The 70,175-nt window shown below is 34.7% G+C and overlaps 8 protein-coding genes across 12 annotated transcripts; 5 read left to right on the top strand and 3 right to left on the bottom strand.

Moving 5' to 3' along the window:
- Positions 1-296: 296 nt before the first annotated feature.
- On the bottom strand, positions 297-3,791 carry LOC116113714. 3 transcript variants are annotated; one of them, XR_004125461.1, is made up of 3 exons: positions 2,894-3,021; positions 2,300-2,352; positions 297-645 (listed from the first exon to the last, which is right to left on the bottom strand). XR_004125461.1 is itself a non-coding variant. In XM_031399878.1 (3 exons), the coding sequence occupies exons 1-3, from the start codon at positions 3,694-3,696 to the stop codon at positions 488-490; spliced, it is 519 nt and encodes a 172-aa protein (XP_031255738.1). In that variant the 5' UTR covers positions 3,697-3,791; the 3' UTR covers positions 297-487. The 3 variants fall into 3 exon arrangements, 1 of the variants encoding a protein (XP_031255738.1); XM_031399878.1 differs by lacking the exon at positions 2,300-2,352 and adding an exon at positions 3,459-3,791 and having other exon boundaries at positions 2,894-3,016; XR_004125462.1 differs by lacking the exons at positions 2,300-2,352; positions 2,894-3,021 and adding an exon at positions 2,168-2,292.
- A 5,965-nt stretch (positions 3,792-9,756) lies between these two features.
- LOC116113076 (eukaryotic translation initiation factor 5A-like) lies at positions 9,757-11,790 on the bottom strand. The gene is made up of 5 exons (XM_031399233.1): positions 11,558-11,790; positions 10,933-11,055; positions 10,795-10,851; positions 10,616-10,690; positions 9,757-10,148 (listed from the first exon to the last, which is right to left on the bottom strand). The coding sequence occupies exons 1-5, from the start codon at positions 11,678-11,680 to the stop codon at positions 10,044-10,046; spliced, it is 483 nt and encodes a 160-aa protein (XP_031255093.1). The 5' UTR covers positions 11,681-11,790; the 3' UTR covers positions 9,757-10,043.
- Positions 11,791-15,586: 3,796 nt separating this feature from the next.
- LOC116113929 (uncharacterized protein At5g01610-like) lies at positions 15,587-17,263 on the bottom strand. The gene is made up of 3 exons (XM_031400090.1): positions 17,060-17,263; positions 16,279-16,333; positions 15,587-16,177 (listed from the first exon to the last, which is right to left on the bottom strand). Exons 1-3 carry the CDS (start codon positions 17,144-17,146, stop codon positions 15,798-15,800), a joined length of 522 nt encoding a protein of 173 aa, XP_031255950.1. The 5' UTR covers positions 17,147-17,263; the 3' UTR covers positions 15,587-15,797.
- Positions 17,264-19,231: 1,968 nt separating this feature from the next.
- LOC116113600 (protein WEAK CHLOROPLAST MOVEMENT UNDER BLUE LIGHT 1-like) lies at positions 19,232-22,064 on the top strand. Its single transcript, XM_031399755.1, has 3 exons — positions 19,232-19,413; positions 20,017-20,125; positions 20,299-22,064. The coding sequence occupies exons 2-3, from the start codon at positions 20,024-20,026 to the stop codon at positions 21,901-21,903; spliced, it is 1,707 nt and encodes a 568-aa protein (XP_031255615.1). The 5' UTR covers positions 19,232-19,413; positions 20,017-20,023; the 3' UTR covers positions 21,904-22,064.
- A 16,580-nt stretch (positions 22,065-38,644) lies between these two features.
- On the top strand, positions 38,645-42,350 carry LOC116113523 (probable LRR receptor-like serine/threonine-protein kinase At1g74360). The gene is made up of 2 exons (XM_031399676.1): positions 38,645-38,958; positions 39,053-42,350. Exons 1-2 carry the CDS (start codon positions 38,895-38,897, stop codon positions 42,244-42,246), a joined length of 3,258 nt encoding a protein of 1,085 aa, XP_031255536.1. The 5' UTR covers positions 38,645-38,894; the 3' UTR covers positions 42,247-42,350.
- A 784-nt stretch (positions 42,351-43,134) lies between these two features.
- On the top strand, positions 43,135-47,433 carry LOC116113974 (zinc finger RNA-binding protein-like). 3 transcript variants are annotated; one of them, XM_031400132.1, is made up of 4 exons: positions 43,135-43,311; positions 43,720-43,781; positions 45,530-45,695; positions 46,368-47,163. In XM_031400132.1, the coding sequence occupies exons 1-4, from the start codon at positions 43,294-43,296 to the stop codon at positions 46,917-46,919; spliced, it is 798 nt and encodes a 265-aa protein (XP_031255992.1). In that variant the 5' UTR covers positions 43,135-43,293; the 3' UTR covers positions 46,920-47,163. The 3 variants fall into 3 exon arrangements, with proteins under 3 accessions (XP_031255992.1, XP_031255998.1, XP_031255985.1); XM_031400125.1 differs by lacking the exon at positions 43,135-43,311 and adding an exon at positions 47,377-47,433 and having other exon boundaries at positions 43,678-43,781; positions 46,368-46,899; XM_031400138.1 differs by lacking the exon at positions 43,720-43,781.
- A 13,301-nt stretch (positions 47,434-60,734) lies between these two features.
- On the top strand, positions 60,735-61,325 carry LOC116112979 (dCTP pyrophosphatase 1-like). Its single transcript, XM_031399105.1, has 2 exons — positions 60,735-60,894; positions 60,989-61,325. The coding sequence occupies exons 1-2, from the start codon at positions 60,751-60,753 to the stop codon at positions 61,223-61,225; spliced, it is 381 nt and encodes a 126-aa protein (XP_031254965.1). The 5' UTR covers positions 60,735-60,750; the 3' UTR covers positions 61,226-61,325.
- A 167-nt stretch (positions 61,326-61,492) lies between these two features.
- LOC116113315 lies at positions 61,493-68,881 on the top strand. The gene is made up of 8 exons (XM_031399475.1): positions 61,493-61,499; positions 62,830-62,901; positions 63,869-64,164; positions 64,535-64,667; positions 66,033-66,413; positions 66,541-66,674; positions 66,912-66,992; positions 68,636-68,881. Exons 1-8 carry the CDS (start codon positions 61,493-61,495, stop codon positions 68,879-68,881), a joined length of 1,350 nt encoding a protein of 449 aa, XP_031255335.1.
- The last annotated feature ends 1,294 nt before the right edge of the window (positions 68,882-70,175 follow it).

Raw genomic sequence — 70,175 nt, 5'->3', positions numbered from 1 at the left:
AGCTAAGCCATGACAGCAGTGAACAAGAATTCATGAGTCTACAGGTCAATTGCGTGCCAAAAATGCTGTTTATCTGAAGGGCAACTATCATATTTTAGTGTACCAGGCAATAGATGCTTTTGGGTGTAGTTTATTTTCCCAGAAACACAAGTGTTTTAGAATTCAGATTCAATTTGGTGAAGTCCCCCTGAATCGTAAAAGTTTATGATCGCAAATTGTGCTAAGTCTGCTGATAAATTCAGGTGATCCTAAGGGAAACACATTAATATTAAATTTTAATGAATTAAAAAGCCAGGATTCGAACCAAATCTTATAACAATTGATCAAATGGTATAGGGGAGATTCATTGATAGCTAACACAATACCAATTAAAATGTCTATCAAAATGTCATGCACACTGTGTGCAAGACTCTAAATTCAAAATTCAGAAATAACTACACTTAGCTTTTGCAAAGAATGCCGCAACAGAATATACTATTCTTTTTTGTTACAACGATTCACCATCTTGTGGCAATTTGCATGCAGCTAAGGGATCTTTCGGCTTGTATTTTCCAAGCATTTCCGCCACAGTTTTGCAACGGCACTGATTTCCTGGCCGGATCACATCCCCATAAACAGCCATCTCAATTATGTCAAGTTCCTTATCTGCAATTGGAAAAACAAGTGCTATAAAACAAGGTAATGAAGACTTGGTACATAACAGGACATTACTTAAGCGAGAATTTTGAGGCAAGGCAAGAGGAGAGAGCCTGGAACCATATTCCCCGCAATGTATTGAATAAATTAAAACGATTTGAGCCATTCATGAAGGGTCTTAATTGCGATCCATGGGACCAAAGATAGATGGATGGCGATCTTATCACTTTGGAAAGCAGTCACAATTTCAGGGGATAAGGGCCACCCAAATGATGGCACGGATTATTGTTGGTCTTAGTTCAAAATATCTTAGCCAAATTAATGACTAGTCAAGCTATCTATCAAACTGATAAAGCCATATATACTAATTACTAACTCAAGCCAAATTATTACTGCAATGACTATTGAAAACGCTAATTAACCCCTTGTTTGATTACTGAGGTATGCACGTGTTATGTTAAATAAGGTCACATTCATCCTGTAACCAAGTTCACTGTTTTATTCATGCATGAAACAAAAAACAATCACACATATCCTAGCAAAGAAAGACTTTCTCTGACACAACATTCACGGAACTGAATTCCTAACCAAAGTTGTAGAGAGTCAATTTCAGCTCTGATTGTGTTTTGGATGTGGGTACAGAATGCAAGATTCAAGATTGTGGATGTGGTAGAAGATGCTCCTAGTTCCAAGATTAGTCTCTTATCTGTATAGTTGGTATCCTAAAGCATATTACATCTTAACATCAGCACTTGCCTGATATCTGGAGGAGACCTAATTCAATAATCCTTGTACTAGTAACGATGAAAGAAAGAAAGAAACAAAAAGCATGTTTAATTTCAAGAATGGTTGGATATGACAATATTTTCCATTAATTTTTAGTTATGGATAGCCTGAAGCTCATATTTCATGTATGTTCATAAATGGGGATGGCGAAGAGTAAGTTCTGCCCTTGAGTCCTCCAACTATAGGATGCATGACATATCAACCTAACGATTTAAAGAAAAACAAAATTAGGGAATAGAATTCTCTGCTCCACCAACTATGATGCAGCCAATTTTTGGAACTGAAAGAGTTCTCTGCACCACTAACTATGACGCAGCCAATTTTTAGGGTCATTTTGGGTTCATTTTCATAACCATAAAGGCATGATGTATAACTACTGAAATCTACAAGGAAGTATACAACATTGTTAAATACTTATTTTATATCTGAATTATGCAGAGTATCCTAACACATAAGAGCAAGATACAGACTTTTTTCTATTATTCCAAAAAATGTGCACAATATAGACTCCAAAAAGTTAAAAACAAATAAAAAAAAAGTGCAAGCAAGAAGCCCAACCAAGGAATAAGAATATGCCCCAAATAAATTCAGAGAACAAAATCCAGGCTACCCTTTCGAACAATCCCAGTAGAGGAAGATCCTACTGAAATAATTACAAGTATTAATCCTCTATGAACCACAAAAGTAAATTATAAAGTAATAGAAATACATTGAATTCAAGAAAGACATTTAAAAATAGAGAGACCTGGACTTTGGCCCTGGAATTGATTGCAATCATACCAAACATATAATAACAGGATCGAGTGGATCTTTGCTTGACCTGTCCCATGTTATAGTGTTACAATAAGAAATTATCCATGGACAGAACAGAAAATACCATTGCAATCTTGGGCAGCGATTTTTTATATCAGAACCTTCCACATATATTGACTGCAATGATTAGGAAAAAACATGCAACTTTTAGAAGCCATACTACAAAAACCCCTGTAATCTCACAAATTTTTCCTTGCTAAATCACTCATAAATTACTAGAGCTGTTCACATCGTATAGTAAGCTGAAGATGAGTAATAGACAATGAGATGATTTCAGGTGGCTAATAATTTTGGAATAAGATCATCATCAGCATTCAGCACCTTCTTAAGACACAATAACCTTGTCAATACTGCAAACCAAGTTATTCCAGTTTTATACCCCAATCCCAGAAACATGTCAAAGAGTACATGATTTAAGATGTTTATCGTAATTATTACTCTCTCACAGAAACTCAGGGGGGCCAGCTAATCTCATGTGTTAACGCAGCACAATGATAAATGCTTGAACCTGAATTATATGTGTTTTCAGATTCACATATAACTTTACTTGTCCATTATGAACAGAAAATGAAAGTGAAACAACATAAACCATATCAACATGTCAAACAAAACACAACACATTGGTGAAACTGAAGAAAAGTGAACAAGGCAAAGATACCAGTAAATTTAACGTCGCAAGAGTAACCTTGCAGCTGAGTTTTATCTACCACCTCTTTGTCAGATTTAAACCTGTTCACCCTAGTTTGAAGAATCTGACAATTATTCACCGTAGATTCCCCACCTATAATGCAACCCGAAATCACAATCAACCTCAAAACCAAATTTCAGAATAAAATAATCATATCCCTTCGCTACCATTACTAAGAAAACCAACTAAAATGAAACAAAATAACAATTGCAGTCTTATTTCACACGTTAAAATTTTACAACATTGAAAGTCTCACATCAAGTAAGCCACATTATTCAATCAAACCCAGTTTAGCTATCACTTGCTTTTAACCTTCAATTAATAAAACAAGATAACATTTTAAACCCCAAGTTTGCTCCTTATCCCCACAATTTCTGCTCAAAATCCAGCCGAACATAATCTAGACTCTTAATATATTGAAAACCCACAAAACCATTAAAGAATGAACCACAAAATGCTAACTTTGAAACTAAAATATAAGTTGAAGTCACTCAATAAAGAACCCAGAAACAGAAAACCCTAAATAGTGAGTAACCTTTAGAGAAGGGAACGATGTGATCGTACTGAAAGCAGAGGCAGCCATGGCAGTTACAGAAGCGCTTGCAGACTATGTTATCAGCAGCATCTTTGCGCCACCTCTCTGGGTGTCGACCCGGAACCGTAGGGGCGTTTTCCCAACACTTGCTCTTGGTTTTGGAGTCAAAGAATCTCGGCCTGTCATCACGGTTGTTATTGCTTCGAGAACGCTGAGGCGAGGAAGATGAAGAATTCATTTTTCTGAATTATGTCTAATTACTCGTACTGTTGCCACAACAATGGTCAATGAAATTCGTCAACTTTGTGTCTTTACGTTGAAAATCTAAATTATAATTTGATTAAAAATAAAAATTTGGATCGGGACGAAACTATTTAGGCCGTATGTCTGGTTTTTTTTTTTTAATAAATACTAAATTTAGGAGTACATTTTAAATTTTTTCACATAAAAAGCAATTCTTATAGTTTTATAAAAATATGGTTGGTAGTTGTTTATAAATTTGTTTTACGTTTTGTGAAAATATTAAAAAAGGAAATCAACTCACATTATATATTTTAGAATTTGAAAAAATGTTTATTTGATATTTTTATCTAAAATCAATATTCTATAAATAATTTAGAATTGAAAGCAATAGATATACGTTCAGCATGACATAACACATTTTAAATGATTTGATTTTTTTTTTCCTATTTATTTAAAAGCTTTTTAGTAATTTTTTAAAAATAAAAATCATAAGTTGGAGTCTTGGAGAAATACTAAAAAGAGAAAAACCATAATATAGTCTTTCTCTTTGTTCTAAAGAGTTAATAACTTTTTTTCACCCAAATAATAGTTTAATGACACTTTACTACCCACATACTTTTAAAAGACCACTTTAATACCTAAATTTATATTCTGGTGACGAAAAGAGAGCAAACTCAGTTCAGACTGTTGGGCTTTTGAAGAGAAGAGACCGATGAGTCTTTTAGTATTAGAAGGTTGAGCTTTGGTGCTTGGGGTTGATAAGAATTTGACATGGGAGAGATGGTTGGACAAACCCTAATTGTTCGATTGTCGACAATTGGTGGGGTTAACGGGAGTAAGGTTTGAGGGGTTTTAGTGAGTGATGATCGGGGAAGATAATGATGATGGTGTGGGATCACAATAATGTCAAGGAAATAAAACATAAGTTTGGATAGTAAAGTAGTATTTTAAAAGTTTGTGAGTGAGAAAAAGTCATATACTCTATTTTAAATGTGTTAATTTGAGTTTGAGATGAAGAGCTGGTAAAGATAATTGTATACTGCGAATCATTGTACAACTTATTTTTGTAATTGAATTATCTATTATTAAATTACAGTAAAACCTCTCTATAGTCATAATGGTGGGACTAACTAATTTTATTACTATGAGGAGGTTATAACTTAATAGAGGTGTCGTTAAAAAAAAAAAATTATTTCATAATTCATGTTTTAGTAGTACAATATTAGGATTTCAATTCATGTTTCTAATAATATTAGGGTTTCAATTCAGCGCTTCAATTGCCTATTTTTGAAACGAATAGAATATCATGTTCTGAAACCAACAAAGATAAGTGTCGTTTATGGAATTGTAAATGCAATTGTTGCATCGCAACTAGAGGTGGAAAAATAACCCGCCCGGCCCGACCTGAACCGCCCGCGGCAGGCTACTTAATTAGGCGGGTTGGTCCTAACCCGCTCGCCAACAAAGGCAGGCCGGGTTAGGCCCGCCATTTTTGGGAAAATGGCTGGCCCAGCCCGACCCGCCAACCCTAACCTGCCGGGTTAGGCTACGGGTGTAACGCCCCACTTGAAGTACGTAGTTAAGCTTTGTTGTATTGCTTAAACGTTCATTGATTTAGCTTCAATTAAACTTATATGTTGTTATTTTTTGTTTGGTTGGCCCTTGGTTGAATGGATGTATTGGGTTGGTTGAGTGATTGCCTTGAAAATTATGAAGACTTAACGAAATGTTGTGTTACAGGCTTCACCGGGGCGAAGAAGAATCTTCGCCGCAGTGAAGAGGTGCTGCAGCCACGGAGTAGCTGCTGGAGTGTTTCGCCGCAGCGACGGAATTGTCTTCGCCGCGCCAATGGGTCGGCTGAAAAGTTGTTGATATTTTTCTTTAAGGGCAATTTGATCATTCTACCCCTAATTAGCAGGAAAAGTGGGAAGTAAAATGTAAGAAAATTTCATGAAAAATATGTTAGTATGGGAGTGTGTTTGTAAGGAATCAAAGGATATGGATAGAATTTCTAAGAAAGAGTAAGGGCAAAATGGGAATGCTTGTGTATAAGTTGAGCTAAAAAGGGTTAAGTGTAGAGAATCCTTCATTTCATCCATTTCCACCGCCTCTTCCATTCTCTACTTCTTTTCAAATTTCCTTCAATCTTCCAAGGATTTCTAAGGACTTTTTGAGTAGTTTTTAGTAGAGTTTTAATCTAAAGCATCCTAAGGTAAAGATTCTTGCTTTAGATGAGAGTTTTATTATGTTTTGGTTAAAGTCTTATGTTGTGATTGTTATTTAAAGTTGTAGAGAAAAATCAAGCTACCAAAGGAAATGAGAAGTATTAGAGAAGCTATTTCCTCACAAGGTAAGTAAATCCTAACTAAGTTGAGATTTGGGAATTTAATTGAGTAGAGATTGTGTATGTATATGTATGTTTTATATTTGTTGAGATGGACGTAGAAGTGTTGAGGTTGCTTGATGTTGGGTTGAGTTTGATTGAAGTGGAATGAAGTTTTGAGCAAACTTATAGAAGTGTTTCCCTTTGACAGGGAAATTAGAGAGTATAAGGGAGCCTTTCTCCCATTTTGGATGATTAAAGAAAAGAGAAAAGTTATAATTAAAGTAAAGCTTTATATGCACATAAGTTGCATGATGAAATGCTCAAGAGAAGCATGAGTAAGAGTAGAAAGCCTTAATTTTTGCTACATAGCATAATTGCATCTCATAAGTGCATTAATGAGCATGAGTCACCTATGTGCAGTAATCATGCATTAATTATGCATTAGAAAAAGAGAGTAGAGAAATTGAGTTTAAACTACTCTAAGAGTAAAGAGAAAGAGAGAATGAGTACTAGAGAATAAAGAGAAAGTAGTGCTAGACAAGAGAATAGAGTAGGTTGTGCGATGGGGAACCCATGAGTAATGGGTAGAGTATTCCCGCATGTACGCCGCATTGAGAGAGCGGCATGAGTATGAGAGATAAGTGGTGTAGCCCGTGAGAGTGCATGCGGATGAGGGCTATACCCGAGTTTACCCAAGAGAGAGTTTATGTACTCAGATGGCCAAGGGTTCCGAATCCATGCATAACCGAGTCCGATCGGCTAGAATGAGTAAAAGTCACGAAGAGTGGTAGTGAGTCCCAGCCGTGCCTCCGGTCAGATGGGGTCGTGACTTATTAGAGAGAGAGTTAATAGAAAAGAGGTTTAAGAAAGAGAAACAGAGAGAGTGAAACCGAAAGAGAAAGCAAAGAGAGTAATGGGAATTGTAAGGAAAGAATTGAGGGGAAAGAGTTACGGGGATAGATGGGTAGAGGATTTACTTACTGAGTTTTGTTTTGTGCTCACCCCGTTGTTTCCTATATTTTTGCAGGATCTAGGTGAGGACATGGTCGGATGGATGTCGGCAAGCGAGGGGAAATGGCTACAATATCCACCTTATTGTTCATAGTTTTGTATATGACATGAGTTTTGTACAAAGAATGTCTATGTTTAGTAAAAGAAAAATTTGGGCCCAACTTTTTATACTATTTTACATGTATTTTACTATGCATATTTTATGAAAATACGAGTAGAAAGCAGTCATTACGCGGGCCGGGCCGGGTTAGCCCTATTTTTTTATTTTATTTATTTAACTTTTCAAATAAATAATTAACAATTTATAAATGAATAAATGTAATTGTTTTTAGTTAACTTTTCAAATATCAATAATTCAATTAAATTAATTTTTTTTTTTTTGTTAACATTTCAAATATTAATTTAATTTTAATACAATAAAATTGTAGTATAAGAAAAATTAGATTTATTCATTCAATTGATGAAATTTTAGCAGAAGAATGAATTATATTTTATACAAGACATGGAAATTTGAGAATAAGACTTTAGTATTTTTTTTTTATATTTTACATTCCCAAAAAAATTAATAATAACAATATGTCAAATATTGCGAAGTTTTATACATTTTAATATTTATGATTTAGAAGTATAGTTTAATATTATTGTGTAAAATTATTTGTTTGTAAGAGTTCAATCATAATAGTTTAATTAAAAGAATTAAAAAAATAGGGGAAACTTGAAAAAAATAATTAATTTTTTATTTTTTATTTTTATTTTTTTTGGGGTTGGCTAATGCAAACAAAATAGCAACCCGCCGGGTTGGCAGGTTGCCATATAGCAACCCGGCCCGCCCGAGGGTTGCATGCGGGTTGGGTTCAACCCGGCTCGCCTATAAGGCGGTCCAGGTTGAACCCTTTCTAATGTGGGCTGGGTTAGGGTTGACCCCCCTAACCCAGTCCATTTGTTCCACCTTTAATGGCAACTGATGTGAAGCCACAGACAATTGCCAATTGTTTTAAGCATTAAAAAATTAAGACCCCCGATGTGGATGAATTGCAAGTTACAAATGAAGTGGATGAGGAAAATCAAAGAGTCATTGTAGAATTGAGTGATCAGATTTGACAATTTCACTACACTAATCGAATGAATATTAATGTCTTCCTTAATCATCCAAATGAGTAATAAGTCATGCATGCTTTAACAAAAGAATAAATCATTTCTACGATTAAACAAGAAGAGAAAGGAAATAATTATGAGGATGATAGTACGGAAATACAAAAAGTTTCATGTCAAGAAGCTCTAAACATGCTTGAGAAGTTAGAAATATTTTGGCTTTAACAAGAAAATGTCCATGCTGGTGAGTAATGTACCCATAAATTAAAATATGTAATAACAAATCTAAAGCATAAATTATTGTCACAAACAACTTCAGATAAATATTTTATTTCATCTTAAACCTTTAATGTAACATAACATATTTTTTTTTGCAATATACAAATAATTATTACTATGTGGAGGCAACTTTCATTAAGACGGAAATTAGAAAAATTATAACTTATTACAATGTAGAGTTTATTCTTATTTATAACTATCCCAAATTAGGAATATAATTTTTTATGACTATGTAGAGTTTATTCCTATATAGAGTATCACTATAGAGAGGTTTTACTGTATATCCAATGTCTCAATTATTTTAAGAATAATATTACACTTACAAAGGTTATTTTTATTGAAAACATTTTGTATGGAGTATTTATGAGTGTCATGTGATATTATTTTTGATCTTATAAGATAAATACATCAATTGTAAATGCATATTGAAACTTGGAATTTTTTTCCTTGGAAACTTTACAATGTTCTGATACAAGCTTATGTAAAGTTGGTTGATAATTGTAAAAGATACAACTTTCACATGGGGGCTGAGATTGGACTAAATTCTTTGTTTGTTGGAAGGTTTTGGAGATTGGACTAAATTCTTTGTTTGTTGGAAGGTTTTGGAGATTGGAATTGGAATCAAATTTATCCCAGAACAACGGGATTATTATTCTTATTATTAAAATTAGAGGACGAAAGTATTTTATAATTTAAAAATAAAAGTTAAAAGTTTTTAATTAATTTTGAATATAAATATTTTTATTCACTCTCATACTTCACCAAACACTATTCTAATTTAATCATTTCCTAATGTAATCCTGCCTCCCAAATGCAACCTTAGCCTTAGGGCACAAATGGTAACAAAAGTACCAAATGTTTAGCTCCGTTCCAAAATGTTGGGATTATTTGATTCAAATGGTATTTTCTTCAGAGTCAAAGGAACCCAAATAGTTGTATAAATTTTTTTTTTTTTCCCCCAAAACACAAATATATATATATTTGTGTTTTGGGGGAAAAAAAAAAAAATTTATACAACTATTTGGGTTCCTTTGACTCTGAAGAAAATACCATTTGAATCAAATAATCCCAACATTATATATATATATATCTCACATTTCAAGCATCAGAATACTACTTTTTGGTAGTAAATAATGTAACTACGATTAAATTCCATGCAACATCCTTAATTATTTTTTATTAAGACTCGATAATCTTACAAGTTGGAATTTAAGGGAGGCATTATAATCATCAAAATGAGTAGAAAGATCAAATTCCCCTAAACAATCTTATTACCCACCAATATGTTTGCTCCTTGTACATGCAAATGAGGGCCATTTTTCATTCTATTAATATCAACAAAGAAAATGAAAGCCAAAGAACCATTTCTCACTGATATTTTAATTCATTACACAAATTAAAACACCATAATTTTTTTAACAAGGTGCAACCAATTACCCACCCATCACAAATGCACTACCACATATTCCAAGCAGGCTACGGTTTTCCCACAACATAACACAACATTTTCAAATATAAAATGCAAAATCTAGATGATCAGAATTTCTCTCTTTCTTTCTTTCTTTCTTTCTTTTTTTTTTTTTTTTTTCAGAAAACATAGAAGACCAAACATAACAATGACAGAGATGGTAAAACTAATTCTTAGGGCCAATGTCCTTCAGGGCACAGATCTGCTCCTCACCCATAGCAGACATCACGCTCACAACCAAATCCTTCCCTGATTCAAATCCTTCCTTGATCTGCATTCAACAATAATTCAACACATGCAAATAATAAGTTGAACTTTCCAAACATTTAAAACATGCTTTCAATACACATTCAAAAACCACAAACATATAAACAAGTTAAATGAGTAAATTTAGTGCTGTCAAAAGGTTCTTTCGAATAATCAAAAACCCTTTACATTAATTCATTTCACATATCATTTGACTGAGGTAAAAGGAAACCTTTTTTGGGGCCTAAAAACCCATCCATGTGCTTCGATAGATTCTGCTTTTTGAATAAAAGTATCACTTGAAATGCATTTTTAGAAAGTCTAGATAAATCCTTTTGTAAAAAGAATTTCCTAGTACTTCTACAAAAATACACACAAAAACACCATAAGAAATAAGTGAAAGTAGCTAAAATTGAGCAGAAAGTCAGCAGTCTCATAAATGAAATTGAATGTAATATTCCCTGACATGGAAAAAGGGATAAATAATTTGACCTGGCTCAGCAGACTATCATCAGTTGGGAGCCTAAGATCATCCTTAGTGTTCCCATTTTCAGTAAGCAAACTCACCTGAAATATTTAATTTAATTTAGTTAAAAACCTATAGTTAGAGACGTATCAAAATCGTGAAACAAATAAAAAAGACTACAAAAGGAAGAGGCAAGAAGACTTACAAATCCGTCCTCAGAAATATCAATCAGCTGGTAGTCAGTACGATTGACATGGGGAACCTGTTAAAACAGAAAACATGAGCACAAGCTAATATGGAGCAAAAACAGAAAGACATGAACAAAAACAAAGTTACTTCATACATCACAGTTGTGAGACGAGGGGACAATATCTTCAAGCTTCTTTCCATTGAAGATATCAATTCCAACAAAGTGACACTTAGCATGACCGTGCTTGCCAGTCTTGGAGGTGGAAACTTCCACAACCTGTGACAATTCACAATACATGATCATGATCTAGCAATCTTTATGATCAAATAATTCACACTATCTAAAACCAATTGCAAACTCAAATATAGAAGAGATAAAAACCCCCAATTAGGCTACCTCAGAGTTGGTCAATTTAAATTTACCTAAAAACAAATCAATCAACATTCATAACCTACTAAATAAAACTCATAGATAGTGAAACCATAGCATCATTAAATTCATAAAAGAAAGCTAAAATAAATTGGACATTTCTCAATTCAAATCCACAAGTAACAATAGTATCATCAAGTTCACAAAAGATGAAATCATTAAACATAAAACATGCAATATGTTTCGAATAAACATGAATTGAAAACAAAGAAACAAATCTAAAACTCCCAAACAGATTAAAATATAAGAAACATACAAACAATTACATACCTCAATCTACGATTTTTCGAATTAAAAGATGAAATCTTCTCAAAAATCAAACCAATCTACATAAAACTTGAGTTTTTACCTTGCAAGGACGGTTCTTAATGACGATGTAGCCGTTCTTACGGATGGTACCGGCTTGCTGAGGGTAAGTTTTGGAGGCTCCGGCATCGGCCTTAGACTCGAAATGGTGCTCCTCGTCCGACATGGTTACAGCAACTCGTTAAATCGGCCGATTGAGAGAAAGATGGAGAGAGTAATAAAAGAAAGGCGGAGCAGACGAAGAAAAGGAATATATAGGTGGCGTTTTATATGTATATAGTACAGTTGCCGTGTGTTGCGTTTGCGTTTGCGTTTGCGTTGTCGTTTTTCGTTTTAGGGTTTCATCTATTCATGAATATTTAGTGGGGCCTCTGAGATTTTGAACCGTTGATGTCGATAAAAAGGTTATGTTGCGTTCAATGGACGCTATGTGTGTCTTGAGGTTTGACTAAATATTTATTTATTCTTCCGCATTGAAGATTGGATGATCCTCATTCCAAAAGCTCTGATTAAATAGTGAGCACGGGTAGCGGATAGAACCGGAATTGGGGGTAGAACGAGAATCAGAATTGGTACTGTACACGTAGGTTTTGGTTCCAATTTTTTAAAACCGATAATGTGCAGTTCCGGTTCCGGTTCTTGTGTGTGGAGGAACTGGAACTAGAACTGGAACCTATAAAAAGAGTACCCTGTTTGGAACCTGTAGGGGGTACTCGGTTTGAAACTGATTTTTGGAACCTGTTTGGAACCTGTTTTGGAATCTATTTTGAAACCTGTTTGGAACTTGTTTTGGAACCTATTTTGAAACCTGGACTACAATGAAATATTTGTGAAATATGAATAATGGAGGGTTTCTATTATTTTACATATAAAAAAAATTAAAATAGAAAAAGTTAAATTTTTAGAATAACCTAATTAAATAAATATACGAATACAATTATACTTATTATATATAAATTACACCATATTAAAAGCTTTAGTATATTAAAATACATTAATATTAAAGTTTTGATTAATTAAGTGAATAATTGGAATTATGATCCAATTAAAAGTGTTTTACATTTTTAATGTATTAAAAGAATATTTTTAATAAAAATAGTATATTGATTGAATAAAATATATTTAATATTTACTTCAATTATCAAGTTCTAAGTATATCTATAATAAATTAATAATTAATTAATTATATTGATAAAATATAAACATTATAAATCTAATTACGTTAAATATCATACTTAATCAATTATAACATTTAATGATTACTTAATTAATTATAATTTTATAACATTACTTAATTGATTTATGTAAATTAATTATAGCATTACGTTAATTGATTACTACTTAATTAATTGACTTATAATTTATACATTTAGTATATTACTTAATTATAATTTAAATTTAATTAATTATAGCATTACATTATAGATTTATAGTATAATTACTTAGTCAATTAAACATTTTATTATAAACATGAATACAAACTTAATTAAATGATTAAAAATTTAATTAATTATAAAATTATGGTATAATTACTTAATAGTTAATTCACTATAACATTACATTATAGATGATTATTAATTAATTATAACATTATATAATTAAATGATTACTTAATGATTATGACATTATATTATAATATTGATAACTACTAATTTATTACATAAACATTAACATAATACTTAATTAAATGATTAAGAATTTAATTAATTACAACATTACATTATAAATTTATAGTACGATTATGTAATTAATTGAATATTACATTATATTAAATGATTACTTAATTAATTGTAATATTATATATAAACAATTAATTATAATATTATATTAAAGATTTATAGTAATTATTTAATTCATTTCACTATTTCATTATAGTATGATTAGTTATTATATAATTAATTATAACATTACATAATAGATGATATTTAATTGATTATGACATTATATTATAACATTAATTAATAACATTACATAAACAAATGATACTTATTAAATGATTAGAAATTTAATTAATTAATATACATTATAGTTAAATAATTACTTAATTAAATTATAACATTATTACATTACATTATATTATGATCACTTAATTAATTATAGTTATTACATTGTTAAATTATTACTTAATTAGTTTAAAATTTATAACATACATTATAAATATAGTAATTTACTACATATTATTTTATTACATTACTTAATTAAATGATTAAAATTTTAATTAATTATATATAACATTAAAATCTTATATCTGATTACTTAATTCACTATAACTTACATTATAGTATGACACATAATTAATTAACATTACATAATTAAATGATTACTTAATTGATTAGAGTTATGATTTATGTTTTAAACATAGTATACTAATTTACTACATAAACATTAGCACAATACTTAATTAAATGATTAGAAATTTAATTAATTATAACATTACCTTATACATTTCATTATACATTAATTAATCATTACATTATAGTTAAATAATTACTCAATTAAATTATAACATTATTTATTACTATATTATGATCACTTACTTAATTATATCATTACATAGTTAATGGTTACATAATTAGTTATGAATTTATAACATTACATTATAAATAGTAATAATTTACTATATTATTACATTATTTAATTAAACGATTAAAAATTTAATTATAAACATACCTTATATATTTATAATATGTTACTTATCAATTATAACATTCCATTATAACATTAGATATTAATTAAATGATTTAAATTTAATTAATTATAATATTAATATAGATTTATAGTATGATTACTAATTCATTATAACATTACATTATACTATTATAGTATGATCATAAATTAATTAATATTACATAATTAAATGATTACTTAATTGATTATGACATTATATTAAAACATTAGTAATTTACTAATTTAACACATACTTAATTAAATGATTAGAATTTTATTAATTATAACATACATTATAAATTATGTATGATTACTTATTAATTACATTCTATTATAAACAATATTACAATACTTAATTAAATTATAACAATTTAATTAATAATATTACATTATAATTAAACCCTAACCCAAATAGTTATTTGTTAGGGTGTATTTGTAAACTTTTAAGGTCTTTTTGTCATTTTTTAAACTAATAGGGGTATAATTTTGTACAGGGTACCCTGGAAAGGAACCGGAACCTGCATTTTAGGTTCCGATTCCTTGAATTGAAGAACCTGCATTGAGCGGTTCTGGTTCTGGTTCCTTTTTTTGGAACTTGTATTGTGGCTTCCGTTCCGATTCCCCCGAAAAATAGAGGATACCTTGAACCCGCTCACCCCTATGATTAATTGTAATTTCTAAATTTACCAAAATAGAAAGAATATTTTTTGGAATTATTCTTCGCATCAATATATTCTGATTGTAATGTTTTTTTAGATTTTTGTTGGATTATTCTAATGTGACTTTTTTTTTTGTTTTTTAATACGAGAGTGTTTGGCCAAGCTACGCATACCTCAACAAATTTTTGGACTTAAAACTATATATTAGATAAAAGCTATAGGACTTTGAAGATGGAAAATGTCCTTTTATACATTTTTTTTTTTATTTTTTATTTTTTATTTTTTATTTTTTATTTTTATGATTGGAGTGTCTGAGCCAACTTACTCATACTCATTATTATTCGAGACTTGAAACTATCGACCGAATAAGAGTTAGGACTTTGAAGATTGTAAGATGTCATTTTCATACATTGATGGCCCGATGAGTTTTATGACCACCTTTTTAGCAACATTTCTAATGGATTTGAAGATGCAAGATGTTCTTTCCATACATTATGATTCTTCAACAAGTATTCATTACAATTTTTTTATTTTTATTTTGGTAACTGGGATGTTGGGCAGTTTGTGTGCACCTAACTAATTTTTGGGGTCTATTGCACAGATCCTACAAGTTCAAATGTAAACTACAATTATTATGGTAGATGTCCCAAGATTCAAATCCCAAAACTCAGGAAGAAAGCAAATATCCTTAACCACCAGACTAAGCCCATGGGTAGATTTCATTACAACTTGACTTTTTGTTGTCTTGCAAATTGGATTTTCAGTAACGGGTTGTTACAAGCTGATGAATTAAAGTTCGTTGTGAACATTTCAGGATTCTACAAACCAACTTGAACCTGTAAATCAGACAAAAGCAGAAACAATATTGATATATTCCATTGGTATGGCATACAACAAACCAATGTTGCCCCTGAAAACCAAATAATAAATGCATAAATGAATAACATGCAAGGAGCCTTAAAACTCTTCCACTTTGATCGCGTCACGAGGCATATCATATGCATCTTTTGGTCTAGACCTCTTCACACCAGCAGTGAACCAAACTTTATCAGACTTGTAGCTCTCCACTGCCACATTTGTGACTTTAACCCACACGACTACCTTTGTCTTCATTCCTTCTATTCCACTGAGCTTTCCCCTTGACAATGTCCCTTTCACGCGCGTCCCGTATCTTATAATGGATGAGTCCTTGAAGCTCACCTCACATGGAGAGGACAAGTATACAATCAGCTTCGATCTCGATTCATCGAATTCGTAACATATTATGTTCCGGGGGAACAGACCAGGGGGAAGGTTGTGATCTCTGAGTAGATCAGGCAATGCTTTAACCGGCTTACCTGTGAGGACAAAAACATGGAGTTCATATCCCTAAGAAATGTTAGAACTGCAGATTCTGAATGGCCTGAGCCTAACATATGGCAATTAGATTGAATTATACCTTTGAGCTTGTTGATTATCCATTTTGCTTTCTCCTCGACGGTGTTTGATAAAGACTGGAATTATAAGAAAGAGCAGGCATGGATGAGTATATGCTGTGTCGAAAGACATCATCTTATTTGATTTTCAACAATTATTCTTAAAATTCAAATGCAAATGAACTACTACATATGCAACTTAATGAGATCCTATTGATGTCTGGAAGCAATTCTTAGAATGTAATTGAAAGCATCACATGACACTATGTGCTCTGTCAGGAAAACACTTCCATTGTAGCAATTCTGCAAGGCAACATTGAATCACTAGCATATTATGAAGTTCAAAGCATCCAGAATTAAGGATTCTAAAATTGCATTTTACACATTCAGTCTGTGTAAACTTTTCAGAAGAACATTTATACAACTCAAAATTTGAAAATGCTTCCACTTATATTCCCATTCACTTAACCATATAGAACTAACTCATTCTCACATCAGATGAATGTTAATCACATAAATATCCCCTTCAATATCCAATAACTAAAAGAAATTAAATCCTTAAGATCCCACTTCAGTTTAAACTGTGGATGTTCAAGAAAGCTAGAATTATAGACTAAAAAACAAAAACAAATGGACAACAAAAGTTTGGTGAAGCTGCATGCACTCTCCAGAACAAGAAAACAAGATTTGATACAAATGCTGGAGAAAATGCAGGAAAATATTGTAGAAATGGCATATGGGCATTAAGAAAAACAAGTTTTACAAAGTAAAATGAGAGAATCTATGAGTAAAGATAAGACATACAGAGAGGTCTTGAGTGATGTTAGAGAGTTCTTCCTTAGCTTTCTTGGAAATCCAGAAACTGCTAGCTTTTGTTAGAGCTTTGTCCATTGCTTCCACTCAATCTTAATTGTCAGTGAAGGAAAGACAAAGAGGAAGAGGAAGAAGAAAATGAGAAGCAATGGATTAACAAAAATGAGAAATAACTCACCACCTCACAAGAATATGACACTCTTTTCCACCAAAAACAAATTACATGTCACCATAACAAAAGCTGTGCAAATTCTATTAATATTTCTTAACTTAACTTTTAATTGTAGTATTTTCTCTTTGTATACAAGATTATCTGTACATCATGTGATGTATTATTATATAGTTCCTGCAATAAACTCCAAATATTAATTATGAATTAAGTATTCTTCTAATGAGCACCTAAAGAAAGTTTTGGTTCATTAAATAAAGTAATTTGAATGGAATAAAAATCAATGAAGACAATAATGTGAGATTGAAATTTAAGTGAAATAGTAATTAAATAGAGTAAACGACCTTTCCCACTAAAAAAGTTTCAAAATACCAGTTTCCCACCCAACGTTATATTCCTTTAATACCTAAAATACACTTCACTTTTTCAACCGGCGTTCGGCGAGTTACCTAGAGCCACGACAAGAAGGGTTTTGTAGAGTGGAGGCAGGTGGATTGAATAGTGGTGACCAATTGAATATTCACTGTCGAAATTAGCCGAAAATTAGCTAAGAACAGGAAACCCTAATTTTGCGATGGCCGACAATCAGTGAGAGATCAGGTGCTGGAGTGAGAGAGGTTTTGTAGAGAGGAGACCGAAAGTTCAAATAATGGTGACGGAGAGAATTTTCGCCGCTGAAATTGGCTTTGGGTAGTAATGGAATATTAACTTTGGGTGGAAAAGTAGTATTTTGAAACTTTTTGGGTGGTAAATGTCATTAAGGCAAACCTTGGGTGGGAAAAAGTTGTTTACGCAAATTAAATATTAATGATTGGTATAATCAAAATTAAAATGTTAAATTATTTTGTAAGATAAGTTAGACAAGGACAGCTTACCACAAACATATACACTTCAATGATAATATAAAATTAAAATGCTCCAAGAATTTGCTGGATATTAGTGTATTACAGTTGTTCTGTTTAAGATTTTTTTATTTGTTTTTATAAGCTTAAATTAAATAAATGTATATGGTTTGATTTGGTTGGAACTGGTTTGGGCCATTTCTCTTCCTTAGCCCAGATTCTAGTTGGGTTTAAACTCCTCAATATCTGCGAGCCTCGTCTCTTTTTACTCATTTACACAATAATTTTATATCTTATTTATAGAAATAACATAAAACCCCACAAGGTTTGGACATTTTCCGTAATCTCAACGAAATATCGGTGACAAAAGGTACACTATCAGATATCAATAATGGAAAACGCGACACTCACAACTCTTCTCATAAACTTTCTCTTACAACCTCGACGTGATAGCTCGTAATTGGTTAATTCATAATAGGTCTCACTTGATAAATTGTGACTGACCAATTACGAGCTATCAAATCGAGGTTGTGAGAAAAAGTTTGTAAAGAGAGATTGTGGGTATAGCATTACTCATCAGTAATATGCAAAAACACCCCGTTGTTAAGAAATTTTCGATAGTTTCAATGAAAAACGGGTGAATGACTTTAACACCCTTAGGTTTCCATATCCAACAACCCTACCTTACCGCCACCCAAACCAACACATCCCACACGCACGATTCAAGTGCACATGTCATAGCAACAATCCCCACCGTAGCCGATCACACAACCAGCACCACTATTACCATGAAACACCATCAGTCCCACCACCAACAACACCCATTCAACACTTCCAATAAAAAAATATTAATATGAATTGATATATTGTTATTTTTAATACCTCTAAAATAAGAAAAACATTTTAAAATTATAAATTATTTATATCCTGAAAAATATGTTTTTAACTTGTTTGGATTTGGAGATAAGCTTGAAGACTTGTCAAAATATAATAATAAACTGAATTATTTTATTCTATTCGTTGAACACCAACAGTTACAATTCTACAGGGCACTTGATTTATTTTAACCCAAAAAAAAAAAATCCTAAAAGGCCGCCAAAATGCAAAACAAAACAAAACACATTGATCACAAACTAACTTCTGAACCATCGATAACTTCAAAGTAATTCGCAGATCCAACATTGTTCATTCACTTTTAAATATCAAATTCAGACAAAACAACCTCGTTTTCACCAACATACAATCAAGAAAACACAATTATGTTTTATCCTATGATTCTTCTTTCTTCCACACTTTCTCTTCTTTTTCTCTCAAATTTTCCAGGACTCCTCCAGGTACCTTTCTTTCTTTCCCAGTTTTTTAGAATATTAATTTATTTTGTTTGGTTGATGAGAAAATGTCATGAAAAGATGAGTAACTGATTTAAGAGTTCCGCTTGGATAAGTTATATTTAACTTATCTTCACCTCAATCGTAGTTATCTTACATAAATATTTGCGGTTTTTCTTTTCTACTAACTGCTTACAATTTTTTTTTAAATAAAAACAAATTTTCCCGGCTACCAAACAAGGGATAATAATATTAGAAATAAAATCATTTAGGAAACTGTGATCCAGAAGCAATATGTAGCGTAGACATTAATTTTGTTTCATACTTGCATGGATACACTATTTGATCGAGCATCATTTTTTCTTATGTGCAAAGCTTTATATTTATTTGCTTTTGGAAATTATTTCACATTAACATTCCTTAGAATTGGGACTGGTTTACCTTTGTTAATTGCTACCAACTGGGAATTTGATTTACTTTGTAATGAAGTTAATTACAGTTGAAAAGTGATTATATAGTTTAAAGTAACCCTAATAACTCATAATGCTTCTACTGTTTAACTGGAATTTGTAGTGTTTTAAGGACAATTTCTGATAGTTTCTTGTTCAGAAAAATTATGGGTGAGATTGATACCAAATCCATTGAACCAGTTCAAGTTGCACTGTCTTTCTTCGGCGAGTCTGGTGATCAGGGAAAACACAAGCCTCCCATGAGTGATGTAAGATTTTTTGTATATTCAAAGTTTAAATTTTATAATAGTTGCTTGATTGATCACAAACCCAGATGTTGAAACTCAATTTTGAATCTTTTATGTGATAATTTTTTTATCAATATCTATGAATAGTTGAGGTTCTGACATTGGTTATTTGCTTGTTGTAATTGTTTCATCAGTCGGAGAACGAAAAGGAGAAGAGTGTTGAAGGGCTAATGAAGGATTTAGCCAACTGCAAGCTGCAATTGGAAGCCAAGGACTTTGCATACAAGCAAGTCCTTCTCAAATTAGAACACTACGAGAAAATATCTGAGGAACTTTCCACTCTGCTGAAGCAATCTGAGAATGAGAGGGGGAAGAACATAGAACAATTTACGGGAGCTAAATATTATATAGATGAACTTGAATCAAAAGTGAAGGAGATGGCTGATCAGCTTTCGGAAACTGCAATGATCCGCGAGCAAATTTTACATGTCTTGAATGAGTTGAAGGCTGCACAGGAAGAGCTGATTAGAATGGAAACAGAACTTGCTTCTGCTAGAGATTTGCAGTTCAAGGCAATAACAGAAGCTGAACTGATGGAAAGTGCTGCGAGTATGGAAAAGGAGAAGGCGGAAGAGCTTTTAAGGCGTGTCGTGGAGCTCAATGAAGCTCTTCTTATGTCACAGCTCGCCGAGGAAGAGAAGTGCAATTTTTTGTCTGAGAAAGAGGCTGAGATAGAATTAGCTAATGTAAATGCAGCTCAAGCACAAATGCAGCTAGAAGGATTGAAAAAGCAATTGGAAATTACGCAAGAAATGGAGAGTGAACTATTAGCCAAGTCCATATTTGTTGATGTGCTGCAATTGGAACTGAAGCAATCAGCTGAGCTACTTAGTTCATCAGATAGGGCTACTTCTGATGCCATTGAAGTTTTGAAACAATTAAAAGAAGATATGGAAGTAAAGGTAAGAGAGAACGCGGATCAAGCACTTCACATTGAAGCATTGGAAATGGAACTGAGTCTATTGAAATTAGAACTAAAGAATTCAAATGAAGAAATAGGCTGTTTGAAATCTAGTGTTGAAACGCTTACTGATGAGTTGCAGAGGGCGAAAACAGAGATGAATGAAGTTAAGGCGAGAGAGAATGATGCACAAGTTGAGATAGCAATGCTCAAGTCTGAGCTTCATAAAGGGAGGTCAAAAATTGCAGCAGCAGAGGCAGCTGAAGCAAGAGCCGAAAACATTAAATCAGGACTATATCTTGCAGTTCAGGAACTGGCAGTCAAAGCAGAAAAGGCGAAGAAGCAAAATCAAAAGCCAAAAGAAGGAGCAGATGAGGCAGTAGAAGAATCCGAATCAGTTTTTGTTAATACTCAAGCTGAAGAGGGAAGAAGTGAGAATGATGTCCATATAACTATTTCGTATGAAGAATACGAGTTCTTAAAAAAAAACGCAAAGATGGAAAATCAAATTCCCATGTCATTGGTGGAAAATTCTTATGATTTTGAAGGCAATGATGAAGTGGAAATGGTGAAGAAAGAGCTAGAAGTCGCAATGATGAAAATTGGGGAGTTCCGAAATCGACTAGAACAGGCTGTTACGAGGGCTGAGGCAGCTGAGAAAGCTAAACTAGCACTTGAGGATCAGCTAAGGAAGTGGAGAGAGCAAAGGCAAAAGAGAAAAGCTGCATTTGCTGCACTCAGGGAGGATTCCACACCTCAAGTACAAAACTTTCCAACATATGAAAAGTTACCAGCAATATATCAGCCCCTAGGTAAAGTTCTCAACATGAAGTTCTAGCTTCACAAATTCTGTACCATTTTTTGAATTGATAGATTTGTTTGATGTGTTATATTGACCACCACCCCCTTTAAATTTTTTGTATCGAGAACTTATAAGCCTAATGGCGGGTCTAATATATTCCACTGTTAATTTTGCTTGTGACTCAAGTCTTTTTCTGGCTAACTCTGCATTTAAGGGTTTTGATCTTCAGCTTCAATATAGAATTCTTAACAATTTAAAGAAGGGATAGAAGAAATTTATTGTTCTACCTTTAAATTTAGCTTACTACAGATTATTTATAGAGGAGTGTTGGCAACAATTATATAGTTGTCAGCCTCCTCGCGACATAGATCTAAAATAATTAAAAAATATATTTTATTAGATTTAAAATGGACAGTGCCGCGAGGAAAGCAAGTGACTGTTACATCCACATTTATCACTAGCACTTCTCTTATTCAGATTAGGTTTGCATAAACCTTATTAATTGCTTATAAGCAAGCTGGGTTGCCAAGGATTTGCCTTTTCTTCATCTTAGGGAAGAAAAATTACTTGAAAGTTTGCTTCTATAGAAAGGAATCAACAGTACACTCTTTCATGCTGAAGTTGAGCCTGGCTTCCATACAGAGTAATGGACTATGGGCTTCAATCAACAAGCCCAGAGCAAGATTTAAGCTCTTTAAGGTGCCTGTGTTTGAAAGATAATTTTGTTGAAAATACTGGGAATTATTTTACAGTACTTGAAAATATCCAATACATGAATATCTGTCTTTGATTGGATAAGAATTATATCCAAAATCTACAAGAATCCATATCAATATCTTTCAAAAGAATTTTCAAAAACTAAGCTAATCCAAAAATTCCATTCATTTTATTTAAAAAAAATATTTGATTAAAATCTATTTTACCTTTTTATTGGGAGTTATATAAAATGGCACTATTTTGGGTAGGGAATTGAAAACTAGCACTTTTTTAGAACTTTTTCAACAAATAGCACAATCCAATTTTACACAAATTTGAAGGACCAAAAAGCCGTCGTATATAAGTAAACTCTAAACGTTCACTCATCTTCTTCAAACCCATCTTAACCATTCCCTCCATTGAAGACTTTGAAAAGCCAACCTATAAACCGGTTTTGCTATTCAATTTGGTCACGGATTTCAGTCGATTTGATTTGCATTTAAGATTTTGTTGTATTGTTTTAGATTTAGGGTTTTGATGGAGTTGTTGGTTTAGGATGTAAGATTGGGTTAACTGTTGTTTGATGGTCCGAATGTAGGTGGTTTTAATGGCTTTCGATGGTGGAAAGGGACTTGCATTTTTTGGCCGACAGAGGGTATCAGCCGGATTCATTCAGATTCGGCTATTTGTGCAGTTTAAGGTTGAAGACGACGAAAAATGGTTGAAACCGGCCAATAAAGGGTATGGACACTTTTCCTACCTATAGAGGTATCTGAACTTTTCATAGAGGATTATTTTATATTGTTCAAATGAGGTGACAACCGGTTTAAATTACAAATACTCCCTATCAACCAAAAGAAAGTGTTTGATACCCTTATCGGTCGATTTCAGCTGGTATCGACCCTTTTTCATCGTCTTCAACCTTGGGCTGTCCAAACGGTCGAATTCAACCAATAGGCAGTTCCAAGTTTCGTCAAAAACATCAAAATCCTTCAATTTTCAATATGCCTATCTAAAAATTAACCCAAGCAACCAAGATTAACCACCCATCTACATAAATATCCTTTGATTTAGTAGGGATTGTAGTTATTAAATGGGTTTTAAGGGTTGAAGGATGAGTTTTGGTTTAAGGTTGAAGAAAGAGTCAAAAGTGGCATTTTCGTCCGTAAAATGGAATTACGTTATATTGTGAGAGACTTTCCAAAAAGTGCTAGTTTTAAACTTAGACCTCAAAATAGTGCTATTTAATACAATTTCTCTTTTATTGGGCAACCTAGAATTGTAAATCTAATGCCAAAAATGCAAAAAGTTTTGGATTATTTGTGAAATTTTTTTGTTTGTGATATGAAAAGGAGGAAAAGAAAACTTAATTTTCTTGGATTCCATTACCATATTTTGCATATTTAAATTGTGTTGTCTTAATTCCTGTGTAAGTCTTGATCATACTTTGAAAAGCAATTCTTTGCTTGCAAGTAAGAGGGAAGCCTCCCACAAACTGAAAGCAAACTTAATTTCCAAAAGTGTATGCGGGTCAATTCGTTGAGCACACGTACTGCAATTCCACACGCTACTTGTTCCATTCTTCTAACCTACCAACCCTTTGAGAATTTCAGACGTATTGCAATCCATATCGAATCTTCCACCAGATAAATATACAATCCAACCTTGATATTTTATATAAGAATAATCTTCACGTAATTATGGTCCAATTTAAGTCAATTATAAATAAGAATAAATTTCACATTATAATAAGTTATAGTTTTTCTAAGTCCCATCTTAAAGAACTTGTCTCTATATAGTAATAATTGTATGTATATTATAAAAAAATATATGTTATGTTACATTAAATGTTTAAGATGAAATAAAATATTTATCTAAAGTTGTTTGAGACAATTATTTATACTTTAGAGTTGTTACCATATCTTTTATCTTGTGGGTACGTAATAGGTCGCCAACATAAACACCTTTTTGTTGAAACTAAAATATTTCGAGCTCTCAAACATGTTTAGAGCTTCTTGGCGTTAAACTTTTAATATTTCCATACTATATTCATCCTCAGGATTATCTTTTTCCTCCTCTTGTCTAATTCTAATAATGATTTCTTCTTCAGTTAAAGCATATACAACTTATTGCTCATTTGGATGATTAATGAAGATATTAATATTCATTTGATTAGTGTAGTGAAGTTGTCAAACCTGATCACTTAATTTTGTGATGACTCTTTAATATCTATTTTCATACTATCCTAATGCTACTAAAACAATGAATTAAAATCCTAATACTACTAAAACATGAATTATAAAATCAAAAATCAAAACAATAATTCTTGTAACTACACTTCTATTAAGTTATAACCTCCTAATATTAATAAATTTAGTTAGTCCCAACATTATGACTATAGAGAGGTTCTACTGTATCATGTTACACACACGTAAATATTTATATAAATATTGTTTGATATACATCATATTTAAGATTTTTTTTTTTTTTTTTATGTATAAATATCAAAATAATAATTCATTTGCCGATGGTATGTGAATGATTTTTAGAGTTCATAACAATAATGTCTCTAAGTTTTAATTAAATAATAACAATCTCTCTAAGGTTTTTAAATAACAAAAATTCATCTACTGTTAAGTTTTATGAGTTAAAGATAAACTATAAGAGAGTAATTTAGTAAATTTTCATTCACTCATAATAATATAAGTTCTCATTAACAATAAGAGGAATTTTGTTATTTAAAAAACTTCAACATCATTTTCATTATTACATCATACCTTAGGGTCAATATCTGTGGCTGTGTTTGTTTTAATATTTTTACACTATCCTATTCAAAATATATATTTGTTTCCCTATTCGGAAAATTTTATTCTATTTATACAACTATTTTAAACCCCTTAGGTTTGTTAATTTAACTAAACACCCTCAAAAGAAAAAAGTTTAGAAATTGACAAAAACACTCTCATCCATCCACATTTGCCAGATTCCGGCCACCACCATCGGAAGGTGGCCGGAATCTAGCATAATGGCACACTACCGGTTGGATCTGGTCGGTAGTGTGCCGATCTAGCCTTTTCCGGCTTGATCTTTGGTCGTAGCTAATCGTCAACGATGGCCAAGATATGGACGTCGTTAACCATCAACGATAGCCATATCTTTGGCCATTGTTGATGACCAAACGTGACTAGATCCAGCCGTCAATGGCCAAATATGGCCGTAGATCTGGCCTTTTCCGGTCAGATCCACAGTGAATATGGCTGAAAAATGTCATATCCACACATGATCAGCTAGATCCAGTTGGCCGTGCACCATTACGGCGATAGCCAGCCACCCTCCTGCGGTGGTGGCTGGCTACCGACTTTTAATAAGTGGGTGAGGTGTTTTTGTTAATTTTTAATATTTTATTATAGGGGTGTTTAGCTAAATTAACAAACCTATGGAGTGTTTTTATTAATTTTTAAATCATACCTCGTAATAACTATCTAACTCTAACTTTTTCAAAAATCATACCTAAAATAATAAAACAAACACACCCACGTATCGTTTATATGATTAATAATGATATTTTTGTTCATGTTAACTGGATTTGATCATATTTATTCTTAATATTAAAAAAATCCATATCTTAATGTCCTTAAAGAAAATAATTAGAAGCTTGCAAATTTCTACGTTAATACGTATGTTGGTCATGTACATAATCTAAAGTCAACAAATTTCTAGAATGAGAATCTAGACTTATAATGTGTCCAATTTAATAAAAAAAATAAAAATTCAGCACTTAAATTCTAAAACAAAATGCTAATCTCTCTATTAAAATTCATCAATTGACTGATATATTCAAATAAAAACAATAACAAAACAAAAATGATGTATTTACCAATTTATATTAGAAAAAAAATGTAGATACGCTCGTTTGATAAAGAATTTAAGTACAAGTTTTGTTTTTCAAAGCAAAAGATACAAAAAATCTTATGAAAATGTGTTTAGTAGAAATGAATCAAAATGTTTTTAAAAACAGTAACAGTCGTTTCATAGTTTTCTATAATTCTTAATTTAAAAACAATCATTAAATAGTACATCAAATATATTTTAATACTGTATTAAGAAATAAGAACTACTAAAAAATTTGAATTGTATTTCAATTATTGGAAATTATTTTCCAATCACAAATCAAAATTTTCAATAAATTTTTTTTTTTTTTTCTCCTTGGTATGTCATACTCTATTAAAAAAAAGATTATGGAAATTGATATAATAGTAAATACAATTTTAAGAAGTAGATATTTTGTAAGGTAATTTTGCAATGAAATTGAAGTGATGCCATAATGAGAAAACATGAAGAACGTGAGGTCAAGGTCAAAAGTCTGCTGGGCGCACGTGTGGGGAATGATGTGGAATTGAAAATAAATCTTAGTGAAATTATTAATCAAATCCACGAGACCACAAAATATAATATATGGTCTAAATTTGGTGCACATGGGGGCACCGCACCACCACCCTAGCTGTTTATGCTGACTTGTCCAGATTTAACAAAATCTAATTAAGCAACTAACCTCAATTTTGACCAAGAAAATTAATGGATTACGATTTAATTAGGTAAATCAGCCACCTCATTCTTTTGAAACTAATTTATTTTGCAAATTTTTCCATTGATTTTTAATTTTATATAATGATTTGGTAAATCTCTTGGATTATATTAATTAATTTATGGTTACTGTTCCAACTTTGCTTTTGACTTGATTAAAACCTTCAAAAACACACTAATTATTATTATTTATTAATTTGTCTTCTCGTTTATGTAATTTAGCTAAAAATATGCACAAACGTCTTTGATTGGTCATGAATGAGGTGTTACAAATGTCTTACTAAGAGAAAAGATATGAAAACCATATACTAAAAAAACAAAATTAAATTAAGTGGAATATAGAAAGTGTAATTGTGGACCAAATCTTGAGAATGAGTTAATTTTTAATTTATTTTTTGATGGTAAATTAAAATATAAACAAGTGGATGTACAAATTGAGTGTGACATTTCGTCATCACATTCGCATACATGTCAATTTGCTTTTTATTTATGTTGATGATTATATAATCCATAGAGTATCCTAAAAAATTGAAATATATATATAAATATAATATATATATTATAAATTGGGTTTGTGGATGACTGTATAATCCAGAGAGTATCCTGAAAAATCTTCCTTCGGATAAGGATTATGTTATATATATATCCCTAATTACATATTTGAATTGAGTAAATTACATAGTTAAGTAGAAAATTTAATCAACTTCACCATAACAAGATTGCAATTAAATTAAACTAAATGGTTTGTATTTTTTTTTTTAATTTTTTTTATTTTTATGATTGGAGTGTTCAAGTTAGCTTACGCGCACCTCAACTAATCTTCGGGGTTTATTGAATATCTTACAAGCCCATATTACAAGGTAAGCTACAAATATGGTTGATGACCCCAAAGTAGTTCGAATCCAAAAAGTTAATAAAGGAAACAAACTTCTTAACCGTCAAATCAACCCCTTAAACTTAAATTAAATGGTTGATCCTATAAGAATCCTTATTTATTTTTTTAGGTACAATCAACATTCTATTATTTTATATATAGCATAATCACTACTGCTTTATAATATAATTTAAAATGAAATAATTTTTGAAAGTTTGTTATAAAAAATTGTGTTAATTAAACACAATAATGCAAGGAAAATATTGTTAATTAATTTGATTAATTGTGTCATAGTAGTAGGAGTAATGACAAGAAGCAGCCAACTAGATTCGGCTTAATATCCCACCCACAAAATCTAATCACACACACAAAAGGTTGACAAATAGAATCCTAATTTGACTTTGATTTTTCTTTCTCTTCGCAAACACAATTGAATTCTTTCCCTTGCCGTGATGCCCAATCCAATAACACCCCTCTTATTGAATTACCATAAAACATAATTCATTTAATAAAATTATATTTTATAAATAATAAGATGTTAATATAAAGATGCGTACTATTGACATTACACAGGAGGCCAGCAATTTAATGTCACTTTCCTTTGACCAATTGGTATAAAATGATCAAAGTAATGCAAAAAATAATATATAATTTAGGGTGTCCTTTTCTTACGGTATTTTATTTTAATTTTGTCAACAACTTTTATTCTTGTTTTTATATTCAAAGCATGGTTGTTAAATCGCGTATTATATTGTATATCAAAAATCTAATTTTTTGAATCGTGTATCTTGTATCGTATTATAAGATAAGCATTTTAAAACAAAAAATAATTTTTTTTTTTAAAATTAATATCATCCCCAAGGTTAATTAATGAATTTTGTGATATTATTAGCTTTAAATTATGATATTACATAATTAAAATTAGGAATTTATATAATTTCATTTCAACAATTCATATCATTTCCAAGATCAATGTCAATATCTATATCTCCACTTATGTATTATTATCATGCAAAATGGGAACACATCTTTCTTTTCACTTTCTCTATATAAAATGGGTAAATTTGGGTGGGTTTTAGTGAACCGGGTTTAGTGACTTAGATACGACCCGAAATTATTTTTTGGGCCTCCGGCCCAACTTAATAAAGTAATATCGATATTTTTAAGGATATAAACTGATACATATCGTAGAATACTAATAACCATGATTCAAAGCGTGTTTGTTAGTGATACAATTTAAGGTGGGCTTGACAACTCACCCAATTGGAGGATTACCCCCTCTTATAAACCAGTAAGTCTGAGGTGTCTAGTCTGTGTGGAACTCCAACACTCCACTTCACGGTCAATGACGTAGTTGCTGACTGTAACTCCTCACCCGCTGGTTAAGTACTCAGCTCAACTGAGTCTAACTTTGATACTATGATAGAATTTGAGGTGGGTCTGACTCCTCACCCAATAAAGCGTTGTTAAATGAGAGGATTATCCTTTCTTATAAACTAATAGACTTGAGTATGTCTAGTCGGTGTGTGACTCCAACAGTTATTCATATAAAAATTATTAAGTTAAAATTAAAAACTAATACAATAATCCCAAGGGGTTGACCTGACGGTCAAGAAGGTTTGCTCCATTTTTTAAGTTTTTGAGTTCAAACCTTGGAGCCATCTATCACAATAACGTTGTGACTTACCTGATTCTTTAAGCTTGTAAGGTATTTAATAGACTATAAAGATTAGTTGAAGTGTGTACAAATTGACCCAAATATCCNTATATATATATATATATATCCCTAAATACATATTCTGAGTAAATTACATAGTTAAGTAGAAAACTTAATCAACTTCACCATAACAAGATTGCAATTAAATTAAACTAAATGTTTTTTTTTTTTTTTTTTTTTTTTTTATGGCTGGGATGTCCAAGTTAGCATACACGTATCTCAACTAATCTCTGAAGTTTATTGAATATCCTACAAGCCCATGTTACAAGGTAAGCCATAAATACGGTAGATAACTCCAAAATAGTTTGAATCCAAAAAGTTAATGAAGGAAGCAAGTCTTCTTAACCGTCAAGTCAACCCTTGGACTCAAATTAAATGGTTGATCTTACAAAAATCCTTATTTTTTTTATTTTTTTATTTTTAGGTACAATCAACATTCTATTAGTCTATATATAGCATAATCACTACTGGTTTATAATATAATTTAAAATGAAATAATTTTTGAAAGTTTGTTATAAAAAATTGTGTTAATTAAACACAATAATGCAAGGAAAATATTGTTAATTAATTTGATTAATTGTGTCATAGACACTCATAGTAGTAGGAGTAATGACAACAACAAGCCAACTAGATTCGGCTTAATATCCCACCCACAAAATCTAATCACACACAAAAGGTTGACAAATAGAATCCTAATTTGACTTTGATTTTTCTTTCTCTTCGCAAACACAATTGAATTCCTTCCCTTGCCGTGATACCCAATCCAATAACACCCCTCTTGTTGAATTACCATAAAACATAATTCATTTAGTACAATTATATTTTATAAATAATAAATAAAGATGCGTACTATTGACATTACATAGCAGGCCAGCAATTTAATGTCACTTTCCTTTGACCGATTGATATAAAGTAATACAAAAAATAATATATAATTTAGGGTGTCCTTTTCTTATGGTATTTTGTTTTAATTTTGTCAACAGCTTTTATTCTTGTTTTTATATTCAACGTATGGTTGTCAAATCGCGTATGGTATTGTCTATCGAAAATCTAATTTTTCGAATTATATATCTTGTATCGTATTATATCGTATTGTAGGATAAGCATTTAAAAAAAAAAATTAATATCATTTCCAATATTAATTAACGAATTTTTTGATATTATTAGCTTTAAATTATGATATTACATAATTAAAATTAATCACAAAATTAGGAATTTATATCATTTAATTTCAACCATTCATATTATTTCCAAGATCAATGACAATATCTATATTTCAATTTATGTTATTATTATCATGCAAAATACGAACACGTCTTTCTCTTCACTTTCTCCATACAAAATGGGTAAATTTGGGTGGGTTTAGTGAACGGGGTTGATGACCTAGATATGACCCGAAATTTTTTTTTTTTGGGTCTCCGGCCCAACTGAATAAAGTCATATCGATATTTTTAAGGATACAAATCGATACATATCGTAGGATACTAATAACCATGATTCAAAGCATGTTTGTTAGTGATACAATTTAAGGTGGGCTTGACAACTCACCCAATGGGAGGATTACCCCCTCTTAAACTCCCCTTCACAGTCAATTACGTAGTTGCTGACTCTAACTCCTCACCCGCTGGTTAAGTATTCAGCTCAACTGGGCCTAACTCTTGACACTATGATAGAATTTGAGGTGGGTCTGGCTCCTCACCCAATAAAGCCTTGTTAAATGAGAGAATTATCACCTCTTATAAACCAGAAGGCTTGAGTATGTCTAGTGGGCGTGGGATTCCAATAGTTATTCATATAAAAATTATTAAGTTAAAATAAAAAACTAATACAATAACCATAAGGGGTTGACCTGACGGTCAAGAAGGTTTACTCAATTCTTTGAGTTTTTTGATTCAAACCTTGGAGTCATCTCTCACAATAATATTGTGACTTATCTAACTTTTTTAGGTTTATAAGGTATTTAATGAACTCTAGAGATTAGTTGAAGTATGTGTAAATTGACCCAGATATCCTGGTTTCCAAAAAAAAAAAAAAAAATACAATTAATAAATAACAAATTACTAAAGCTAGTCTAATTCTAATACTTGGTTTAGTTAAAACTGTTAAGAAATATGGGTTATTTTGTTTTATTGTTAGTAAGGGTAGATTTGTCTTTCATTATTTTCTTTGTTTAGCCATATATATCTCTTTGTATTTAGGTTAAATCATACTTTTTGTATTCAATTGAATTGTGCAATATCAATGAAACCTAGCCTCCTCTTTTTATTATTTTCTTTGGATTGTTTAAATGGTATCAGAGCAAAGTTTCATGGGAAGAGGCTTAATCTTAAACACAGCTTGCGCGGATCCAACCTGATAATTTTTTGGAGAGGGTAATCGTTCAGTTTCTGCAATCTGATATTTCGTTGGTATTCATTCAATTTTGGCAATCTGGTATTTCGTTTTCCTTTCTTTGCATTCTGGTTTCTTTGTTCTTTTAATATGGCTACTGAAAGAGACGATTCGCTTCAGTCTGTAAGTGTGAGGGTAGATGACAAGAATTATTCGTATTGGAGTTATGTGATGAGAAATTTTTTAAGGGTTAAAAAGATGTGGGGATATGTTAGTGGAACTTCTGTGAAACTAGAATACTGAAGAGGGTTATGATGCTTTGATAGATGCCTGGGAAGCAAACAATGCAAAAATTATTACTTGGATTAATAATTCTGTGGGCATTCCATAGGTACACAGTTAGCGAAGTATGAGACAGCAAAAGAGGTTTGGGATCATCTACAAAGGTTATTTACTCAGTCAAATTTTGCAAAGCAGTATCAATTGGAGAATGACATATGAGCTCTTCAGCAGAGAATATGAGTGTTCAGAGTTTTATTTCTATGACAGATCTTTGGGATCAATTGGCTCTTACAGAATCTGCAGAATTAAAAGCAGTGGTGCCTATATTGCTCATAGGGAGCAGCAAAAGGTTGGTACAGTTTTTAAGGCAATTCGTAGTGATTTTGAAGGACTTAGAGGTTCAATTTTGCATCGTTCTCCAATGCCTTCTGTTGACTCAGTTGTCAGTGAGTTATTGGGGAAGAAATACGGCTTAAGTCTCATTCTGAAAAGGGAATTCTTTCTGCTTCGACTTCTAATCCTTCTGTGTTAGCAGTACCTTCGAAGCCAGTCTTAATAATCAGAATAAACCTTACACAAGGGTTGCCTTCGACGCGGTGCAGTTCTGTAAGCAAAAAGGTCATTGGAAGGCTGTGTCCTAAGTTAAGACGCAGAATCAATGCAGCCAGCAATCTCAAGCTTGGAAGCCTGGCAATCAGTCACAATCGAATGCTCATAGACCACCTCAGGGTTACAAACCACCACAGTCTAATACTGCAGCAGTAGTTCATCAGGTCCTTTCACGATCCTAGTACTGGCTGAGCAATTTCAGAAGTTTCTCTCCTTAAGCCACAAGCTATGTCTGCTTCTTCTTCCGTAGGTCAGTTACCTCAAGTTCTTCAGGTATGTCACATTCTGTATGGGTTTTGGATTCTGGTGCTTCACATCATATGTCTCCAGATTCTTCATCTTTTGCTTCTGTGTCCCCTTCGTCTTCTATTCCTGTCATGACTGCTGATGGCACTCCTATGCCTTTAGCAGGTGTTGGTTCTGTTGTCACACCTCATTGTCTCTCTCTAATGTTTATCATATTCCAAAACTTACATTAAACTTGCTTCTGTTGGTCAGTTAGGATTTGGTAATTTAGTCACCTTTTCCTCTTCTCTTGTTATGTGCAGGATCTACAGTCTCGAAGCTGATTGGGACAGGCCGTAGGAGGGGGACTATATATTTTGGATGAGTTAAAAGTACCAGTTGCTGCTGTGCTACTAGTGCTGATGCTGCTGCTACTAGTGTGATTTGTCTTCTTTCGTTTGAGTCCTTCTTCTTCTAGTTTTTATTTATGGCATTCTCGTTAGGTCATGTTTCGTCTTCTCGTTTGAGATTTTTGGCATCCACAGGGGTTTAGGAAATTTGCAAACTGTGATATTTCTGATTGTAGTGGATGTAAACTGGCAAAATTTTCAGCTTTACCTTTTAATCGAAGTATTTCTGTTTTCTCTTCTCCATTTGATTGATTCATTCTGATGTATGGGGATCTTCTCCTGTTGCCACAAAAGGAGGGTCTCGATATTATGTTCTTTTATTGATGATCATACTCGTTATTGTTGGGTTTATTTAATGAAACATCGTTCTGAATTTTTTGAGATATAAACAGCCTTTCGAGCTCTTGTCAAAACTCAACATTCTGCTATTATCAAATGTTTTAGGTGTGATTTGGGTGGGGAATACACTTCTAATAAATTTTGTGAGTTGCGCATTAGATGGAACGTTCACACAAACCTCGTGTACAGATACTCCTGAACAAAATGGTGGGCTGAAAGAAAACATAGGCACATTGTTGAAACTGCTCGTTCTCTCTTATTGCTTCCTGTTCCTAGTGTGTTTTGGGGTGAAGCTGTGTCTTACTGCTGTAGGTTTGATTAATACAATTCCATCTTCTCATATTCAGGTTTTTCTCCTTTCGAAAAGTTGTATGGGTATGCCCCTGATTATTCTTCCTTAAAGTTTTTGGTTGTACTTGTTTTGTTCTTCGTCCTCATGTAGAACGCAGCAAGTTGTCCTCTCGATCTGTTATTTGGTCTTTCTGGTTATGGTGAAGGTAAAAAGGGATCGTTGTTTTGATCCAATAACTAGAAACTTTATGTGTCTCGTCATGTTGTTTCTTGAGCATATACCTTTCTTTTCTATTCCTCCATCCATACTCATACCTTGACTAAATCTGATCTAATTGTATAGATCCTTTTTCTGAGGTCTGATAGTTTGTCATCTCAGGTTCTAGTACTGATCATTCTGCAGGTACTGACACTTTACTCTCCAGCACACCTGAAGCTCCCTCTTCTCCTATGGTCACTCAAGCTTCGCTGAGATTGTGGATCCACCTCTACGTCAATCCATACGCATTCGTAAGTCCACAAAGTTACCAGATTTTGTTATTCTTGTTATTCTTCTCTTTGCTTCTTTTAGCTTCTATTCATTGTCTCTCTGAGCCCTCTTCCTATAAAGAGGCAATTCTTGATCCTCTTTGGCAGCAAGCTATGGATGAGGAACTTTCTGCTTTGCATAAGACAGGTACTTGGGATTTGGTTCCTCTACTCCTGGTAAGACTGGTGTTGGTTGTCGTTGGGTGTATAAGATCAAGACTAATTCTGTGGATCTATGAGCGATACAAAGCTAGGTTGGTTGCAAAGGTACTCTCAACAGTATGGTATGGATTATGAGGAGACATTTGCTCCTGTTGCAAAAATGACTACTATTCGTACTCTATTGCAGTAGCTTCGGTGTCAGTGGCATATCTACAACTTGATGTTAAAAATGCATTCTTGAATGGAGATCTTCAAGAAGAAGTTTATATGGCGCCCCCTCCTGGTGTTTCACATGATTCTGGGTATGTTGCAAGTGAAGAAAGCGTTATATGGTTTTAAACAAGAATCGTGCTTGGTTTGAGAAATTTTCTATTGTGATGATCTCTCCCTTGGATTTGCTTCTAGTAGTCCTGATTGCTCTTTTTGTTAAGTGCACTGATGCAGGTCGTATCATTCTGTCTTTATATGTTGATGACATGATTATTACTGGTGATGATATTGATGGTATTTCAGTTTTGAAGACAAAGTTAGCTAACAGTTTGAAATGAAGGATTTGGGTTCTCTACGATATTTCTTGGGTATTGAGGTAGCCTACTCACCTAGAGGTTATTCTCTCTCAGTCGAAATATGTTGCAGATATTCTTGAACGGGCTAGACTTACTGATAATAAGACTGTCGATACTCCGATTGAGGTTAATGCAAAATATTCTTCTTCTGATGGTTTACCTTTGTCAGATCCTACTTATACCGTACTGTTGTTGGGAGTTTGGTATATCTCACTATTACTCGTCCAGATTTGCATATCATGTTCATGTTGTTAGCCAGTTTGTTGCTTCTCCTACTACAGTTCTTGGGCAGCTGTTCTTCGTATTTTGCGGTATCTTCGGGGTACAGTCTTCAGAGTCTTTTTTCTTCCATCCACCTCTTCCTTGGAGCTGCGTGCATACTCGATGCTGATCAGGCAGTGACCCACAGATCGCAAGTCGTTACTGGTTTCTGTATCTTTTGGGTGATTCTCTTATTTCTTGGAAGAGCAAGAAACAATCCATTGTTTCTCAATCTTCAACCGAAGCAGAATATCGTGCTATGGCATTACTACCAAGAGATTGTTTGGTTGCGTTGGTTACTTACAGATATGGGCGTTTCTTTTCTCATCCCACTCCTATGTATTGTGACAAACAGAGTTCTATTCAGATTGCTCACAACTCGGTTTTTCATGAACGAACTAAGCACATTGAGATCAATTGTCACCTTACTCGTCATCATCTCAAGCATGGCACCATTACCTTGCCCTTTGTTTCTTCTTCTTGCAGATTGCAGATTTCTTTACCAAGTCGCATTCTATTTCCCGTTTTCGTTTTCTAGTTGGCAAACTCTCGATGCTTGTAGCCGCCGCATCGTGAGTTTGAGGGGAGATGTTAAGAAATATGGGTTATTTTGTTTTATTGTTTATTAAGGGTAGATTTGTCTTTTCATTATTTCCTTTAGCTCATATATATCTCTTTGTATTTAGGTTAAATCATACTTTTTGTATTCAATTGAATTGTGCAATATCAATGAAACCCTAGCCTCCTCTTTTTATGATTTTCTTTGGATTGTTTAACAAAAAACAGCTATCTACTAAAACGGCAAAACTGCCTTTACCGGTGTCTTGTACGATAATTTCCTTAACAAATAATAATAAATTTAATAATTAAAAGAAAATAAAAAAAGAAAAAGCTGCTGAATTTGTACAAATGGCATAACCACGATGGTCAAAAGACTAATGAGTAATGAGTACCATCTAATCTAAGATAGGCAGGCCCCACTTTTTAAGAAATTGTTTTTTCAAAACATCTGAAACATATTTTCGATGTTTTGTCTTAAAAGTCGTTTGCTTTGTTTTCAAGATCATCATCTTTAGTCTTTATCTACCATCAGGTATGATATAATAACATTTTGTCTTGTACAAATTATTTAGTAACATTTGGTCCCAATTGTCAATAAGGCCAAATGTCAGGGATGACATTGTCATTTTCCAAACAAAAATGATTATTCTCTTGTTTCCTTTCTTTTATTTTAATTAATATAAATTATATATATATTATTCATACTTGGGCTTGAAATATTATTATTGAGGAATAATTAAAATTATGAATGAAAACTATAAACACAAATATCTTGAATTTGATTTAATTAGCCTACATTATTTGACATTTGCGGTTTATTAAATTAAGCTTTTTTTAATTATTTTATTACAAAATTAATCCATGGATTCACACACAAACAAATGAAATAAGGCAGCATTTGTTGACAAATTAATAAAATTTATGTTCTTGTATTTTTCAAAGCATGGTCAAACTCAAACCAAACAAGTATAAATAAAGACAATTTATCCTAAATTACAAAAAAAAAAAAAAAAAAAAAACCCATTAATTCTAATTTATGTTGTTTCTTGGTCGGCCAGAGATTCCATTTCCTAAACATTTTTGTATTCACAAGATAGTGACTACAAATAAGATTTATATATGAATAAATAACTCTCAATTAAATTTTAATCAAGGATTAATTTTATGATTATGACTAATTATTCTTCATTTCAATTTCTTATTAGTTAATCATTACAACACAATAATTTCAAAATAATTTTTTTTTTTAAAATTACATCTATTAATATTATGATTCTTCTTTGAAAACTACCAGCACATGAAAATATTTAATTATTCACTATTCGTATCTTCAATTAACCTAAAGGTAATGGTATTAATAAATATGTGTGGTCAAATCTACATTACGTACATCTAATCTTTTCATTTTCACATGACTTTGACAAATTTATTGCCAAATTAAATTTCATTCAATTGAACATTATAATCTTTTATTTATTTATTCACTAAATAATTCTCAACATAACTTTTTATAGGATCGATGTATTATCAATTTCTCTTAAATTAACGTTAAAATTGTAATTAAATAAGTAAAATATGTCAGCATTTTGAGTCTGTGACCAAACCTTAAAAGAAATAAAATATATTTTTTGTGACCATTTTCCAAAACCATGGATTCAATTAATGCAAATATATTAAGTTAAACCACTGAAAACCATTCTCGTGATACCAACCAACAAACCGGCGATTTTATTCTTCAATTTCTAATTTTAACATGATTATGTTCATTACAAGGGGTTTTATCATCCTCCCCCCCGAGAGAAGACGTAATTCCAAACTCCCCCAGTATTTTGTAGAAGCATTAAATAACTCGTGAGATTGGGTTTCTATTATAAGACGCTGTTATCCAGACCCGGGGTCAACAGGTGAACAATGAAACTAGTTCATTTACTTTTATACCCTTGTATTCCAGTTAATATAACATTGTGTCAGTTTGGGTTGTTGTGAAAGATATTTTGCCCGTTCACATGTTGACCCTGGAAAACGGCATCTTAAAGGAAACCCAATCTCAGGGGCTTTTTAAAATACTTTTTAAAAAAACTGGGGGATTTAGAATTGCATCTTCTCTCATGGGGCCGGGTAAAATAATCCGTCCTTACAAGACCAAGACCAAAAACCAAAACAGAAACATGAAGGCTTGGACTTGAGTTGAGCTGAGTCTTCTTGGTCAACCAGAGCTAATGGGTGCGTGGTGGTCAACATGGGCGGCTCAGTCTCACCGGCCATCAACAGAGCCATTTTCTCCAACTTAAATTTACAAACATTCATTCACACTAACAACAATTTGGTTTCTGCCTAAAATCATTATTAAATTAATTATTTACTTTATTATAAAAAAAATTTGTTTGAAAACGAAACCATTAAGAAACTATTAACCATTTCTTCAAAGTTTGGTTTGGTCTATGTTTGCGCAGGCGTTCTGCATCACCTTCAACATAACCATGGTTGTTCCATTTATGAAACTTTCTCAACTTTGATATTTTCCCACAACGAGAAATAACAAAAGAACGAAGACGAAGAAAGAAGAAACATTTTGTTCTTATTGGATTATCATGTCAGACGATGAAACTGATCCCTGGCGTTTTGGGTTATTCATATTCTTGATTTTAGTCGCAGGTACATATTCACAATTCTATCTTTTTTCTTTATTATGTTCACGTTTTTCGAGGATGATTTTATTGAACAAGGTGTTTTTTCTTTGTTTTTGCAGTTACAGTTGTTGCAGGAGATTCTCTGGAAACAGACAGAGAGGTTTTATGGAGGCTGAAGCTATTTCTTGAAGGGAACAACCGTGTAAACAAAGGACATTATTCACAATGGAGTCAAAATTCAAGCCCCTGTGAATGGCCTGGAGTTTCGTGCTCTTCCGATAAAGCCAGAGTCACCGGCCTTAATCTTTCTGAAAGTAACATTTCCGGTGCAGTGTTCAACAATTTCTCTGCCTTGACACAGCTCACTTATCTTGATCTCTCGAAGAACACTTTTGAAGGGCATCTCCCCAATGATTTGAGCCGCTGCCATAACCTCAAGTACCTCAATCTCTCGCATAACATTCTTGAGGGGGAGCTGAACTTGAATGGGTTGAGTAATTTAGAGGTTCTGGACTTGACTTTGAACAGGATTGCCGGGGAACTTCAGTTTAGTTTCCCTTCAATTTGTAACAAGTTAGTGGTGGCTAATCTTTCAGATAATAATCTTACAGGAAGTATATATAATTGCTTTGATGGATGTGGAAATTTGCGGCATCTGGACCTAAGTGCTAATTATTTTAGAGGGAACATATGGAGTGGATTGGCACAGCTGGTGGAGTTTTCAGTTTCTCAGAACTACCTTAGTGGGTCTGTTTTGGGTTCCATTTTTACAGAGAATTGCAGTCTTGAAATTTTGGACTTTTCTGAAAATGCTTTCACTGGTCATTTTCCTGGAAATGTTTCCAATTGCAAGAATTTGGTTATCTTGAATTTATGGGGAAACAAGTTTTCCGGGCCTATTCCAGCTATGATTGGTTCAATTTCGGGTCTCGAGGCCTTGTTCTTGGGGAACAACAGTTTTGATAGTGTGATTCCGGAGTCCCTTTTGAACTTGAGTAAGTTGGACTTTCTGGATTTGAGCAGAAACAAATTTGCAGGCGACATACAACCGATTTTTGGACGATTCACGCAGTTGAAATATCTTGTATTGCATGGAAATTTCTACACTGGCGGGATATATTCTTCAGGTATTCTTAAGCTGCCTAGCGTTTCTAGATTAGACCTGAGCTTCAACAACTTCACCGGTCCCTTACCGGTTGAAATCTCTCAAATACAGAGCTTGAAGTTCTTGATTCTATCCCATAATAATTTCAGTGGTAATATTCCACCAGAATATGGAAACTTGCCTGCTATTCAAGCTCTTGATCTCTCCTTCAACCAATTAACTGGATCAATACCACCCTCCATTGGGAACTTGACATCTCTCTTGTGGCTAATGCTTGCAAACAATTCACTTTCGGGTGAGATTCCTCACGAGATTGGGAATTGCTCTAGCTTGTTGTGGTTGAATCTTGCAAACAACCAGTTGTCTGGGCACATCCCAACTGAATTGACTAATATTGGGAGAGATCCCTCTTCAACATTTGAATTAAACCGACAACAAAATGAGCGGATAATTGCTGGCTCTGGCGAGTGCTTGACAATGAAGAGGTGGATTCCTGCTGACTACCCACCATTCAGTTTTGTGTACACAATCCTCACAAGAAAGAATTGCAGAAACATATGGGATAGATTACTCAAAGGCAATGGCATTTTCTCAGTTTGTGTCGGGGTTTCAAACGTACGCACTTTTCAAATCACAGGCTATCTTCAACTTAGTGGGAATCAACTTTCAGGTGAGGTGCCTACTGATATTGGTAAGATGCAGAATTTCAGCATGTTGCATTTGGGTTTAAATCAGTTCTACGGGAAGCTGCCTCCACAGATTGATAAGTTGCCACTAGTAGTTCTAAACTTAACTCAAAACAATTTTTCGGGTACAATTCCTTCAGAGATTGGGAACATTAAATGCTTACAGAATCTTGATTTATCTTTTAACAATTTCTCTGGCACATTTCCTGCTAGCTTTAATGAATTGTTTGATCTGAGCAAGTTCAACATCTCCTACAATCCACTTATTTCTGGCGCAATTCCATCAACTGGCCAGTTAGCAACGTTTGAGAGATCGTCCTACCTAGGAGATCCACTCTTGCGCCTTCCAGCTTTTATTGCAAATTCCCCTGCTCAGCCTCCAAAGCATGCCGAATCCAATGGAGGGACAAGGAAGACTAAATTGGCGGTTATTCTGGCTTTTCTATCTCTAATACTAGTGGCATTGATATGTGGAATTTTGTCACTTGTGATCTGCATATCAGTGAAAAGTCCAGAGGAGAAACCGGGATATCTCTTGGAGAATATAAAATATCGACATGATCTTGCATCAAGCTCAGGAGGGTCATCGCCATGGCTGTCAGATACTATTAAGGTCATTCGCTTAGACAAAACAGCATTTACACATGCTGACATTTTAAATGCTACAGGCAGATTTTCAGAAAACAGAATAATTGGAAAGGGTGGATTTGGTACAGTGTATCGAGGAGAATTGCCTGATGGGAGAGCAGTGGCAGTAAAGAAGCTACAAAGAGAAGGAATTGAGGGTGAAAAGGAATTCCGGGCTGAAATGGAGGTTCTCAGTGGGAATGGCTTTGGTTGGCCTCACCCAAATCTTGTTACACTCTATGGATGGTGCCTTGATGGATCAGATAAAATATTGGTGTATGAATACATGGAAGGTGGAAGCTTAGAGGATCTTATATCAGATAGAACAAGATTAACTTGGCGAAGACGTCTAGACATAGCGATTGACGTGGCACGTGCATTGGTATTCCTACACCACGAGTGCTATCCTTCTATTGTGCATCGCGATGTCAAAGCAAGCAATGTCCTACTAGACAAAGATGGTAAGGCACGGGTTACAGATTTTGGCCTTGCTAGAGTTGTTGATGCTGGGGATAGCCATGTGAGCACAGTGGTGGCTGGAACAATTGGTTATGTAGCCCCAGAGTATGGACAGACTTGGAAAGCCACAACAAAAGGCGACGTGTACAGTTATGGAGTTTTGGCAATGGAGCTAGCGACTGGGAGGAGGGCTGTCGATGGAGGGGAAGAGTGCCTAGTGGAATGGGCTAGACGCGTTATGGGAAATGGGCGATATGGATTGGGTAGAACTGTTTTACCAGTTGTGCTTCTGGGGTCTGGGCTAGCGGAGGGCGCAGAGGAGATGTCGGAGTTGCTTAAAATTGGGGTAAATTGCACCTCAGAGGCACCACAGGCTAGACCAAACATGAAGGAGGTGCTAGCAATGTTGATTAAACTCCTGCCTCTATATGGCTGAGGTTTTGGAACCAGTATCAATCTCAGAATTTGTCAATAATTCTAGGGCCTTTATATAGCTGTACACATATGCATTTGTAATAGGCATAAATTTTGTTGTTCTTATTCTTCTTGTACACAAGCATTCATCATTTATAAATACTGATTGTTAATCAAATTACAGCGCAACGCCTTGAAGCAACTCCTATTTTGTAGGCATAAATTTTGTTCACTGAATGTGCTACAGAATTCCTTTTGATCCATATGAAAACTTCAAACTAAATGGAAAGATGGGAATGTGCAATGTTTGATTGATTGACTTATAAATGTGCATGTTTTTGTTACAACAACTAGAATTTTGACAACTGGTTAGGTTCTGTTCTCTGCTTTCTGGTCAGTAGGCAATGCATTGGTCAGCAATGGAGCTTTCTATAAAACATAGCCATCTAATGCACCATTTCACCTAAAACCTTGATGGCCACATTGGGACTCTTAGATTCTCCATTGCAAGTCAAAGCTGTGCTGGTGGGAAAGACTTCAAAGACCTTTGATGAAATTCACAGTAGCGTCCAGTACCCTTACCGGCGACATCTAGCCAATAAGGTAACATATCCCTAAATTAAATAGAAACAAACACGTACCGTTTTCCGTGTCACCGGCTTCAACTTTTGGGAATTTTATGACCAACATACCCCTATACTGTTTTCGTACACACTGACACTCAGACACTCACACACTCGTCATGAACCAAGGACTACTTTTTACTTTTTTCTGCTCCCAAAATATAATCGGATGATAAATGCTTATTCTCGTAAAGGTAAGTGTTCCTTTCACTTTCTTTTCCATCTTCNCTGGCGACATCTAGCCAATAAGGTAACAAATCCCTAAATTAAACAGAAACAAACACGTACCGTTTTCCGTGTCACCGGCTTCAACTTTTGGGAATTTTATGACCAACATACCCCTATACTGTTTTCGTACACACTGACACTCAGACACTCACACACTCGTCATGAACCAAGGACTACTTTTTACTTTTTTCTGCTCCCAAAATATAATCGGATGATAAATGCTTATTCTCGTAAAGGTAAGTGTTCCTTTCACTTTCTTTTCCATCTTCATTTTCCGGGGATAAAAATGCTCCTTTATATGTTTTATTTGCCATTCATCACTGTCCAGACCAATTTTTGAGATAGTGGTTTAGTTTTCTAATTAATGTTAGTTCCCTAAACTTGTGCATGCCCTAAATATCTTCTCATGTAAATTTCGTTTGTTTGTGTGGAATTTTTTTTTTTTCTTTTCTGGGATTTCTCCATTTCATAAACAAACTCTCTTTTTTCTCTTATTCTCTCTCAATATCTTCTTTGAGAGAATGTTCCACGATCCAAAAATATTTGAGAGTTCTGTTTTTTAAAAGAGCAATAGGAATAGTAAAGAAAAGCCAATATTTTTATTGGGTATGCCAAAATCTAACCTATCCTTGACCTTGTTGCAGCTGTTGTCTCTTAATGGTAAGAACAAAAGGGGCAGCACATTGAAGAAAAGGTCAGTCTCCGGGTAAGAAAAATAATCCCTTGCTATTGTCTGTCTTTCAAATTTTCTAGGATGTCTTATGGGTTTATTTAGTTTTAAGTTAAAGGTTCAACTATTGTAAGACTTAAGTTAATTTTCATTATGAGTCAAAGTCTGTCATTAATTTTGTTAATACCTTTGCTTTGAGGGTCAATTCAACACTGGTATGTAAGTCCTTGGTGCTGTAACTCTGAGGACAAGTGATTATTGATTTTGATTATGAATTTCAGTTCTGGAAGGACTGGTTTTTTTTTTTCAACTTTTAATTCTATCTCTTAGGTGGATTCTTTTGATTGCTGAGTTTACCCTGTTTTCTTTGGTGGATTCTACTGAGTGGTGAGTTTCTATGCCCTGTAAATTTTGTTATTACCTTTGCTTGGAGGTTGACAGCACTATCCAGTACCCTTACTGGGGGCTTCCTACCCAGTAAGGTAACAAATCCCAAAATTAGATACAAACAGAAGCAAGCGCCCCATGTACCCTTTTTTGTTGAAGGAAGTGGGGTCTCCTGCTACAATTTTCGCGATTCTTATGACTGAAATACCCCCATACTGCTTTGTACACACTGACACTCACACACTCTTCATGAACCAAAGATTCCATTTTCTGCTCCCAGAATACACAATCTGATGATAATGCAACTCCGAATGCTTATTCTCGTTAGGGTAAATGTTATTTTCTTTCACTTCTTTTTCCATCTTCATTTTCTGGGAAAAAAAGCTCCTTCTTTACATGTTTTATTTGTCATTCATCACTTTCCGGATCAATTTTTAAGGTAGTGTTTTAGCTTTCTTATTAATGTTAGTTCCCTACACTTGAGCATGCACTAAAACAAAGCTTTTTTACTTTGTATAAATAAAAATATTTTCTAGGTTGGCTGTTGTTTTAGTCTCATTTTGTGATTAGCTTTCTATTTTATTGCTCATCAAGTAATTTTTTTTTTCCGCTTTAGTTCTGTCAATTGTTCAATTTTGGTTTGATATTTTAAGTTGTTGATATGGCTATTTCATAACTTTTGACTTAGTTTATGTTCCTTTTGGTTTCATTCTATTCTGATTTTGATTGAGCATCTTGTGCTTTCTTGAAGCGCAAGTTAAACATGTTGGTGCGGGAATGTACAGTTAAAACTTTCATTTTGGGTTTTGCTTTAGCCTTTAGGGCTTCGATTTGGGGGTTTTCAAATGCTAATGTACAACAAGCGAACAAGTAATACCGTGACAACACTTTATATATATATTTCATTACTAAAACTAAAATCATTCCCACTTTTTTTTCCCTCTGTGGGAGTACAAGACACATACAATACTTCATTTCTTCTGAAAAATAGCGTTTCTTAATTTCTTTTTGGTATGAATTGATTTTCTGTTAAAAGAAGTTTTTGCTTTAAATCTTGGAGCAACATTAGCCCTTTATGCAATTGTCTATTCTAAGCTTGAAGCTCTTCTTAGTTTAGAGCCATATTTTGTGCTCTCATAAGAAGTGCTAGGTAATGTCTCTTTTTTTTTTTCTTTTCGTTTTTGGGTTGCTTGAGAGGAGGAGACCGAGGGGCTGAACCTATTTTCAAAATTGAATATTTAGTTTCTAACAGCCTTCTATTTCTTTGACTTGTGAAGGTTTTTGCTTCATACAATGGAGCTAATTTTTTGTATATGATCTTTCACAAAGACATGGTCCTTAATTAGTTCTTATATGAAGAATCTAATCAATAAGTACTTACATGTAAAATATTGCAGAGAAATAACTGTACTGGAAATGGGTGATGAGAGTCGCAAATATGTTATGGATTTGGAGCTGGCAATCCAAAGAGAACTAGCATATCGGAGAAAGATTTTCTTGTCACAGTTGCAAACTGACAAGGACTTCAAGACAGATCCTGTGCCATTGGAGAGGATTGCTCATGTGATTTTTCTAATGTGCATTATTTAGATGACTACGAAGATGGTGAACTGCAAATTAAATTCATATTTTTCAATGACTGTCAACATTATGTTTTTGTTAGTTGGAATAGAGTATATTGAGAAGAAATGCATGTGGCTAGTTAAACCGTTCTCAATTGGGTTCATTTTCTGATTAAATGTGTAAGCACTACACATGGGCAATACAGAAGCCTATCTGTCTAGTTTTTCCAGAAATAACATTGAGCAAAATAGGTCTGTTTTGACTTTGACTTCCACTCATAGTTCATGTGAACATTATGGTGGCTTTTTCCCCTCTCATATGGTTATTGTGGTTGTAACATCTTGTGATAACTGAATAGCTTCGTTTATGCTTTTCTTGATATACAAGCACATAAGGGTCATGAGAAAAATTGGTAATCTTTGTTCAATTAGAGTTTTCCTAAATATTAAAGAGGTTAGATGATAGTCGGAACCAAATAATTAACAAATTATAATTATAGGTAAAACGTATTTGCATTGTGTTTTAAAAATTGTAAGATATATGTATTGGTTGGTACTCTCTCTTTTTCTTGCTCTGTACTGTATATAACTCTTTTTTATGCATTAACAAACCGTACTGGTATAGTTTTTCATTTTAGCTCTATTTTCAAACTTCTGCACCATAATGTTTCAGGTGCCATCATCAAGCTCAACTGTAAGTCCAAGCAGAACTCCTACTTCCAAGTCACTTTCAAGTTCAAGCCCTTGGCTTTCTGGCATGAAGCGAGACGCAGCACCAAGCGGCAGTGAAAGCTTGCAGCCTCAACAGCCACAATCATCAAATAGCAAGCCCATGCATACAAATCAATCAGATGTTATTTTTTGCACAATCTGCAATGTACCTTGCCATGGTACCCGCAACTATAAGCAACATCTAGATGGTCAAAAACACAAGGCCAAGCTACAGAACATGAAATTACATAGGAATGATGTTGGTCAATGCAGCAAAGAAGCTAACCAGCAGAGGTGGGGCAAGGTGTGTAATACCGGTTGCACAAGTGCAGAATTGTTCAAACAACACTTATGTGGTAAAAAGCACAAGGTTGAACTAGGAAAGTTAGAATGTGCTAGGAAAGATAGTGGAGATCTCCCGAAGCAGCCAAAATACTGCAAGTTGTGTGATCTTTGGTGCCCAAATGAGGATGCATATAAGATGCACCTTGAAGGTAAACGGCATATAATTTGACGCCATGACATTGAGAATACGGGGCTACAAAGGGTGGAACTGTAAGAAAAGTGATGTTGAACATCATAGGGACCTAACCACTTATATTAGGCGTAGGAATTGGTCTACTTAGTACTTTTGCATATTTTCCTCTTTTACTGTTTGTATATCTATATGTTGGATATTTTTGGATGGTTGTTTGATATTTTCTTCTGTGATGGAGTAGGGATTAGGCTTGGCCTATATATATGCCCTTATGATAATTCCAAGACTTAGCTTTTCATTAAAATACATTCAACATCAAAGTTATTTTCTTCATTTCTTCTCCTTCCCTTTCTCATCCCCTTCTTTAATCTCTTTTACTACGAAAGAAATGAAATGGAAAGTGCTCTCCTATAGTGTGAATTAGTACCTTAATTAACAATTATCTAACTGCAAATTAATCTTTTGGTTATTAACTTATTGTATTCCCTCTTAGTTTCAGAAGGAGAATTATAATGCATGACACATCTGAAACAACATTTGAGAGCTACTTTGATCTAGAAATGGAAGCAGTATTTGTTAAGGAATGAATGCTGAGTATAAATCCAATAATTTTATATACAAGTATTGTCATTAATCAAGGACTGGTTAAGAGATGCCAGACTATGGAAAACTCAGAATTGGAAAATCCATTCTTCAAAGAAGGCTGCAGGGATGATGTGATTCCGTATAAAAAATTTGAGCATCAGAGAAGTTTGATGTATGAAACAGTAATTTGTGCAGCATCTATATAGTTTTAATTTCCCACAAAAAGCAAATCACGTAAGCAAACTTGGACTAGCATTTTAATCTAAAGCAAACTTTGTACAAAATGTGTGTAATATTTTTGAACCAACAAGCAGAAAATAAAAAAGAAAAAAAATGTGAAATATCTGGACCCCCTTTTGTCACCCAATTAGTTGCAACAATAAGAGCAAAAACTGCGGCATGTCCTAATCAAAATTCATAAGTCAAAGGCACAAACTAATGGCTTTTTCTGTGTGATTCATACGAACCCACAAACTAAAACAAAACACTTATAAAATAACAAAAACGATAAATATTACCTAGAAACATCACTATTTACTGTTGTCCACTCATGCTCCCCAAATTAATTATTAATTCATATATTTGTTGGGTTGTGCCAAGTTAGATGACCCATTAGTGCCAATTTGTCTTTTGATGAATTTCAATATGTCCACTTTTTTCTTGATTCCTTATCCTTTCTTAGGAAACTGAAGTTATTCAACCTCTCATCTTGTGGTCGGATGGTAAACCCTTTAGCCACGGGGTTAGTTATATCTAGGGAGTCTTGTGTTTGAGTCACTAGGAGAGGTACCTACCACATTTATGTAATTATCTTGGTCTATTGAGCTTGTAGGGTGTTTTTTGGCCTCCAGTGAGGTGTGGATGCAGTGAAGTTATTAGTAGATTTCCCTATTGCACTCAACTTTAAAGTTTTGGTGGTGGTGGTGATAGACTCACTCTTTTCGGCCTACTTGTGCAAAATATGCTACATTATATTCATTGTGGAAAATCAAAAGCATAAGACTCAACTACACAAGATGCAACTTTTTAGGGGTTGTGTTGGAGACATATCATTGCAATGAAAATGGTGAGAATTGTGTGACATTTGGTGCACCTTCAAGCAGCAGCTCCTTGGCATGGCAAAAGGCCTGGGAGGTGTAAACGATAAAATTTACAATTAAACTTGAGAAGAAATAATCTTGTGATGCGAGCCACTGACAATCTTGATGGACCTGCGAAAGGTGTCTTTGCGGTCGATGGGGGCTTTAGTAACGTAGGGATGTTGTTGGAGTATGCGAAGAGCTAGGGAGTAAGAATACTGGAACTTAGGGGTGAGCTAGGGAGTATGTGATTTAGTTTAAATCCTCCAGATGAGATCATTTGACGCCGCTTCGGCCATGGAGAGAACATGGGTTGTGAGAATGAGGAGCCACGGGATAACGATTTTGATCGGCGATTGTTCCCTTATGCGTGAAGGTATGGGTCTTGGCCATCTATTAAGGCGCCTTGTTGGATACATCTGAGTCGTGCTGTTTTAGTATGATGGAAGGATCCTAGCATGGTGCAGTGAAGATAACCATGTGTCCTGCTTCGTGTGGATCACGTGCTAGATGGGAGAGGCAGGAAACAAAAAGTTTTCACCTTTCGACTGCTAATAGGATTCGACCACGTGTCCCTTGGCTGATTGGCGTCCTTTAAAGGCGACATCTCTTCATTTTTCAAACCCATTAAAACATTTGGGTTTGTTTCAAGAGAGAGAGAACACCGGCGGCATTTTGCTCTTGAAATTTCCCGTTTTCGACCATTTGTCATGGTAAATCCTTGTTTTTTTTGTTTCTTTTCTCAGTTTTTTGTTATTTTTGCGTTGAGAGTGTGAGAAGGGAAGTGTTTGGAGGTTTGTTTGGGAGGATTCTGGTTTGTTTTAAGTTTGGGTTTTGAGTTTTTGGAAAGACAGTGGTTTTGTGGAGCTCTTCGGCGAGTTTCAAAAAGAGAAGTGATTTCTGGTTTTGCTGGGAAGAAAGGAGGGAAGGTGAAAGGTTTTTAAGAGATCATTTGAATTGGATTGGGTCGAGTCGAACGAGGTGTGATCGGGACTTACTCGATAAGTGCCAAGAGAAAAGTCTATCTTGATGATTGCGAAGATTGGAGCCAAGCAGCAATGTCTGGAGGGAATGAGTACGAAGATGCACCCACCATGGTGGTGCTCCCGATAGGTGACGAGACGGCTTCATCCAAGGGGGTGAATGTTAGTGTATGACTTAGGAACCAATTGTGTTGTCCGTTTCAAGACATTATATCTTGTAAATATATTATGAATAAAAGAAAATATTCTTATTTCACATGTTGATTTACTATTCGTTTATATTATATCTAATATTGTATATGAAATATCCAGATGACACAAATCTTTAGAAGATCAAATCATCGAAGAATTCCCTACGCAAGTAATGTTAATTGGGCAATAACATTGCATAGTAGGCATGCTGAATGTCTCCATTGAATATGATATGATGGTATTAGTATGGGTGATTATAAGAGGTATGTCAATAAGGCATTAGCATGGATAAAAGGTTAGAGAATCGTTTATCAAATATGATCGATTACAATGAATCACATTGACATTTAGAATGTGGTTAATGATGCATCATAGGATTGTGCTAGTGTACCACTGATCCTTAGACTTGAGACATCACAATTGGATTCAACATAGGATGCAAATGGTTCATATGGTGTATAAGCATGAGACTAGTCATGTCTTATGTAATAAGCCGGTTTGGTCATATGTTATTCATGTGCGAGGACTCGAGACGACACTGTAAGTATGATCAGAAAAGGTTCATTGGAGTTTACACTTCATTGTGGTTTAGAGGTTATGGAACATTGCTAGACGTCTACCATAATTAGTGAGAGTTTTGATTACAAAGAGTTATAATGAAAAATATCAGAATTTGATATTGGGCCCACGGCTAGATCATAGTAAACCAAAATGGTCACACATAAAACCAAGCTCAAGGAGAGGGAGTAATACATATCATTAATTGGATTAATGATGTTTGGATGTCAACAGTTGCATTCGAATTAATGTATTGGTGAGAGATAATTATCCATAGATAGTTAACACTAACCAAGGGTAATAAGGATTTATTAAATATTATTATAGAATCAGATTCAATAATGGGGACAAAAGTGCATTGGTTTTATTCTAAAGAGTTAGAATATTTAATGAGATTAAAATTTGGGCTAATTATGAATTAACCATAAAACCAAGGACTTGACATAAATGCTCTTTTCTAAGATTAATTTTAAATTGTTTGAGGACTTCCCCAGACAATTTAATATTACACTATGTACCCGTGGTACATAAACCAAGTGTTATACCATTTTCATTTTTTGAAAACAATTGAAACAAAATCAGTCTCTCATTTTCTCTCTCACTCTCTCTGCTCTCTTCCTTGGCTTGTGTGGATCACATTTTGAGGTTCTTCGGTTCACTTAAAGAACTAAGACTCCAAGAAAGAAGATTCAAGTGTTGAATAGCAAATGAATAGGTAATATTCCATCCTTACCTTGACATTTTTTGGGCTTATGTGTTATGCTTGTATTCTACCTTGCACCATTATCTTGTTCATCATTTTTACACCATTTTCATATCCAAATTGCATGAATCCCAACAGTGAACCTTGCCTTTCATGTGGGAAATATGCCAAGTGGCCGTGCTGCAGAGCTGAATGATGATGATTCTAGCAGCAAAGGCTCTGGCAACAAATCTGATCGAAAAATGTTGTCGATGCGGATCAGACAAGTGGGGCTGAAACACTCTTGACCAACGGCCACAATAGGGACAACTAGAGCCGTCCCGAAGTTGGGATGCTTGCTGACAACTCGCCATCCTAGATCAAGCCGGTGGAGCTTACGAAGCTCAGTATCTGTACAAGATACTTGCTTCCACTGAGATAAGGGTGCCGACTAGGCATGAGAGGGTGGATTGGTCTGTGCCGTGTTGGATCAGTATTTATGAGCAAACCCTGGTAGAGGGAATGCATTTTCCCATTCCTTGGTTGGTGCGTGAAGTATTGAGACACTACAACATTGCCCTAAGCCAGTTGATGCCAAACGTGTGGCGGCTACTCATGTCTATCGAGTGTTTATGTTCACGACTCCGCATAGAATTTAGAGCTATAGATCTGCACTGTTTGTATTATTTGAAGGAGCATGACAAGGAGAGAGGTAGATACCTTTTTATGTTGTGGCACGACCGGAGGCACTTGGTGACTTTGTTGAAAACGTATGACAAGAAATGGAAGGACGACTACTTCTTTGTGAAAGGTGACTTGGTTTTTGGGGAAGGTGGAGTCGAGGGTATTCCTTTCTTCTGGCAAATGATAGGTGAGGAGATTTTATTTTAGCTAACTATTGGTGTACTGAATCTCATTATTTCTTCTTTTGTAGACTTGAACTACAATAAAGTGTTGCCAAGACTCCGTGCCGAGGAGAAGAGTCGAGTCATCCTAGCTTTATCGGAATAGGAAAGAAATTACCACCAAGTGTTAGATGAGGCAAATCTATGAAGGAGGCCTTTATGGAGGCATGTCTTCGAGGTGCAACAAGGTACCTTGCTTCCTCTCGAAAACCTATTGTTGTACGTCTTGTTGGTTCGGTATAACAACCTTGTCGTCTTTAATAGATCCATTCGTCATCAACTAACCACAGAGGAATTGTACCTTGCAGAAGAAAGGATGATGAGTGAGTTTAAAGTCCCATCCATGAAAGAGAAAAAAGAGAAGCATCGAATCGAATCGGCTTGGAAGAGGAAAAGTGCAGAGTAAGGGGGGACTCTTCGGCTGCGGTTGATGCAAGTCTGAGTCACGTGTCTCTGCCTGGTCAAAAGGTGATGCCAACCCCAACAGTGGTGGTGCCAGATGACGATAGCATGAAGATTGTCATCTCGTCTGATGCCTCGGCCTACTTTGATAAATCTTTTGTCAGGGCTGTCTTGGAGTCCCCCCCGCTTCTCGAGGATGAGGGCCAACTTGGGCTGTTCGATGCGGCACATGTGGCTGAGTGGACTATGGCTCAGTTCTTTTAGGTATTCGAGTTTGTTTTATCCAGTACTATTTATTTTTTCACTTGTCTAAAATTTGTTTGTTTTTCCGTGACCGTAGGCTCTTTCCAGGGGTGCCCATACAGGAGAGGAGGAAAAAGAGTTGGAACAGCACAGCAAGGAGCTTCCTGACTCTAACTTCGAGTTGGAAAACTGGCTCCACTTGTACATGAATGAGAGAAAAAGTTTGAGAAGGTCCGTATAAAGCTCGTTGGCCAATTGCAGAAGGCTCGAGCCGAGTGGGAGACTGAGAGGGCTTCTCTCATTAAGAGGCTGGTGACCATCTTTGTGGAAGCGGTCTTGAAGACTTGCTTGGAGTTGAAGGAGGAATTTAAGGAAGGGAAGCAAGACGAATGAGAGTCAGATGAAGACATCGCAGAGTATAAGGCTTTCCTTGCGGAGCATAGACTTGGGCCTAAGCTGAACGGTTGTGAAGATGGGCTCGTTGCTTCTAAAACTCAAGTTGGGGAGTCGGGCGATGGATTGAAAGAGTCGATCGAAGCAGCATTCTAACTAGATGGTCACCAACTGGGGTTGTTGTCGGGCCAAGTGGCATGTCCACTAAAGATAAATAAGTCAAAACTCATTTTTATTTTTGTACGTGCCGAGCGCACATTTTCCTTTGTCTAAGTGTCGAGGGCACAGAATAGTAAAGAACTTAGCCCTTGGGGCTTTTTAAGATAGGGCTCGGCTCCATTTGTTTTCCTCTTTCTTTTTTATGTGTGAAATTTACTTATTATTTACTAAATGTTACAAATGTCTAATTGTTTGAATGATTTTCTGAAAGGGATGTCCCTCACGGCCCTTATGGCGATTATATCAAAAACACTTAAAAATATTTTTTGTAACTGAATAATACTTCGATTTATTGAATGATGAATAATAGTCTCAACTGGAGTAAAATTGTCTAAGAAAACTAGAGGGAGTGGATAGGCCCATCCTGTCCCCCATTGTAAAGAATGATTGGGAGCTACTCGTGGTAAAGCCGAGCCAAGTAGTTTCAGAAATGGTAGGCCTTTAAGTAAGTGGCATTCCAATTGTTAGTGATGTTCTTGCCTTTTGGTGTTTGCAATTGATAGGCTCATTTTCTGACAACCTTGATGATTTTGTAGGGGCTTTCCCATGTGGGGTCAAGTTTGCCAACTCCTAATACTTTTGTATTCTAGAATACTTAGTGCAAGACCTAGTCGCCAATTTTGAAGACTCTGGCTTGGACATTCTTGTTATAGTGCCGAGCCCTTTTTTGCCGATATATGACATTGAGAATAAGGGCTTGATCCCTTAGTTCGTCGATGGTGTCAAGGTTATGGCAAAGTTGTTGCCAGTTGGTGTCTTTGTTCATCCACTACAGCCGAGTCGAGGGGATCACCACTTCTATTGGAATAACAGCTTCCGAACCGTAGGCCAAGGAAAAAGGTGTTTCTCTTGTAGACGATCGCGTTGTGGTGCGGTAGGACCATAACACCCTAGGGAGCTCATCTGCCTAAACTCCCTTTACCCTTTGTAGTCTCTTCTTTAATGTTTCGAGAATAGTTTTGTTTGAGGACCCAACTTGTCCATTTACTTGGGGATAGCATGGCGTGGAGAATCTTAACTTGATCCCCCACATTCTGTAGAAGTTTTAGAAGCCGGAATTGATAAATTGGGAGCCGCTATCGGTGATTATTTCTTTTGGTAGGCCGAACCGACAGATCACATTCTTCCACACAGAGCTCTTCACTTTGCGATCCCTAACTTGAGTGAAGGCTTTCGCTTCTATCCATTTGGTGAAGTAGTCGGTAACCGCGAGGATGTACACCCTTTGGCGTGGCGCAATAGGTAACTCGCCCACAATGTCCATCCCACACTTTATGAATGGCCAAGACATGAGGATGAATTAAGTTGTTCTGGAGGTAGATGTGATACATTGGCGAAGCATTGGCAGCTATTGCAATTCTTGGAGTACTTAGCCAAGTCGAAGAGCATAGTAGGCCAATAGTAGCCGACTGTCAATGCTCTATTGGCAAGGCTTCGTCCTTTTGCTTGATTGCCGCACTTGCCTTCATGTAGTTCTGCGAGCACACACTTTGCTTCTATGGGGGTGATACACTTGAGATATGATCCTAAAAACGATCTTCTAAGTATGCGGCATTCGTGTATGGTGAGCCGTGTCGCTTTAACTTTGAGTCGCTGTGCCTCATTCTATTTATCGTTTTCTAGGTAATGGAGGATGAGTGTCATCCAAGACTCGTCTGGGCTGACCGGAGCGACTTCGGCCGAGCCAACAGTAATTGCTAATGCTTGTAGGTGTACCAAGGTGATCGTTGTCGGGTGCTGGGTCTTTAGGGCCAAACCAAGATTTGCAAGGGCGTCTACATGGGAGTTTTCAGTCCTTAGAACCTAGGTGATTATGATTTCTTCAAATGATGATTAGAGCTTTTTGTCCAAGTTTAGATACGAAGTCATCTTAGTGTCTTGTGCTTGATAGGAGCCTTGGAGTTGATTCATTATCAGTTGTGAGTCGGATTTCACTTCCACCTTTTTTATTCCCATTCCTTTAGTGAGTGAGAGCCCAATGATCAGCGTCTTGTATTCTGTCTCGTTATTGGTTGCTTTGAAGATACACCATATGACTTGTTGTAAAATGTCTCCTTCTAGGGAGATGAGTACCAGTCCTAGCCTGCTACCATTGATATTACTTGAGTCATCCACTAATAGAATCCATTTGGAGGTTGCATGATCTGTCAGTTATAAGAGCTTCCTCTCCACCTGAATAGAAGTTCTAGGTGCAAAATCAACAATGAAGTCAGCTAGCACTTAAGACTTGATCGCGGTGCGGGGTTGGAAGGAGACATCGAATTCACTCAGTTTCACTGCCCATTGAATGAGCCAACCCGAGAGATCTGGCTTATGGAGTATCTTTTTCAAGGGGTAGGAGCTGAAGAATGTGATTGGGTGGCATTGAAAGTATGGCCACAACTTCCTTGCGACTACAATTAGGGCAAGTGCCAGTTTCTCAAGTTGGTTATACCAAGTCTCGGCGTCGAGCAAAGACTTGCTGGTGTAATAGACTGGCAATTGTTTTCTTTCTTCTTGGATTAGCACGGCGGATGTGGCGAATTCTGATACTGCCAAATAAGTGAAGAGTCGTTCCCCTGTCTTTGGTTGGGAGAGTAGTGGAGGCGGTGTTAAGTACCGTTTCAGTTGAACCAATTTCTCTTCGTATGCTTGAGTCTATTCAAACTTCTTTAACTTCCTGAGGGTGGCGAAGAAAATGTGGCATTTCTCAACCGACTTGGAGATGAACCAGCTCAGGGCGGCTATTCTCCATGTGAGACGTTACACGTCTTTTATGCTATTTGAGGACGAGGTGCCTAGAACCAGCCTGCTCTGATCTGGATTGGCCTTGATGTCGTGCTACGTCACCATATAACCTAGAAACCAATGTTTTGAAAATCGGACTGGGAGTCGACCCGACCAAATGGTCGGTTCCCGGTTCGAATGGTTTGACTGGTCGGTTGAACCAGTGACGTCAGCAAAAACGAAAAAAAGGAAAAAAATTCAGATTCTCTATCTAACTAAAGTTTAAAAACCATCAAACCAACCCTACAACAATAATAAAACCATCAAAGTTTGATAGTTGAAGTTTACAAATTCAATCCTCAAGTCTAAAGTAAACTCTAAAGTTTCAAACAACATTAAAGGTATTACAAAGTAATATCAATTATCAAATATGAATCCACCAACGGCCAACCATCAAAATTACAAAATTATAAAATAGCTACCAATCCACCAACCAACATTTAAAATTACACAATATCAATCCATTCCACCAACCCAACCATAAACAAATTCAATAGCAACTCACGGTAAGTGAAGGGAAAAAGGAGAAACCAAACAAATTCTTCAACGGATCAACCCATCCTAAATTGATTCCATCCTAAATTGATTATCCACATCATCATCATTATCATCACCATCAACTACAAATTTAGCAAAAATTAAAAACATAAGTTAAAATTTATAATGTACATTGTTTTTTGATATTTTAATTATAAATTAAAATAGTTACCAAGTTGGTTAAAAGTTGGAAAACAACCTTGTGAACCACCTGCTGAATCATAATAGAGTTGGTCATCAACACCGATAGGAATAGATCCTTCTTCATAAAGTGCTTGCTCCAATTCATCTAAATTGAAGTCATCACCCTCTTGTTCATCATCAGCAATCCAAAATTCTGTTCTGTCAATGCTTTCATAATCGATAGGATCACAACTGCTTTTCTTGTGACATATCCTGAAAGACACGCTAAATAAAAATATCAATAAAAATACGAGATAATAAAAATATTAAAATTGCCAATGCTTTATACCTATTTTTCAAACGCAAGTTATAATGGATAAAAACCAAATCATTCAACCGTTGATGCTCCAATCTAGTCCTTCGTTTTGTATGGATACGTTCGAAAACACTCCAATTTCGCTCACATCCCGAAAAGGTTGAAGTTTGGCTCAGAATCTTAATTGCAAACTCTTGTAACTGTGGAGTACTATACCCATATGTCCTCCACCATTCATCTAATTAAAAGTTAAGAGTGTTAACCATATGAAATAATCAAATAAACAAATTCATAACTTAGAAATTGGACTTAAAATTGAGAAATTTAATAAGTATCACATACCAGGTCGTGTGGTTCTGCAAGTTTGAAGGGCAAGGTCACGAGAAAAGCATTCCTCGCGATCTCGATATATTCTACTTTCGTCCACTAGCTTTGTCTTACTCAACTTGAATGCACTTGCTTTATTGTCGATAACATCAAGGAAACCACGCATAACCTCTAGTTTCCTGTAGAAAGTTGCACGGTCATACTGAAAAGCTGGATTCAAATAATAAGCAGCAGTCGAGCTGCAATTTGTGCCGCGACATCAGACGTCAGAATCTCTATGTCATTGGTCATGATAGTCAAATGGGGAGGAGGAGCAGCTTCAACAAGTCGTTTTGAGACGAAAAATTGCAAAGGCCCCACAGTGGGCACCAAATTGTAAACAATAAAATTTACAATTAAACTTGAGAAGACAAAATCTTGTGTTGCAAGCCACTGACAATCTTGATGGACTTGCGGAGGGTGCCTTTGCGGTTGATAAGGGCTTAGTAACATAAGGATGTCATTGGAGTATGCGAAGAGCTAGGGAGTAAGAATGCTGGAACTTAGGGGTGATTTTTGAATGCCTAATGAGAGGGTTTGCCTCTGCTTATATAGTGAACCCAAAGGGTCCGAATCCTAGTAGGACTGTGAATCCTATTTGGTGTGAGAGTTGTCCTTTTGGAAGGAGATTAGATTTGTTACCTTTATCGGTTCAGGCTTTCCTCTTTGGGTGAGATCGTGGATCTTATTAGAAGAGGAAATTGACTAGGATTTCGATCCTAATTGTGGACTGTTGTGGACGAATGGGTCAGACCCAATTCAGCTTAACTCATGGGATGACCCAACTCATAGAGCAGATAATTCACAATGTATCTTAAGTGTGAGCTCAATTAAAATTGAGTCAAGGCCTTGGACTGTGACATATTTATAATGTTATTAGACTTCCTCAGATCTAATATAATTTTTAGCCCATATAGGAGGATATAGGAATGGAAGAGGAGTCATTGGAAAATCAACTATTGAAGCATGACGAAGGCGTATAGTAGCTTACTATTTACATAATTATGTGCCATTAGTCTCTTATCAGTATAAACAGTTCATAATTGATGTTTTTTGAATTGTTTCATAGGAATTTTTATTGATGCAATAGTGGTTTTGCAAATGGATTATGACAATTTCTGTAAAGCTTTATACGCTTGAGGACCACATCTTTTACTGGACGAAGCAGAAGAACATGTTACAGCTTCATTAATATTTTCTGACACAAAGTATAATTCCTTGCTTTGTGAATGGCTATTGCAGACCTTTTTTGTACTGCTGAGAGGATACAGGAAATGTTACCAGACATTTATTTGGAAAATACAACTAAAATATTTGGACCAATCAACTTAACTTCGCCCCTCTACAGAAGCATGAGCTAAAATATTTGGGGCATTATGATATTAAATGTGAACCATTAAGTCAATTGTCAACTTGCTATTTTTTATCCATTAATTAAAATGCATCAGTGAAATCCTGCGAAGTTCAATAATTACTAGATAACAAGATAATGAAGAGCTGCCAGATTGTAATCTTTTGAATATCTTGAAAGAAATCTTCCATCAGTTTCAGAGTAGATTTGCTATCAACAAACTCACTAAACTCCAAACTTTAAAGCATAAGGGCACTAATAAGGGGGTGAAAACTAACAACATTTATTGCCTAATTTGTAATCTATAACAATTTGACGAGTTATAGCATTCCATAAGTGATCATTTTGGTTTACCAAGCTCAAGCGGAAAAAGGGTAATTGGGGTTGGAGTTGTCAACCACTTTAGCATTAATGAGTTATGCTGATATATTTAAGGATTTTACTAGTGGTTTAGACTTTTTTCATAAAGAGTCAGAAGAATTTCTTTAAGTTGTTAATTCTTTATTAAGTTTGAGTTTAAGATTAGAAATATTTATAATATTACGTTTTAGTCTTTTAAACTTAATATATAAACATATTTTTCTCTTGTAATAAGTGATAGCAAACAATAGAACAAACTACATTCATTGTAAACGAGAGTGGTGAGGTAGTATAGCAATAATATCGACTCAACTGAACGTAACCGGTTAATTGGGTGAACCAAAGTAAAATTGTACGTATTTCTTTACTGTTTGTGGTTTGTGTGTTTACTGTTATTTTAGTTTTCATATCTCTCTATTCGTTCAATTGGCAGGTGCACTACTAATTGTTTGTAGGACTCAAATTCTAATCCTCTTTTAATCATTTGTAAACGTTTCTGTTTATTTATCTGTCTTGGAAAATTGGAAATAAAAGAAAAAGGTAACAGTTACAAGATATGCACCAGAATGAAATTAAGAAAAATGGTAACAATCAGAGGATATACACAAGAAATAGAGATTTGAACAGAGAAGGCACCTGACATTTCTGTTTCCTAGAATTTTTTTCATATAAAAGAAGGGACAATAATTGGAAGATATGCACAAGGTAACCGTGTGACAGTGGAGGATATGCACTCGAAAAGAACATGCACAGATGTTTTTATTACCTTCCTTGATTAAGTAAAATACATATAAATGTTGGTTAGGTGGGCCAGTAACTATTATGGCGGAGGTGAGGGAGCTAAGTCACTTGAATCCTCGTTACTGATAAGGGGTATCGCTGGAGGCTTATCTAATCGTTAACTTTAGCATCTCGAAAAACTAGTTGCAGCAGGAGTGAATGGCCCACCCTCAATTTTATTTTAAAAAATACTAATTATATATAATTTTTAGATTTTGGCCCATCCTAACAAAAATATTAATATGTAATTAGTTTTGATTTTGGTCCACCCTAACAAAAATTTTTGGATCCGCTACTAAGTTGAAGTACACGCAAACTGGTCCGAACATATAGCTATAACTAATGGTTAAAAGAAATAAGATTGCATCTCTACTAACAGTTATAGTTTTTGGCCTAATGGTAAACGTCTAATCCTAACGTATAATTGTAGCAACATAGCAAGTGCAACAACAAAACCAGCTCAGCCACACACATTCGATTGGAATGCTTGTTATTGTATTTCCTGAGCTCATGGATAATGGATTACATAACAGAAAATTTATGTTACAAATTGTCTAGATTGGAATCGCATTTTAGAGGATTCATAAAACATGTGTATAATCAATGATGCTTGGACCCATAAGAGAAAAGAAGAATAATTGTCCTTCTAGTACAACAAATTCTGAAAATTCACCAATATTATTTAAATCCAGAGGAAGATCAATGCTAAATTTACAGAAGAAAAAAAAAAAAAAATTCTAGCAAGAAGTCATTATAAATAGGATATATATATATAAAACAATTGCTGGCAAACTTCTGGTAAAACAGAAATTTCCAGTGGGAGTTAGTGATATCAAGTCATGGATGTAAAAAAGGAGACATCTTTGCCATACCTCACTTGATACTGTTTTGAGGGAACACTCAAGTGCTCCTCCACTAAAATTACTGTGCATTTTTTTGGAACTCTCTCTCTCATTCTCATTTGTATTTAAACTTGGACATGCATGAGCCTAAGTGAAACCATAACCTAGAGAAGAGAAAGCTAGAGATGGAGAATTCTTATAATGAGTGTGTCAAGAAATCTAATGATAAAGATGTTTCTCTTCAAGAACTCAGAGATAGGCTTGCAGAATTTGCAGAAATTAGAGGATGGGATCAATACCACAGTCCCAGAAATCTCCTTTTAGCACTAGTAAGACTGTTCTATACATAAATATGCAACTTTAAGTTAAAATTAAGATTGCTCTTTAACAATCTATGCAACTTTTTTTCTATTTTTTATGCAGGTGGGAGAGGTTGGAGAGCTTTCAGAAATATTTCAATGGAAGGGAGAAGTTGCAAGAGGACTACCCAACTGGGGTTCAGATGATAAGGAACATCTAAAGGAAGAGCTCTCTGATGTTTTGCTTTATCTAGTTCGTCTAGCTGATGTTTGTGGTCTTGATCTTGGCCGAGCTGCACTTACAAAGATAGTGAAGAACGCAAGAAAATACCCAACTGGCAATAAAAAATCTCCCACCTAAAAGTTTTGTGCTCATCTCTACTTCGTATTTTCATGTTTTTTTTTTTTTTTTTCTCCTGTTCTTTTTGTTTTCTTTTTCCAGAGGTCTTGCTGTTGGGTCTAGTTTGTGAGAGAGGTGTTACGGTATAATTACCGAGTTTAGAATAAATTAATCTCTCTTTTAGCATCTAAATCTTCTTGTTTAGCCCTTTAAAATTAATTATTGAAGGAAGGCAAATAAGAGCCCTTGGAGGCCATGAGCATTTATGCTTGTGGCATTGTCATATGAATGGCAGGTGAATCAAACTTCATGTCATCTTGTCAAACTTTTCTCTTCACCCAAATGATTATCGTACAATGCAACTTGACAAAATTGATCAGTATTATAGTTGAGAATGAACTAAAACCTTAATTACGCCGATCAAAACAACATTCCATTAGAATTAAGATCTTTCGCTTATTTAAAGTTTTGAGTTTTTTCAGATTTTATAACATGTAAACTAATAAAGCTCAAATCAAAAGAGGAAAAGATGTCGATTGTTCCATTAATGTCTATCATTTTAGTAAAGTTATTCTTGGGGAAACGGGTGGTTATCCACAGGGATGCAACTTGATAAATTGTTCCTTGTGGACACTAATGGCCTGAGCTAAAAGCCTAGCCTATGCTTTAAAGAAGGCTAGTCCATTAAAATTGTGATATTGATGCGCTTGGTTAATGCTCATTTCTCAGGCACAAAGCAGCTCTAACATGTACTAGAGAAAGAGAGATGCGTGAGAAAAAAAAAAAAAAATTATATATATATATATATATTTCCTGGGGCTCTTATCCGAGAAACAGACGTGTTTAATGGGGGATGCAATGCAATTTGACATTCAAACAACTAATCATCAAATCTAGCCGAGAATGTTCCCACTATTATTGCTTTTCCCAAACAACACTGTTTTGTCTCTGTTCCATTTTTGTCATCCATTGTTTTGATCATGGACAAATTGATTGCACATCAAGATCCACTACTATATATTCTAAAGACTTTCAACTGCTCAAGGAATGTTACTGCTTTGTTAATTAAATGAAGTAATACAACACTTAATGATGTGATTAAAGTGATGTTAAGACATTACAGGCTGCCTTGACTCAGATATGGTGTTGGGAAATTGAAATCCTATGTCGAGGCTAACTATCATTGATGTAAAAGTTTGTATCGGAAATTCACCGATCATAACCGTGAAAAACCTAATTAAATACACCATTCCTTGTACATGATATATATATAAGTGGAAGTTAGACTGTAGAGAAAGTTTGCAGCTCAAGATTGATCCATAAAGGTACACATTTGATCAGTTTGCAGCTAAAGACTATTAAATTACTTGTATTTGAACTGCTATGAGTACAGTTGCAGTTGTTTCATGATTCAATCTGTCATGACATAAACCTTTAAAAACAAAGACTCAAATGTATTAGTGTACATGATTTTATTGAATGTGAAGCATAGAGTAAGTGGAAATAGGATTATAGTTACGGAAGATGCTGGATTTAATATAATATTCCTAATAAATTATTTAGGCTTTTGAAAATAAATAGTGCTAATGATGACAATGAAACATTTAATAATGATGTGAAAACAGGGATATCAGGGGCCAATAATTCAGGGAAGTTGCTTAATGGCTGTGCTTCCAATCTTTCTTCTCAGGTTTCAGGTTAATACTCCAGGATGATGCCAAGATCTTCTGGAAATGGAGATGATGATATTTACAATTGTTACATTTTCTTCAAATCAAGGGGGAAAAGGCTGTAATGTAAGGATTCCGATTCTTGATTCTTTCGTAATAAAAAAAATTGTATTATTGAAGATTCAAATGTAATGGGATATGAGTCTATAATTAAGAAAAACTTTACTTCATTAAAATGGAAAAAGAACATTGTATAATCAAGATTAAAAGTTTTTTTAATTATTTAAACAATTTTTTAGACAGCAATAGCAATTAGCAATGCAACTTTGGCCAGCTAAGTTTTATGGGAGAATGATAATTTCCCACCCACGGTTTGGCCAAACAACACTTTCTCACATGAAAAGTTTCAAAATGATACTTTCTCACCCATTGTTAAGTAATTGATATGATATAAACAATGTAAAGACAAAAATACCTTTCTCTCTTCTTCTTCTCTTTTCTTTTCTTCTTTCTCCTCCGCCATCACTCTTCTCCTTCTCTTTTCTTCCTCTTCACCTTTCTTCTTGTTTCCCCTTCTCTCTTTTTCTCGTATTTTTCTCCCCCTTCCCTTCTCCAAGAGACCCTATTTGCCCAAACTTTGGCTGCTCAATTTGGCTGCCCCTTGCCCAGATCATGCCGACACAATGTGGCCAAGCAGCGACCAGATCATGGTCGCCCAATCTGGCCAACCACCAATTTTTAATACATTTTTCTTATAATTTAATTTTTCACTTTTGAGGTAACAGATCCTATGAATTTTAAGTTGTGTTTTGACATTTTGGAGAGTTTGGACATGGTTAAATTTTTGATTTGGTAAGTTGTTAGAGATTTGGTTGCGGAAAAAAAAAAATTGAAATGAATTGTTGAATATTTGGTGATGAAGATTTTTGTTTGTGAAAGAGGGATTGGGATGAGGTTTGGCTGCTGCAAAAAAAATGTTAATTTGGAGTTGAAGGTGTAGGTGGAGGTGGAGGCTTTAGTGGTGGTGGAGTAGAAGGCGTTAGAGGCGCTTCAGGTAAAGGTAAAGGCTTTGGAGCTGTGGGTGGTGGTGGCGGCAGGGCTAGAGGTGGTATTGGTGGAGCGAGAGGACAAGGAAGTGGAGTTTGTAGTGATTCTAGCTATAATGAAGGCTTTGGTGCTGAAGGAGGTATGGGCGGTGCTGTTGGTGATGCTGTTGGAGGAGGAGGTGATGGTGGTGGGGGTGGAGGTGGAGGATTTAGACATGGGGATGGCTTTGGTGCTGATGGGGGTGTAAGAAGTGGGGCATAAGTGGCAGAGGAGTAGTTGGAGGCAAGGGTGGAGGAGGAATAGGTGGGGGTTTAGATCATGGTGGCGGGTTTGGAGTTGATGGAGGTGTAGATGGTGGTGGTGGAAGAGGAGTAGTAAGTAGTATTAGTAGAGGGCATGGAATTGGTGGTGGACGTGGAATTGGGATAGGCATTGGAGTGATTTACTATTCTATCATTCTTCTATTAGAATTTTAATTAATTAAAATTCATTGCCCTAAAATTACTATTTGGTCCTTCACTTTTATATAAAAAAAATTCAAATTGCTAAGTAGTTTTCAGCAGTTATCCCCAACAGTTGTTTTTTATGAAAAGACTTATACATACTTTAAAAGGGGAACAGTTATAGGTCTCTAATATATGCAATTATCTTGATTCCCAAAAACCATCATTCTGAGAATTGCAGTGCATTGAAAGAGTCTGTAACTTTTGAAAAACACGGCAACAACAAAATTGCTATGACTGGAGGTTAGTGGTTAAATTATTTTATTTCCGCAAATTTCCATGAATATATGAACATGTATATGAATAATGATACGAATATATACATGTTGATCTTGAGTGATTTATATTGCAGGTTTTTAACATGTGGTTTAGAGCCATTCTTTTAATCGTTGTCTGGCATGTAATTGTTTGTTATTTAAACTTGTAAATTTAATAGGACATAACATCTTGAATAAATCAAATATGTTTTCGATTTTAGTGTCATTGGAATCCTTGTTGAAAAAGCTTTCCAATGATATATTATTTGTCGAGAACGGAGTTGTGGTTGCAAAGTTATGCTAGTTTAAAGTTTCGGTTAAAATTACCGCTTGGGTAATTTTGGCAGCCATTTACGACACCGATTTGGGACGAAAATGTCATTTGGGATGTTACTGACATAGGCCATACATCCACGTTCAAGTTTCCCTTCTAAAATGTCGTAAAAATAGCCAGAATCGGGCTGTTAAAAACTACAAAAAACGGGTTAAAAGTTACAGAAACCAAGTCAAATCTACCCAATCAAGGTTAAAACAAGTCAAATTGACCCAGCCAAAGTCAAAGGTCAAATCAGGTCAAACTGACCCAGTCACACTCGCCCAATGACTCGAACGGGTCAACCTGACTCGGTCAACGAGTCAAATCGACTCGCCAAACTGGTCAAGGCGATCAAATCGGGTCAACGAACTGGGTGAAGGTGCACGTGCTTGCGTCAGGCGCATGGGGAGGTGTGTTTTGGCGTGTGGAAGAGTCGTGAAGGGGCGTGGGAGAGCCGTGAAAGCGCTGGGAGAGCCGTGAAGGTGCGTGCAAGAGTGTGTTGTCTTCTAGAGGTGCGTGACGGCGCGTGAGCACACTTGGTTGCGCGTGGTTGAGTCACGATGGCGTGTGGGAGTCAGTGACAGCACGTATGATGGCTTTTATGTCATTTATTAATCTGTTATGCATAAATAATGTGTTATTCTTGTATTGATTTATGTTATGTTGTATTATATGCATTAAATAATATTAATTATGATCATATAAAGTTAATAACATCGTTTTGCAGTTAATCATATTAATATAATAATTTTACCCACAGGAAATGTTATATTCTCATGATTAATTAGGATGAAATATAAATTATTCTTATTTCTTAATTAGCCCATAGGTATTATGAAATATTAATAATCTCTAGTTTCATCATTAAAGGATAATGAATCATAATATGTAATGTCTTTACCCGCAGGGAGATTTTATGATATGTCGATTCATTTATGATTTGTTATTTGTTTTACATTGGTAAACTTATAACTGTTGTTGATGGTTTGTGCCTCATAATTTATTTAGTAAGCATATTTGTTGATATACCTACAGTTGATCAAACTTTGATGATGGTTGAGGATAAAGTTCCTTATCTAAATGGTGATAACTACAAATCCTGGAGGGAGGCTGTCCTGCTTCATTTAGGGTGCATTGATCTTGACTATGCTCTTCGTAAAGAAGAGCCACTTACACCTACGAATACGAGCACTCAAGCTGAGATTGCTTTGTATGAACAGTGGGAGCGATCCAACCGTTTAAGCATAATGTTTATCAAATCTCACATTATGAGTAGTATTCGTGGGTCGATACCGGAGTGTGAGAATGTCAAGGATCTGATGGATGCAATTCATGCTCAGTTTGAAACATCAGATAAGGCATTAGGCAGCACCCTAATGAGTAGATTAACATCTATGAAGCTCACCAGTATTAAAGGTGTGAGCACATTATGAAAATGAGGGACATCGTTACTCAGTTGAGATCCCTCCATATGGTGATTAATGATGATTTCCTGGTGCATTATGTCATGAACTCTCTCTCATCTCGTTATACTCCTTTCAAGCTTATAACACACAAAAGGCTAAATGGTCAATCAATGAGCTTTTGACCATTTGTGTTCAAGAGGAGGAGAGATTGCTTCAAGAAGTGAATGAAATTGCACATTTGGTGACAAAAATAAGAAGTGGAAGGGAAAAGGCAAGTTAAGGCAAGTTGCATGAGGTTACGAGCAAAGGAAATAAGGACAACATCAAGTGTTTCTTCTGTAAAAAGAAGGGACACATCAAGAAGGTTTGTCCTAAAAGGAAGGCCTGGCTTATCAAGAAAGGTAATCTCACATCTCTTGTGTGTTATGAATCTAATATGATTTGTGTTTCTCATAATGATTGGTGGATTGATTCTGGTTCTACAATCCATGTTTCTAATACTATACAGGGTTTTCTGGATCAAAGGAAACCGATGGGAAGTGAATGCAGCATCTATTTGGGAAACAAGATGCCTTCACGTGTTGAAGCTGTTGGAACATATAGACTTATTTTAAGCACTAATTTTATTTTGGATTTGGAACGAACCTTTTATATTCCTAGTTTTTCTAGGAATTTAATTTCAGTTTCTAAACTTGTACCTTGTGGATACTTTTTCAACTTTTATGGTAGTTCTTTTAATTTAATTAAGAACTTATCTGTTGTTGGAAATGGTACTATGGTTGATGATTTATTTAAAATTCATTTAAGTGATACCGGTCCTTATAGTTTAATGACTTCACATGCTAGTACTAGTATTAAACGTATTGTTATGAGTGAAAAATCTTCTTTTCTGTTGCATAGGAGATTAGGACACATCTCCATTGATAGGATTAAAAGATTGGTAAATGTTGGAGCTCTTGAAACTCTTAACTTTACTGACTTTGATACTTGTGTAGACTGCATTAAGGGTAAGCAGACTAACAAATCCAAGAAAGGTGTCAGGAAGAGTTCTGAACTTTTAGAGATCATACACACAGATATTTGTTANGTGATACTGTTCGTTATAGTTTAACGACTTCACATGTTAGTACTAGTATTAAACATACTGTTATGAGTGAAAACTCTTCTTTTCTATGGCATAGGAGATTTGGACACATCTCCATTGATAGGATTAAAAGGTTGGTAAGTGCTGGAGTTCTTGAAACTCTTGACTTTACTGACTTTGATACTTGTATAGACTGCATTAAGGGAAAGCAGACTAACAAATCCAAGAAAGGTGCTAGGAAGAGTTCTGAACCTTTAGAGATCATACACACAGATATTTGTTGCCTTGACATGAACTCTAGTGGTAAAAAATATTTTATCACTTTTATTGATGATCACTCACGATATATGTATCTCTATTTGCTTCATCACAAGGATGAACCATTGGATGATTTCAAAATATATAAAGCAGAAGTAGAGAAACAATGTGGAAAACAAATTAAGATCATGAGATCTGATAGAGGTGGTGAATATTATAGTAGATACACTGGTACAAGACAAGCACTTGGTCCATTTGTTAAATTTCTTCAAGGGCAAGGTATTGTGGCTTAATACACCATGTCTGGCACACCATCTCAAAATGGTGTAATAGAACGGAGAAATAGAATATTAATGGATATGGTACGGAGTATGCTGAGTAACTCCAAACTTCCTTATTCTTTGTGGATTGAAGCTCTTAAAACTGCAGCGTATATATTAAAACAAGTTCCAACTAAGGCGGTTCCCAAAACGTCATTTGAGTTATAGAAAGTTTAGAAACCAAGTTTAATTCATTTACACGTCTAGGGTTGCCCAGTTGAAGTTAGAGTTTATAATCCACAAGAATGGAAGTTAAATCCTAGGACTATTAGTGCATATTTTATTGGATATGCGGAAAAATCCAAGGGATATAAGTTTTATTGTCCAAACCATTCTAGTACAATTGTTGAATCAAGAAATGTCAAATTTCTTGAGAATGACGTGGTCAGTGGGAGTGATCAACTCAAAGACTTAGTCCTTGAGAAAATTGATGTTTCAGATAATGCTCTTACATCAAGTAAAAGATTGGTTGTTCATCTAAATAGGGTGAACAATGAGGAACCAATCAATCAAAGTCCACGTTCTGATGAGATTGTTTTAGAAGATCATTCTGAACAATCTCTGTAATAGGAGGAACAACCAGTTGTGCAACAGTCTCCACAAGAGACTATTGATACAACATTAAGGAGATCTACTAGAATAAAGAAATCAGTAGTTCCTACTGACTATGTAGTGTATATGCAAGAGTCTGATTGTGACATAGGTGTTGAGGATGACCTAAACACGTTTATACAAGCTATAGACAGTAGTAAATCTAAGTTGTGGTATAATGCCATGATTAACGAGATGAATTCTATGATGGATAATAAAGTTTAGGACCTTGTTGAGTTGCCTACTGGAAAGAAACCTATTGGCTGTAAATGGGTATTTAAAACTAAAAGGGATTCTTTAGGCAACACTGAGAGATACAAGGCTAGGCTTGTTGGCAAGGGGTTCACGCAAAGGGAAGGGATAGATTATAAAGAAACATTTTCTCTAGTTTCTAAAAAGGATTCCTTCCACATCATTATGGCATTAGTTGCCCATTTTGATTTAGATTTACATCAAATGGATGTGAAAATAGCTTTCCTCAATGGAGATTTGGAGGAAGAGGTTTATATGAAACAACCTAATGAGTTCATTTCAAGTGATGGTGAGCATTTGGTTTGCAAGCTGAAGAGTCCATTTATGGACTTAAATGAACCTCCCGACAGTGGTATTTAAGACTTCACAATGTTATCTCTTCATTTGGTTTTGTAGAGAATGTCATGGATCAATGTACAAGGTCAGTGGGACCAAAATCATCTTTCTTGAGTTATATGTAGTTGATATTTTGCTTGTAACCAATGATTTGGGATTATTGCATGAGGTGAAACAATTTCTCTCTCAACATTTTAGTATGAAAGATATGGGTGAGGCGTCTTATGTCATTGGCATTAAGATTCATAGGGATAGGTCCCAACATGTTTTGGGACTATTCAGGAAGCCTATATTAATAAAATTCTTGAGAGATTTAAGATAAAGGATTGTTCACCTAGTGTTGCACCTATTGTTAAGGGTGACAGGTTTAATCTGAACCAATGTCGTACACTTGAGATTGAAAAGGAACAAATGAAAACTATTTCTTATGTTTCAGCTATTGGAAGCCTAATGTATGCTCAGGTCTGTACTAGACCTGACATTGCTTTTGCAGTTGGCATATTAGGAAGATATCAAAGTAATCTAGATTTAGACCATTGGAGAGTTGCAAAGAAGGTCATGAGGTATCTACAAGGAACTAAAGGTTTCATGCTTACTTATAGACGGTCTGACATTTTAAAAGTTGTCGGATATTCAGACTCAAACTTCGCTGGCTGTGTTGATTCTCGAAAATCAACATCCGGATATGTTTTTATGCTAGCCAGAGGTGCTATATCTTGGAGAAGTACTAAACAATCTTTGGTTGTCACTTCTACCATGGAAGTTGAGTTTGTTTCCTGTTTTGAGGCTATTACACAGGGTATTTGGTTGAGAAGTTTCATTTATGGGCTTGGAGTTGTTGAGTCTATCTCTAAGCCAGTAAGGTTGTATTATAACAATTCAATTGTTGTGTGCTTTGCTAAGAATAATAAGAGTGGAAGTCGAAGTAAAC

The sequence above is a fragment of the Pistacia vera genome, unplaced genomic scaffold, assembly GCF_008641045.1.
Source record: "Pistacia vera cultivar Batoury unplaced genomic scaffold, PisVer_v2 Contig121, whole genome shotgun sequence".
In the NCBI taxonomy this organism is placed as follows: Eukaryota; Viridiplantae; Streptophyta; class Magnoliopsida; order Sapindales; family Anacardiaceae; genus Pistacia; species Pistacia vera.
This window is presented reverse-complemented; position numbering and strand designations above follow the sequence as displayed.

Bases quoted from the DNA above. Each gene is read 5' to 3' on its own strand.
- LOC116113714 (XM_031399878.1), bottom strand. From the start codon at position 3,696: ATGAATTCTTCATCTTCCTCGCCTCAGCGTTCTCGAAGCAATAACAAC. The intron at 3,017-3,458 runs GTTACTCACTAT...GTTGCATTATAG, and splicing joins CATCGTTCCCTTCTCTAAAG to GTGGGGAATCTACGGTGAAT. The intron at 646-2,893 runs GTATCTTTGCCT...TTCCAATTGCAG, and splicing joins TTGCGACGTTAAATTTACTG to ATAAGGAACTTGACATAATT.
- LOC116113076 (XM_031399233.1), bottom strand. From the start codon at position 11,680: ATGTCGGACGAGGAGCACCATTTCGAGTCTAAGGCCGATGCCGGAGCC. The intron at 10,852-10,932 runs GTATGAAGTAAC...CTGTTTTAACAG, and splicing joins CCTCGTCTCACAACTGTGAT to GTTCCCCATGTCAATCGTAC. The intron at 10,149-10,615 runs GTCAAATTATTT...TGTTGAATGCAG, and splicing joins ATGATAGTCTGCTGAGCCAG to ATCAAGGAAGGATTTGAATC.
- LOC116113929 (XM_031400090.1), bottom strand. From the start codon at position 17,146: ATGGACAAAGCTCTAACAAAAGCTAGCAGTTTCTGGATTTCCAAGAAA. The intron at 16,334-17,059 runs GTATGTCTTATC...TTATAATTCCAG, and splicing joins ACATCACTCAAGACCTCTCT to TCTTTATCAAACACCGTCGA. The intron at 16,178-16,278 runs GTATAATTCAAT...TTGTCCTCACAG, and splicing joins GATAATCAACAAGCTCAAAG to GTAAGCCGGTTAAAGCATTG.
- LOC116113600 (XM_031399755.1), top strand. From the start codon at position 20,024: ATGGGTGAGATTGATACCAAATCCATTGAACCAGTTCAAGTTGCACTG. The intron at 20,126-20,298 runs GTAAGATTTTTT...TTGTTTCATCAG, and splicing joins ACAAGCCTCCCATGAGTGAT to TCGGAGAACGAAAAGGAGAA.
- LOC116113523 (XM_031399676.1), top strand. From the start codon at position 38,895: ATGTCAGACGATGAAACTGATCCCTGGCGTTTTGGGTTATTCATATTC. The intron at 38,959-39,052 runs GTACATATTCAC...TTGTTTTTGCAG, and splicing joins ATTCTTGATTTTAGTCGCAG to TTACAGTTGTTGCAGGAGAT.
- LOC116113974 (XM_031400125.1), top strand. From the start codon at position 43,684: ATGCCAAAATCTAACCTATCCTTGACCTTGTTGCAGCTGTTGTCTCTT. The intron at 45,696-46,367 runs GTGATTTTTCTA...ATAATGTTTCAG, and splicing joins CATTGGAGAGGATTGCTCAT to GTGCCATCATCAAGCTCAAC. The intron at 46,900-47,376 runs GTAAACGGCATA...ATTCCCTCTTAG, and splicing joins ATATAAGATGCACCTTGAAG to TTTCAGAAGGAGAATTATAA.
- LOC116112979 (XM_031399105.1), top strand. From the start codon at position 60,751: ATGGAGAATTCTTATAATGAGTGTGTCAAGAAATCTAATGATAAAGAT. The intron at 60,895-60,988 runs GTAAGACTGTTC...TTTTTTATGCAG, and splicing joins GAAATCTCCTTTTAGCACTA to GTGGGAGAGGTTGGAGAGCT.
- LOC116113315 (XM_031399475.1), top strand. The intron at 64,165-64,534 runs GTAAGAAGTGGG...ATACTTTAAAAG, and splicing joins GCTTTGGTGCTGATGGGGGT to GGGAACAGTTATAGGTCTCT. The intron at 66,675-66,911 runs GCAAGTTAAGGC...AATACTATACAG, and splicing joins TAAGAAGTGGAAGGGAAAAG to GGTTTTCTGGATCAAAGGAA.